The sequence below is a fragment of the Euprymna scolopes genome, chromosome 7 (assembly GCF_053919585.1).
Source record: "Euprymna scolopes isolate OS-2025 chromosome 7, ASM5391958v1, whole genome shotgun sequence".
In the NCBI taxonomy this organism is placed as follows: domain Eukaryota; kingdom Metazoa; phylum Mollusca; class Cephalopoda; order Sepiida; family Sepiolidae; genus Euprymna; species Euprymna scolopes.
The window spans coordinates 140,565,245-140,628,393 of NC_136488.1; the positions used below are offsets into that span (position 1 = coordinate 140,565,245).

Here is a 63,149-nt window from a genome sequence, read left to right on the forward strand (position 1 = left end):
AACCAATGGAAGACATACTTGTTAAGTTAAGGACTCTGAGAAATGCTATGGAAAAAAAAAGTCAGAGAGTGAATGTTACTAAAAGCAAAGTGATGATCAGTTCTTGTGACATTGGAAATTCAACAAAAGAGGAAAGTTCCACTACTCTGTTTGTGAAAAAAAAGTGTAAGTGCAATTCAATCTTTTGTGGTGGTTGTAAGCATTGGGTGTCCAAGATGAGCAGTTGAACTGCTGCTATATTGAGAAATGACAACCAGTTTGTTTGCAAGAAATGTAAAACCATGGAGATGGATGTATATTTGTAAAACCATGGAGATGGATGTTTATTTGTAAAACCATAGAGATGGATGTTTATTTGTAAAACCATAGAGATGGATGTTTATTTGTAAAACCATGGAGATGGATATTTATTTGTAAAACCATGGAGATGGATGTTTATTTGTAAAACCATGGAGATGGATGTATATTTGTAAAACCATGGAGATGGATGTTTATTTGTACAACCATGGAGATGGATGTTTATTTGTACAACCATGGAGATGGATGTATATTTGTACAACCATGGAGATGGATGTATATTTGTACAACCATGGAGATGGATGTATATTTGTACAACCATGGAGATGGATGTATATTTGTACAACCATGGAGATGGATGTATATTTGTACAACCATGGAGATGGATGTATATTTGTACAACCATGGAGATGGATGTATATTTGTACAACCATGGAGATGGATGTATATTTGTACAACCATGGAGATGGATGTATATTTGTACAACCATGGAGATGGATGTATATTTGTACAACCATGGAGATGGATGTATATGTGTACAACCATGGAGATGGATGTATATGTGTACAACCATGGAGATGGATGTATATTTGTAAAACCATGGAGATGGATGTTTATTTGTAAAACCATGGAGATGGATGTTTATTTGTAAAACCATGGAGATGGATGTATATTTGTACAACCATGGAGATGGATGTTTATTTGTAAAACCATGGAGATGGATGTTTATTTGTACAACCATGGAGATGGATGTATATTTGTACAACCATGGAGATGGATGTATATTTGTACAACCATGGAGATGGATGTATATTTGTACAACCATGGAGATGGATGTATATTTGTACAACCATGGAGATGGATGTATATTTGGATGGCTAAGCTACTCCAGGAGTGTTGTTACCTTGGCAACACCATTGGAGCAAAGGATGGAGCAGGCACTAGTACATAAGTTAGAAGTTGATAGAGTCAGTTCAATTACTAACCAGAATATTACCACTGTTTATTAGAAAAGAGTCTATCAGGCCTGTGCATGCAGTGTGATGATGCATGGAAGTGAAATCTGGCCAGTGAGGGTTGAAGACATGTGTTGCATGGAGAGAAACGGTATGAGAATGATACATCCCGGGGCAGAAACAAATTATTTAAATATTTATTTTCAAAGAAAAACGTGCCCCAGAATGATCTTGGGCGAATTCAATGTACATCTAATCGACTCATAAAGCGAATAAAATATACAACTAAACAACCTTTTCTCATTTCCTGTTTTTCTGCTCAAAGAGTCAATACAGAATTGGTCGACATTTAATATACGTTAATGAACTGATTTAAATTTCATTTTAATTTTTTTTTTTTAATTTCAGGACGCTGTCGATCATAGGAAGAGTCTATCAGACATGTGTACACAGTGTTATGTATGATATGAGAATATGATTGATGTGTAATTTGAGTCTTAATGATATGTTTAGTTCTGATGACTTCGAAGGAAGATGAAATCCATACAGTATACGGAAATATGCATAGAACAGAAGACTTTGATGCTATGACCACTTTGAAAGAATGGATAGCAGTTCTTGCGTTAGTAGATGTAGAACAGTTGAGGTAGCAGGGTCAGTTTAAATGGGAAGGCCAAGAAAAACTTGGGAAATAGTGATGAGGATAGATTTGAGAGAAAGAGGGATAAATAAAGACCTGGCCAGAGATTGGATGGTTTGGAAGTCAATTTCTTAAAGCCGTACAATGTACGCCAGCAGGTGAAATGAACATTAAACCGATGATGATGATGAGGAGGATAATGATGATGCTAATAAAGTTCCAGTCAGCCATATTTCTCACTTCTACATTTATTCTATCTCCCTGTACATCCAAATTTATCCGACTGTATATCATATTTTTTAAATTATTCAAAGCTGTATTTTTGTAAGCTGGAAAATATCAGTTGCCTGAAATAGAAAGTAGAACTTTCTATTTCAAGCAACTGGTCCAAACGACATCATAGTACTAAAAAAAAAAATCTTCAACCGGAACTAGCTCCTATACTTACAAAGCTGTTTAAATGTTGCCTTAAGGAGAAACACCCAACACCTTCGCAAACTTCATCTGTTTGCCCTGTATTCAAAAATTCTAGAGATTGGTCATCTCTCTCTCAGTACAGACAAATCAGTCTCCTGTGCATCATGGGTGAATTGCTGGAATCAGATAAACAGAGAAGTGGTCAACCACTTCGGCAAAAATGGCCTGCTCAGTGACATGCACTATGATTTCCGTTCTGCGAGATCTACAGCTGATGTTCTAACTGTTATATCACACAGAATTAGTGAATCTTAATGCAGACTTCGTTTCTAGAGCAATAGCTCTTGACATATCAAAGGCTTTTAATAGATTACGACATAAAGGTCTACATCACAAGATCATGAGCTATGAAATAGCTGGAATTGTCCTCTCAATTATTAAATCATTTCTCTCTGATAGGCTTATAGTTGTTGATGGACAAAAATCAGAAACTCATAGCATTAATGCTGGCATCCCTCAAGATTTCATCCTGAGCCAATCTCTTCCTGATCTTCATCAATGATCTCCTACATCACGTTTGTAGACATTTATGCAGACCACACCACAATCTATGGCAACACTTTTACTAATGACTTGCGAATTATCAAGGTCCAAAAGCCACTCAAGTGTTAAAGGGATTGTCTATTAGATGATGAACAACACAATGTGAAGATTGGAAACAATGAATGAAATGGGTAGGACGACTCAACAAGTATTTGTTAACATTGGACTTGAAAACAACTATATTGTATTTTTACAATAAGGATTGGTAATTTGGATTATTTGGACTACTGTTCTCATCTTGTGTGAGGGTGTCAATGACCCTCATCACAGCCTCTTTCATTTCCTCAACTGTCTCATTACGACAGCCTCTAAGGTTTTCCTTGAGCTTAGGGAATAACCAAAAGTCACAGGAAGCAAGGTTTGGACTATAGGGAGGGTGAGGAACTGTCTTGATAGTCTGTGATAAGGATGGAGCACCCTTGGGACAAACTTTGCACAAATTTTCCACATCTTCAGTTCCTTGTGAATAACTGTGTGTACAGTTCCCACACTGACATCAAACTATGCACTTATTGTCTTTATAGACACACGACGGACCTTATCCATAAAATTCTTTATTTGGTCAATTAACTCTTATGTTCTGACTTCCTTACTCCTCCCATATCTCTCATCATCCCTCAAAGATTCCCTGCTTTCCTTGAATCTCTTATGTCACTCAAAAACCGATGCTTAATTAATGCAAAATGGTCCAAAAGCAGTCTGAAGCATTCCATACATTTCCGTGGCATTTTTCCCAAGTTTAAAACAGAATTTTATTGCATATCGTTCTTCTAAATTGTCTTCATGTGCAGATTACATTTTTGTAATTCACCAGCTGTGATAATCGGGCTTTAGTAGGGTGTATTCCAATTCCTGTTGTAGCTATTCATTTAAACCTGAAATCACAAACATTGGTCAGTCATTTCATAAGATATATAGCAATAACACACTGAATTTTCAAGAGTCTACGACAATTTTAAATGCCTGTACAAAAAAACTGGAAACTTATTGAATACTTTCAATACCTGGTAATGACCTTTTGTGTTTTATAGTCGACAATGTCTCTATAGGTTGATAATTCATTTCTATTTTACTAACCTAGGTGTCTGGCGTTGCCGCCTGGTGTTTGGTTGGTTGTTTTTGTTTTACGGCATATCAACCCTTTTCAGGTTATTTAATGCTGAATCTATTGATTTGGAAGAATAATTTTTTAATAGAGTATATTTGCTTCTTTTTTTTTTTTTAAAGTCGGTTTCTATTTAACCCATAATTGGGACTCTAACAGGTACTACCAGTCCGGGTCAGAGTGGACCTGGGAGCAATGGCAATTAAAGGGTGGCTCCACACTCCCCAAAGCCCGCAAGCTGGGGCCTCATCATTGGATATAGTTTAAGGTCATATCCAGGACCCCTGGTGTTTGGAGGTGTGTATTCAATCTCACACACAATCAAGGACACCCGGAGCAGAGAAAGAATTCCATAATGAAGCGGCCCGAGGAAGGAATATATCAGTAGGGCTATGTCATATAGCAATAATATACTGTATTTTCAAGAGCCTATGATAATTTTAAATGCCTGTACAAAAAAAAAAAAAAAAAATCTGGAAACTTATTGAAGGAATCTCATATCTTGTCAAACTCAGGAATCTTTATGAAATCTTGAATGGAACCTTCTATTTAATCCACAGGGTAGCATGCTCTCGTTCCATCAGCCATGACCGGATAGAAATCCTAAGCAATTCATAGTTATATTCTTAGTATCGTCTGCGCAGAGAATTGAACCTTCAACCTCTAGAAGAGTGTCACTTACAACTGAATTTTACTGAGTACTTTATCAACTATACCATGGAACCTTGTGGAACGAGAGCTAAAGGGTTCTGTTTGAAATTCCATTGAAATAAATGGCTCTCGTCTGGCGGAGGCCTCATGTTTTGACAAGCTTCTTGGCTTGAGCTTTACTCCTGATCTTATATGGAACACATATATTAAATCCGTGGCCAAGACCGCTGGAAAAATGATGGGATTCAGTATTGATCCAGTAGATATCTCACTGCTGATGCAATTCTCTATCTATATAAGAGCCAGGTATGTCCTAGGATGGAGTACTGTTGCTACATTTGGGCAGGCGCTGCTAGAAAGGACTTATCTTGCCTTGATAGAGTTCAAAATAGATTCCGTAGCCTCGTAAGGGATGTCCTTTTCTCTTCCCTGCAACCTCTTTCTCACAGAAGAGATGTTGTGAGTTTGTCTCTGCTTTATCGTTATTTTCATGGCAAGTGCTCGTCTGAGCTCCAATCTATGGTCCCCACCTCGCCAAACTTTCATGAAAAACACCCGTCTAGCAGAAAACCCTATCACTAATTCCCCCCACTCTTTATCTGTGCCTAAACCTAAACGTAGATTCCATGAATATAGCTTCTTTCTTAGAACTGCACGCCTATGGAATCGTGTTCTGTTTTCCTGCTTTCCAGCTGGCTATAATATGGTTGTCTTCAAGTCTAACGTAAACAAGTTTTTGATGAGCCGTTCCATATAAGTTAACAAATTTACCAATTCTCCATTACTGACGGTTACTATGTTGTCCGATTTCTACTGTACACTCTTTAATCCTTATCCTCGAGTGGCCTCTTGGCCTTGATAAGTGGTGATGCCTATGTAAAAAAAAAAAAAAAGAAAAGATTCTCGAGTTCAACAAAAAGATTCCTGAGTTCAACAAGATACACCTGAAGAATTTCAGAGGTTACATCGGTTAAAATGTTGCAAGAATAATTGAATTACTAGTGTAGCGGACCAGAGTATATAATACCCTAGCTCGCCACAAGAAAATAATGAAACGAATGGAATTGAAGGAAACAAAGACTCAATTGATGGATAAGATAAACGTTGTTTATTTGCTGTTGAAAGAATGTTTTAGCTATAACATGTGTTCATGTCCGCGCGTGTGTAACCAATGTTCGTTGCGGGACTGGTGTTGTAGAAAGAAAAGGAAATGTGTGTTCATCTCAAGTACGGGTCACTATCGTTTGTTCGCGCGTGGGAAGAAAAGTGAGTGTTGTAGTGGAAATTAGAATGATAGTCCATCGTGTAGACAAAGAAGAGGATATGAGAGTTGACGTCAGTTAGCAGTCAGCTACGCGAAGGTGTTCTCAGGGACCAGTAGTAGATAGAGAGAGAAAGAGTGAGAATGTGTACGTACGGTCTGTTAGCTCGTGCCCCATACATAGTAGTAAGTGGGCGTGATGCACGCAGTCGGTCTACGGACCGACCGACCAGCACGAAAGCTGGGCCGAAAAGAAGGAGCTGCTTTTTGCTCTCTCTTTTATACTCGTTTCCGGTGGTCTTTTGCGCATGTGTGTATTTCCTTAGAAAGGAAGTGACGTCGTCCATGTGTGTGCGTATGTGTGCGTGTGTGTGAGTACATGTGTGTACGTTATCGTGTGTGTATATACACGTGCCCAATGTGAGTGTATGTACGCGAACGTGAATATATGTACGTGTGTGGACGTGGGCACGTATGTTTGTGTGTGCGTATGTATACGACAAGTAATATAGCTTGAAATGTGAATGTGCGTTTTTGTGCGAGACTTAACCTGTCTCTAATCAGATTTTTATAATTATTTTCTGAAGTTCATCTTTATCCTTTCTCTCATGCTTTCCTTGGCTTTCCCTGTTAACTGAACTTGCTATCTCAACTGTTCTACATCTACTAACCCAAGAGCCTTTCGTTCATTCTTCCAGCATGACCATACCATCAAAGTCTCCTGTTCTGTTTACGCATCTCCCTGTATTGTTCAGATCTATTGACAGGAAAATAAAATTTCTATTATATAAAAGGAACCGCGTCTGTGCGAGTTCATTCCCTACGGACTCGAAAACGGCTGCGCCGGGTTTTATGAAATTTCACACGAAGGTACTTTATGTCCCTGGCAATGTTCTTAGATAGGTTTTGTATCGGAATGTCTTCGATAAGTATCGATAATCGAAATAATTCAATGAAAGAAGAAACGGGTGATTTTGACCAAAGTTAACACCTTACACAGCCTAACATCACAAGTGCATTTAGGAAGTTTTATTACCACACAAGCCGAAAGGATCAACATATAAAATCAACAGTAGGTTCTTTGATGTGACAGGAGAGGAGCGCGTTCGAAATGAATGTTTCTGTTTAGAGCACAATTGAACCATGATACTTGATTTTTACATTTTAAACTTTAATTCAAGCCGTTATATATATATATATATAAAAAAATAATTTTAGAAAATTAACAGTAGGTTCTTTACAGCGTAATGTCGACTACAATAGCAGTCAAAAATCAATCAATTTGATCGAAAAATGGGCGATTTCATCGATTTCGATGACAATAAAAATATGGGCGTGTGAAACATTTATTAATTATAATTCAATCCCGGGCACCTTGCTAACATTCAACTTTATTTGTTTTTTTAAAATTATCTATCCTCATTTCAAAAACTCAGAAACATAAGTTAAAAAAAAAAAAATCGTAAATTTTTACGACGTGCCCCAGCGTATTATAAACACCCCCAACCTCACCATGTTAAGAACGGCTTGCGGAGTAAACGTCCTCCTCACCTCGAAAGCCGTTCTTAACATGAATAGGTTGGGGTGGGAGAGGGGTATTCCGAAAGCCGTTTTTTATATGGGGTGGTTGGTTGGGGGTGTTATACCACGCTGGGGCAGGTCGTAAAAAAATACCCCAAAAATAATGAAGCCGAACTGAGAGTAAAAAGATTCCCCGACAACATCGCGTAAGTATAGTTATTATTGTAATAATATCGTCTGACTTTTGTAAATCATTGCTAAAATTATAGCGGTGTTGTGTTCACTGTTCAACTGTTTATAATATATATATATATATATATATATATATATATATATATATATATATATATATATATATATATATATATATATATATATATATATATATAAACAAAAAAAAACTTTAATCTTTGATCGACTTAATTGCTTATCTAATCTCGTGAGAAAGAAAAAACTGTTTATCATTATATGTGAATGTGGTCACATGTTGACTTGGGTGTAAACACAACAACAACAATATTTCGTTTCTTATATAAGTTGGACTCGACTGTACGGAGCGGAGCGGCGAGCGGTAACACAAGTTCGGCCAAGTAAGTGAATTCTTTTTCTATAAGTATTTCCTCACCCCTTCCCCCATTTTTTTTTTTTTTTTTTTTACAAGAGTCAGCACTTATCAAGGTCCGAAGGACATTCGAGAACAAGGGTTATTTATTTATTTTACAAGGAGTTTCCTTCCGAGATATATATATATATATATATATATATATATATATATATATATATATATATATATATATAGTAATTTATAAAATATATATGGCGATTAAGCTACACTGAATATTCCGCGTTTCAACCACTCTAGGACTCCTCAGGCTTATGCGCGAATTCTGTGGTCGTTTATCGTTTTTAGAGGAGCATATGAAAAAAACAAAAACAAAAAAAACAAAAAAAAAAAAACGATAAACAACCACAGAATTCGCGCATAAGCTTATCTAATGGGGAGTCCTAGGAAACGCTGAATATTAAGTGTAGCTTAATCGCCATATATATTTTATAAATTACTAACTAGCTCAACCTACGTATTGAGCACTTTTGAAGTAAATACTTAAAGTCTACGCATAAATCTATACTTTTGTATATTAATTTTATGTGAGTAAATTAAGTAGTTATATATATATATATATATATATATATAAGTGAACGTGTGTGTGTGTGTACATTTCCCTACGCAATAACTCTGTCAATGTTTAGTCTACAGACTCGAAATTTGATATACAGGGTACTGAGATTTGGTAAAATCTATGTGATCGATTTTCGGCCAGAAATTTATCTGTTAAGGAGTCAAAGTTCAAAGATTTGACTTTTGAGAACTCTACCAAACTCCTCCGACGATTTTAGGTCTAAACACTTGAAATTTTAGATATAGGTTCCTTGGACATGGATCTAACTTAATAAATTGAGTTGAGCAGTGCTCAACTTGAGCACAAAACAATAAATGTTAAGGGGTCATAATAGGGGTCAAAGTTAAAAAAAAAATTTTTTTTGCTCAACATACACCTCCAAACATCCGGGCAACGCCGGGCTGAAATGCTAGTATATATATATATATAGAGATAGATAGATAGATAGATAGATATATATCCACTTATCAAGTGTTTCCTTTTCAGATTAAATATGTTTTAACTCTTTTTCAAAGTGTTTTTTAACACGTTTTATTAACTGTTTGCTCTTATAAGCTCTATCTCCTATTTGGTTTTATCGAGCTTTTACATCTGGTTGAGATTACTTTATAAATATTAACTCTTTAATATTTATAATATACTTTAGTTTTACCATCTTGGATCATTTTGGTAAATTTAATTGTAATTTTTATTTTTGTTTTATATATATTCTATGAGAAAAAGCGTTGTTGAAAATTTTGAACAGACGCCTTCCCTCGCTTTTGGGCAATTAAAAATATTTATTTTAAAACAAGAAATATACATTATTATCCCACAGTCCAAACAAAATTAAAAAAATATACCGATATCATAAAATTGTAGACCATGTGCCTTTGTTTGAGTCTCATCTTCAAAGATCTGATTATCCAAAAGGATGGCCCAATAATTATTTATTTACATTAGACTTGAAAACGATAATGTTGTAATCAGCTGGGAAGCAGCCTCATGCTATTTTGTTCCACAGAGAGGATATACTAAGAAAGAAACTTTGTTCATGGAAACTCCATTTTAGTTTTAATACAGAAATAGAGAGAATGGAAAGTTCTTCAAGGGCATAGCCATAAGAACCAAAGTGGGGAGGGGACATCCAAACTGTCGTAGCAAAAAATTTACAAAATATGTTTTGTTCGTTTCGTTTCATTTTAATAAAGGTTTGTTTCATTTGTTTTTTATTATTTCATTATGATTAGGGCAACCTAAAGATTGCAATTAATGATCATTGAATGTTTTTATGACATGAAATTTAAATATTTTTATTGCTTCACCAGCATTTCAGCCCGGCGTTGCCCGGGTGTTTGGAGGTGTATGTTGAGCAAAAAAAAAAAAAAGCGGTCAATTTTTTTTTAACTTTGACCCTTATTATGACCCCTTAACATTTATTGTTTTGGGCTCAAATCAAGTTATTAAATTAGATCCGTGTCCAAGGAACCTATATCTAAAATTTCAAGTGTTTAGACCCAAAATTGTCGGAAGAGTTTGGTAGAGTTCTCAAAGGTCAAATCGTTGAACTTTGACCCCTTAACAGCCAAATTTCTGGCCGAAAACGCAGTAAAAAGATTTTCCCAAATCTCAGTACTCTGTATACGAATTGACAGAGTTATTGCGTAGGGAAATGTACACAGACAGACAGACACACAGACACGTTCACTTTTATAGATATACTAGCATTTCAGCCCGGCGTTGCCCGGGTGTATGGATGTGTATGTTGAGCAAAAAAAAAAAAAAAAAAGTGGTAGTAGGAAGGTAGGCTCGAACCTGTACCGCAAAGGAGGAAAAGAATGGGGTAAAACCTAACGTTTATGCTGTTACGACCACCGCCAAACCGGAAGCGACATTTTAAAAAATTAAGGCTAGACAATCTAAAGGAGAGGAGAACTTTAAAAAATATCAGCGAAAAAAGTGACCCCCCCCCCTTTTGAAAAGTGCCTAGTTGAAGAGGAAGATATCAATGTTTTTAGCCAATTTTTCGATATTTGTCATATGAAAGGTCGAACTTTAAAACGATACTGATCTTGGTAAATTCCGTCGCCTCTATTGAAAGTTTAAGGCAGACATGCAAACAGACATACATACATACATTTATATATTGGTAACTAAAGATTTTCGACCCAAACTGATGAAAAAGCTTGCCCTATCTCTGAATACCCTTTATGTAAAATTTAAAATATTTAGACCAGAAATTGTCTGAGTAATTTGGAAGAGACCGCAGAGGTCAATTTTTTTTAAACTTTGACTCCTATTATGACCCCTCAAAATTTATTATTTTGGGTTCAAATTAAGTTATTAAGCTAGATCCATGTCCAAGGAACCTATATCTAAAATTTCAAGTGCGTAGACCCAAAATTGTCGGAGGAGTTTGGTAAAGTTCTCAAAGGTCAAATTGTTGAACTTTGACCCCTTAATCGCCAAATTTCTGGCCAAAAACCGATCAGATCGATTTTCCCACATCTCAGTACCCTGTATATCAAATTTCGAGTCTGTAGATTAAAAATTGACAGAGTTATTGCGGAGGGAAATGTACACGGACAGACACACAGATACATTCACTTTATATATATATATATATATATATATATATATATATATATATATATACACGTTTTATTTTTTTATTACCGTTTTATCTGTTCAGTTACATATGTTTCGGTTGCCGGACCATATGTAACTGAACAGATAAAACGGTAATATGGTCCGGCAACTGAAACATATGTAACTGAACAGATAAAAAATAAGACGCATATTTTCTCTGCAATAGTATTGAGCACTCTCTTCAGGTTTTACTAATTACCATTTTTGCCAAATATATATATATATATATATATATATATATATATATATATTAAGTAATGTGATTTATAATTTAAAATTTAAAAATCATATTTTAATTAAATTAAAAATCCGTTTCATAAGAAGGAACAACAACAAAATCAATTATCTGTACGATCGTTTCGGAAAACAATGCTTTTTATTGTGGTATACATCAAGTTATGTAGAATAATTATATATAGTTTTTTGGTAAGCAAGGTCTCCTCATCAGCAAATTTTGGAGGGTTTTTATTGAATTATTATTATATATCTAAATTACAACGAGCACTTTCTATTTCCTGTATTTTAATTAAACTAGTAATTTCACTGTTACATTAAAATACACTCAGCTCTTTAGACTATTGTTCTAATCTCCTTTAAATATATATATATATATATTTTAAAAAAGAGTCTCCATTTATCAAGGCCCGGAATCCACTTGAGGATAAGAGTTAATGAGTATACAGTAGTCAATGGAAAAATGTCACAGTAATCGTTAGTATTGAAAATTAGGTAAATTGTATTACTTAAGGGGATGGCTCATCAAGAACTTGTTGTAGTCAGTTGGAAAGCAGGACGGCCGAACAAAGTTCCACAGGTGTGTGTAGCTCTAAGACAGAAGCTTTGTTCATGGAATCTACGTTTAGGTTCAGGCACAGCTAAAGAGTGGGGAGAAATTATTGATAGTGGTTTCAGCTAGATGAGTGGTTTTAGTGAAAGTCAGGCCAGGTGGATCATAGATTGGAGCTCAGACGACCACTTACCATGAAAATTATGATAAAGCAGAGATAGGATCACAATGTCTCTTCTGTGGTAAAGAGGTTGCAGAGAAAAGAAAAGAGCATTACCTACTAGATTTCGAAGCCAGTTTTGGACTCTATTAAGGCAGGCTCGCAACGTCTCTTCTGTGAGAAAGATGTTCTAGAAAAGAGAAAAGGGCATCCCCTACTAGGCTACGAAGTCTATTTCGAACTCTGTCAAGGCAGGATAGGCTGGTTCTAGCAGCTCCTGCCCAGATGTGGCAACATTACTCCATCATTGGACGTACTTGGCTCTTATATAGAGAGAGATACCTACTGGAGCGGTAGAATGATACCACCATTTTTCCAGTGACCTTGGCAACAGATTTCATGTACATGTTCTATCTCAGATCAAGAGTAAAGGTCAAACCTAGAAGCTTGTCAAAACATCGAGCCTCCCCAAGACGAGACCCATTCATTTCAATTGATGTCAGACGAGGATCAGAGCGTTGATGATGTAAAGATAGAAGCTTGGTTTCAGATGCATTAAAATTAACCAGCCACCTCTTTCCCCATTGCAATACATGAGCAAGATCAGGGGAGAGAGAATTAGAGAGCACTTGGTCATTTATGGCCTTTGAAGTGTTGCCATAGATAGTGGTGTCGTCAGCATAAATGTCTACGAATGATCTTGGGATATGATTTGGGAGATCATTGATGTAGATCAGGAAAAGAGCTGGGCCCAGGATGGACCCCTGAGGGACTCCAGTATTAATACTGTGAGCTTCTGATTTCTGCACATCAACCACTACTCTTATGAACCTATCGGAGAGAAATGATTTAATAATTGAAAAGACATTTCCAGCTATACCGTAGCTGAAGATTTTGCGGAGTAGATCTTTATGCTATAACCCATCAAAGGCTTTTGATATGTCAAGGGCAATTACACTAAAAAGGCAGCCTCCGTCGAGAGATTTGCTAATCCTATGAGATATAACTGTTAGCACATCTGCTGCAGATCTAGCAGAACGGAAACCATATTGCATGTCACTGAGGAGGTTATTTTTGCTGAGGTGGTTGACTACTCTATTTAACACAGATTCCAGCAACTTACTCATCAAACCTGAATCTTTAAACAAAGAACATACTGATGATGTTTTCCAGGGTGTTGGGAAGCAATTCTCCTTAAGAAAATGCTTAAACAGCTTTGTAAATCTGGGAGCTAGTTCTGGTTGAAGCTTTTTGAGCACTATAATAAGAATGCCATCAGGGCCAATTGCTTTACTGGAATCAAGGTTTTTGATTAGCTTGGCAACATCATGCACAGATATTTGTATGTCGCATAGTGTGTTTTCAGAGACAGGAAGAAATGCGTGTGGGGGGGGGTCCTGATCGCATAGGGTAGAATTAACTGCAAAGAGTTTGCCTTTTTCTGTCAGATCCATTAATGATGGTTGGGAAAGAGTACAGACTTCTATTCAGGACCCTGTTTGTTATTTGCCCAAATTGGTGGGAACCAAGCTGCTGCTCAGCTACTTTGGACTTGATGGACTGAGCATACAACTCTCTCGCGTTCTTTATTACTCTTTTACAGTGGTTGCTTTCAGTACATCTAATACATTGGAAGCAATGGAAATAGTGATCATTTCATCAGGTCTGATACTATGAAGGACACATTCTTTTTAAACATGGAATGGAGAGGTAGATCTGATATAAATGTACGAAAGCTATCTCAGTCAGCCATAGAGTATCTATATACTGTACGATGGAGAGGTATGTCCGAGGACTTATTACATTTTGTTTTTAGCTTAACTGAGACAACCAAGTGGTCGGAAGATCCCAGTGGAGGCAGAACGGAAGATGAACATAGCTCAGGACAAATTGTGAGAAAAAGGTCTAGAAGACTTGCATACTGACCGTCACTGTCTACACTACACGGGTAGGTTCGTGAACAATCTGAGTTCGATCATAAGCAATGGAGAAATCGTGACAGAACCTTCCCTCATCACCTGTCTTGTTTGAGTAGGCTAACCATTCCACATTGGCCTAATTTAAAAATAAAATTCACACAAATGTACTTTATGTACCTGGGAGTGTTTTTAGATAGTTTTTTTTTTAAATTTATTTTATCGGAATTTCTCTCATAACTATTGAAGTTTTATCATCGTACAAGCATAAGGGCCCAACATATAAAATCAACACTAGACAGGGGTGCGTTTGAAATGAATGTTTTCATTTAGAGCACAATTGAGCCATGATACTTGACTTTTAAACTTAAATTCAAGCCATTATATATAAAAATAATTTTATAAAATCAGCAGTAGGTTCTCCGCAGTGCAATGTAGACTAAGTTACTGCGGGGAGGCATGTGAAAATAACTCACTGACTACGTAATCAATCGATTTGATTGGAAAATGAGTTATTTCAGCGATTTTGATGATTATAAATGTATAGAAAGTAAGGAATATTCATTGATCCTCATTCCTGGTAACGTCGGTTCTCCCTGCTAGTTTGTGTGTGCGTGTGTGTGTGTGTGTGTGTGTGTATATATATATATATATATATATATATATATATATATATATATATATTGTATTGGTAGTAATTATTTGTTTGTTTAAAACAAAATATATAAGTGTGTCACCCAAAAGAGTGCTCAATGTTTAGACAGAGCCAAAATAAGTGAATTTAGTTTACAAACAAATGGCTACACATAAGCATACATGTTTCAGCGAAAACCCAGTAAGGGAATAGCTTCGTTAGGCCAAGGACAACTCAACAATGAGTTGTCCTTGGCCTGACGAAGCTATTCCCTTACTGGGTTTTCGCTGAAACATGTATGCTTATGTGTAGCCATTTGTTTGTAAACTAAATTCACTTATATATATATATATATATATATATATATATATATATATATATATATATATATATATATATATATATGAGGTATGTTTTCTACGTATTGTACTTTAGTTAAAACTTCAAATTATGCCAGAACTTACTTAAAAAATTGTATTTAAAATGATTTTTAAGTAATATTAAAGCACAATAAATTGGCTTCGTTTTAAAGAACATTAACGTTTTAATTTCCTTCATTAATACTTAAAATTTTCTAGTGAAAGTCAATAAAAGTCGATAATTACGGGATTATTATGAGCCACTGAAGATAGCTGGTAATGTTTTTAAAAAAAAAAACCCAAAAACGTGTTTTATTGCGGTTGGTTCTTCCATATTTTTTTTAAAGCCCCGCCTACCTGTCAATTATGTATTTATTTCGCGTGTGTCATAATTCAGCGATTGAGCTAATGGTCAGCTGATGTTTTTTTTTTTTTTAACTGAAAAGAACAGCAGAAAGTCAACCTCTTTATGGTAAGATGAGTTATTTTCAGAATATTGTTCACTATTTTTTTTTTTAATTTTTTTTTTATTTTAATCTTTTAAACAAACCCATTTCAGGTAAAAACGTACTTAAAATCATGGTGAAATTCCTCAAATTATTATGAAAAAATGATCCAGTAGAAAAATAATTACCAGTAAAAATAGAATCTATTGAATTATCGAGTTTTATCGTACGTGGGAGAACTGTGCGACGAATCCAGTATGACAAACTGACTTATCTCCCTTGACTAAAATTAAGGGTCCAACATTTTTAAACGGAACGTATTTGTGGATGATTTTTTTGTTAAAAATTAATCTAACACATCTTCCACTGGGTCATTTTTCGTAATTTTTAAAAATAAATCTCGCTTTGACACGTAAGTACAGAGTCTCCAAATAGATACTGAAGGGTTTTGAACTTAAATAGATTCTTTATTTTTTAGTGACTTTTTGGACACCCTGTACGTCATAATGATTTCACTTGAAATGCGTTGGTTTTCGCTAAAGTAAACAAACACCTAATCGACTTTCTACACTTTATATTTTCTTGAAAACTAAATCATTTTAATTTGGAAAACTTCTTTACATATATTCATTGTGTGTGTGTGTGTGTGTGTGTGTGTGTGTGTGAGAGAGATAGAAGAGAGGGACTGATCTTTCATCATGAATAAATCAAACCGTTTGTCAATAATCGCCCATAAATAATTACATTCGACAATATTTTTTAGGCCATTTATTTATCGTTTGAAAAAAAAAAAAAGTAAAAACTTTAATGAATTATTAACTTTTAATTTTTCAAATGTAAAAACTTTAATGAATTATTAAAATTCAATTTTTCAAATGTAATAAACTTTAATGGATTATTAAAATTGAATTTTTCAAATGTAAAAACTTTAATGGATTATTAAAATCTAATTTTTCAAATGTAAAAGCTTAAATGAATTATGAAATTTTATTTTTTAAATGTAAAAAATTAAATTAATTATTAAAATGTAATTTTTCAAATGTAAAAACAAAAAATAATTCCCATCTAATGTATCGCCAACTTTGACATCATTATGAAGAACATTTAAGAAAATTTAAATGAAAATTAATCATTCTAGAATTTTGATTGGGGGGCGGGGACCATTTTCCCATAGAAATTTAATGCAAAATAATCACTCACTTTCTGACTAGATGGCATTTGAACGCCTGGTAATGGTGTAATTAAAATCTTATGTTCTCGCGTTTTTAAGGGAATGTTGTCACTCGGGCTTAGTGTTAAGGTTAAGAGAAAACTAGAATCGCAACAATCGCTGTCATCGATTTTTTTGCCTTTACTGGAATTTGTGTGGCACCAAACCACCGAAAGTCCTAGTCTTTTTTGCACACATACAATGGAGGTCTGGTTAGTACTTTCTCTCCTGGGTTTTCCCATCTTCTTGCCTCTTAGCGGTGCTAGTGCTCTTACTTATCTGCGCTATTTTTTAAATCGTATTTCCAAGTTTAATTAAAGTTTTATGATATGTTTTTTTATTCAATTGTAAGGTGAAAGTATAGAATAGGTACAAAACACCCGCCCCATGTTAAGAATGGCTTTTTAAATAATAACGTTATTATTTCAGCACGGATCAATAAGTGCACTGGACTGCACTGTGCACTAGTACCCACTTAGCGACTATTTCATGTGGTACCAGTCGATGCCAACACTACCATTTTGTGTGTGTGGGGGGATAGTTAACTTACAATTTTGCGTTCTTTACTACTACTACTACTACTAATAATAATAATAATAATAATAATCTACTACTACTGCATTATCTTGAGTAGCATTAAAAAAAAAAAAAAAAAAAAAAAAATGACAGCCATTATTAACCGAAATAAATATTTGCTTAAATCTCCAAGTATCTTAAATTTCACAAAAAACTCGCCATTCTTCGTCTGCTGCTGACAAACAATACAGTTCCTGTAGACTTTTATGGCGGGTTCGCACTCGCAGCTCTGAAGACCCCCCCCCCTCCCCACAAACGCACAGCAACAGCAACACACACTAACTCCATCTCAGTGAAATTAGATGAATCGAAAAGCGGAAAATAAATAAATAAAAGAAAAAAAAAAAAAAAGAAAGAAAGAACTAAAAAAACAAAAACAAAAAAAAAAAACAATTCAAGAGAAGGAGAAAAGAGGAAAAATACTAAAACGCAGAATAATTCTTCTTGGGAGCTTTAGCCGAAAAAGTGATATCTTCATTCCACATTATTGAAAAAGGATCATCCAAAAAGTAAATAATGAAAGTTATTAAGGTAAAATCCATTGAAAGCGGTCGGTGGTTCTATGAGAAAATAAAGCTGTGTACGCATTATAAATGTTTCTTTTCTGTGTCTTATGTTATACATTAGTACATTAGGGGTCATTTCGAGTTAAAAGTTTATTTACTGCACTCATCTGGACTAAAGAAAATCATGATTTAAATGTGTATGTCTCGTCTAAATAACTAACGATAATTCTCTGATATGGCCGACAAGACGGGTGATCAAAAAGTCAGATCGAGCGTACCGGAAAACGAAATGAGATCAAATGAGGTCTCATTTCGTTAGTCTCATTTCGCTTTTCGGTACGCGGTACGCTCGATCTGATTTTTTGATCACCCGTCTTGTCGGCCATATTAGATATTCATCGTTAGTTATTTAGACGAGACATACACATTTAAATCATGATTTTCTCTAGTCCAGATGAGTGCAGTCAGTAAATAAACTTTTAACTCGAAATGACCCCTAATGTACTAATGTATAACATAAGACACAGAAAAGAAACATTTATAATGGGTACACAGCTTTATTTTCTCATAGAACCACCGACCGCTTTCAATGGATTTTACCGTTATTAATATAGGTTCCTCTTAAAAAAAAAACAAAACAAAAAAAAACAACTGGCGCTTCTACACTATTGGGACGAAATCTTGGAAATCGTAAGTTCACATGAAAACAATGGTATCTACGTATATTCCTCGTATTTTTATTATATCCAAAAATTACGAAAATCGATAAGGTAGAAAATTATTTAAGAAAATAAAACATTGACTTTGAAGAAAACGATTGTAAAACACAGCAGAGTTCAAAAGGGAGTTAATTTTCCGTTTCGATTCAAATAAGGTGGTGGCAATTTTTCACCTGCTAAGTTGTTTTTTGTTTAATAATTCAAAAATATTCAGGTAATTCCGACTGCATAATTTGGAAGCTACCATTGAAACTGATTAGAATTGACAAAAAAAAACAAACAAAATCAGTTGAAACCATTTTTTATCTGAAAACTCCATTTATTGACTGCACAATCTCGTCCCAATAGTGTAGAAGCGCCAAAAAGAATGGCACATGAAAAATTAGTTAATTTTTCAAAATTTTATTTGGTTTTCGTTTCTGATTGTTTACGGTTTTGAAGCTAAAATATGTTCACTTTAGCTGAGTTAGGAAATAATGAATAGAATTGTTTGGCTTCATTTTCTTTCTTTCTTTTTCTTTCTCAGATTAAAAACTTTTTATAATTCCAGCCGATTTCATAATCGTCAATGGGTGTAATAAAATTCACGACGCAAAATTAGAGAGAAAACATACACTAAATAACTAAACGCAATAAAATTTACTTTTCTGTCAAACCTGTAAAATTTAAACGTTTGGAAACTGTAAGCTTTATAATTTCTGAATTTGTTATCGCAACTTTCACTTAGCCAAACACGAGATAAAAATGGCGGTAGATTTTTTAGCTGACCACTAATTTTAAATTTAAAAGATAACAATAGCAAAGCTAACTCTAGTTCAATTGGCAACCACCTTCGGCCTTAGGGTTAGTAATACCGTAAGCCCATCATGAATTTTAGGTGATTATTTTAAAATGTTTTATATTAATAGTTTGTTGGACCAGAGTAAATAAATTTTTTAAATTAATTGTAACTATGTACATTATCAAAGTATCAGTAACATGTAAGTGTGTCAACATTCAATGAATAAAAATCAACATGGCGTCTTGTTGCCATTCGTTGACCAATAAACAAACCTTGACCTTGCGATCAAAAAACCAAGATTGAGTCAAACAGAGCGAATCGACGGAACTTCAGTGAATCTGTTTGTATTTTTTGGAGAGAGATCGAGTGGCGCGAATAAATTCGGCGAAATCCTTTACTGCATATCGTGTGCATTTCATGACAAAACAACTTTTTAATTTTTTTTTTTTTTTTTACTTAGGTAGAATAAATTTTTCTTTTATACTTTAGAACTAGCCTGGATGCCCGGCGTTGTCCGGGTGTTTGGAGGTGTGTTTGGAGCAAAAAAAAAAAAAAAAAAAAGTGGTAGTAGGCTCGAACCCGTGACGTGAAGGCAGGAAAGAAAGTGAAATCAATTCTGAGATGTTACTGCTACTCCATGACGCGACTGGAAGTTCGGAACATTAAAATTAGGCAAATTCTATCCAACCGATATGATGACTTGCAAAAATGGCTCGCAAAAAATTGACCCCTCCTTGTACAAAACTGAATGAATGTTTTTGGCCAATTTTTTGATATTTGTCGTCCGAGACGTTGAGCACTCTCCACATAAATTCATAAAGATACAAACAAATTCACTGAAGTTCCATCGATTCATTCCATTTAACTCAATCTTGGTTTTTTGATCACAAGGTCAAGGCTGTTTATTGGTCAACGAATGGCAACAGGAAGCCATGTTGAATTTTTATTCATCGAATTGTAGCGATCGCTATATGCGGCCGGAACAAATCTTTGGCAGACATTCTCATAGCAATCATTGTTTTCAACATGTACACATATGAATTACGCATAAACTTACGTTGTAATTTGCCCATCCGCACACATGCGATAAAGGAACTACGTTACGTTTCACGACAAATAGTTTGGAATGTTCTAGAACACAGGTATATAAGCTTTTGCGTGCAAAAATCAAACCAGTTCAGGATGCAGTTCTACGAGTAAACATCATCGCTGCCTGACTCTGTCTTGTAGGACATTAAATCACGAATATGACTTTGTGCGCATCATGCACCTTAAATTCTCGGCATGGAAAGTTACTACATCAAACGAGAATTCTTTTCAGCAAGTTATTTTGAACTGCTGTTTTCATATGTACTGAACACACACACACACATGTCACTTAAGCAATTAATAATTTTCTTTTCCCTCCAGAAAATAACCACGTGTGCCCCTTTGTTTATGAAAATCTGTAATCATAAATTTTTTGCCTTTTCTACAGGACACTTATAAGCAAAGATTGTTTAATGAACATTTGTGGCAAAATTCCTTAGCGTTAGAATGATTTGAATTAAACGAATTGACGGATTCCGATTATGAATTGGTCAACACCGACTCACACCCCAATATCCTACAGAATGTTTACACACTTTAACCGTGCATTTCTCAAGTTTTGATGGGTAAAATAAATGCACTCTTTTAACAGAAATGACTCCTCATGTAGTAATCTATATATATAAGAGCGAAAATGTGTGTATGTATGTTCGCTTTTTGTGTATGTCCAAGAAAGGATTTTTTTTTGGCGGCTTCTCGAGGCCATCGCTCATTTTTAAAACTTTTTATATCACGTCGAAATCATAATATCTACCAGTTACGAACGAAGGTCGCATGTCTATTTAATTTGCCTGACTTTGAAACGTTAAATATTCAACATTTTCGGATTGCCGCATATTGCTTTCGTTTTTCGGTATAAAAAAAGCGAAACTCGATTGTTATCTCTGGCCCATGGCCAGTGGTCTCTAGAAAGTGATGTAACGTTTGGTCAATGTCGGCTTACCGTCGTCATATCAGACGGTTGCTTTCATTTCAAGACGAGCCACTCCCCTAATAAATGGGGGGAAGCTGTTTTTCCCCAAAGTTAGGTAAAAACAAACAAACCGGATTATTGACCGCATTAAAAACTGTCCCGGAGAAAATGTTCACTGCTGAATAGCTATTGCGTACGTCGTCATTGTCGTTGTAACGCTCGCACAAAATGTTAACTTTACGACTTCCACTTGACGTCATTCAGTGCGGGTTGCACTCAAAGTTGACGTCATTAACTCGTCAAAAATGGGCACCTGCCAAGTCGCACGTTTTTTTTTTTTTTTAAACAACCAACGATTTTTGTTTTCATTTACCCAAAAACACACACACCTACAAACATCCGGGCAACGCCGGGTACCCCCCCCGGGTACCCCCCCCCCACTAGTCTATAATATAAATCTCACCTGTCTGTTTAAATGTATGTATGCATGTATGTATGTTTGTATGTCTGTCTAAAACTTTTGACAGAGGTGACAAATTTTCATGAGATAGGTATCGTTTTGAAGCTCTAGCCCTCGGATGACAAATATCGAAAAATTGGCTAAAAATATTAATTCCTTTACCCTTAACTGAGCATTTTTCTACAAGGAGGGGTCGCTTTTTCCGCCAAAATTTTCGAAAATCATACCCACTTTTTGCTCAACTAGCCTTAATTTAAACCTTCGCCACTTCCGGTTTGGTGATGGATGCAACAGTAAAGACTCACATTCTTTTCCTCTTTTGCGGTATGGGCTCGAGCCTGCCTGCCTACTAGCACATTTCTCCTTTTTCTTTTTTTTTTGCTCAACACGTGCTTCCAAACACCCGGGCAACGCCAGGCATCCAGGCTAGTATTTAAGATGAGAAACATTTTTAGTGCCTTATTTTTCTCATATCACCCACAAACTCTATGTAGTGACGTTACCCAATATATTATAGTATTAATTTTTAAATTAATAACCCTTACCCTAACCATAACCCAATATATTTTAGTTTTAATTTTTAAATTAATAAACAATTTGAATGGAGAAAAGAGTCACCTGACAACAATTTAGTGAAATGCACAAAAAATGGCACCGTCCGTGTAATGCAGAAATGCTGAAGATTCTAGCTAGGAAAATGATAGACATATTTAAGATATAATGACATGGATGACCGTAACCCCCCCCCTCCCTTCCCAACACTTTGGAATGGCTTAGTGCCTAATTTATTTTTGTATTTTTCAGAAAAAAAAAAAAAAAAAAATTTCACAGTGTAATATTTGTTCTGAAGTTCATTGTTGTTGGGGAAAACTTTCTATACTAAGGCAATTTTTATTTTTGCCTACTTCTCGGGTGCCCATTTTGGGGGAGCCTGTTTCCTCCCACATTAAAAACGACCGTGTGTCACATTTTACTCTTGTGGGGAAGTAAGTAAATACCAATATAAACGTCAATCCGCCATGCAACTGGATTCCACTAGAGAGAGTGGATACCTGAATAACACTCCCTCATAACATTTTTTTAATAAAGAGCTTGTTAATAATGCCCAGTAATTCAAACCTATTTTTATTAGGAAATAGCTTATATCTATAACAATTATTGACTTCTTTCCATTGTTTTAGAAATATGCTGATAACTAACTGACCATGAGAGTGAACGGAAAATGCATCAGGAGTCAGATAGAATAAGCCAACAATTTTCCAAGTAAAACAAAACATCCTAGTTCCAGTTTTTATTTCACTTTTATAAAATAAAAAGGGAGGTAATTCTACCAAATGACTAAAAAAAAACGTTCTAATTTGTGGAATTGATAAACACTGAAACTTATTTAACGATAATAATTATAATGGCCCTCCAAAACTAACCCTAAATTTAGGGGATCTTTGGGTGGCGTTTGATATCCTAAATATATTTAATGGCTGCGAAAAAATGTTTTGTATTAAAAAAAACTAGCAAGGAGACCCGACGTTGCCTAGGATTTAATGATGATCAATGAATATTACACACTTCTATTTTTTTTTTTTTTTGTCATTGAAATCCGTGAAATCGATCGGGAGGAAGCTTCACAAACCTCCATGCAGTAACTTAGTCCAAAATATATGTCTTATTCTACATTGTACTGTAGAGAACCTACTGTTTCTTTTATAAAATTATTTTATATGAATTTCTTTCCCCGTTAACGAAAAAAAAAAAAAACATTAAGAAATTTACGTGCAGGGTTTGAACCTACAGACTATGTCAGGCAAAAGAATAATAAAAAAATAAAAACACATAAATTTTTAAGTCTTATAAAATCCTTTGCAGTTAATGAAATAAAATTAAGAAATTTATGTGCAGAGTTTGAACCTACAAACCACGTCATACAAAAAAAAAAAAAAAAAATGAAAAAAAACATGCTATCAACTTACCAATAGTAGAATTTTCACGGCCCGTTGTTCTGTCATTGTTGCTAAATGACAACATAGAAAAAAATGACTTTACCAATGATAGATAAATTAAAATAATGGTTTTGATTATTGGTAATTATCGGGGTTATTCTGAGACAAAACTTAACTAAGATCGCTCCCAGACTTATAGACTAAAGTTCTGTAAATTTTAAAGAAAATCTGCTCAGCCGTTTCGGAGTCTATAAGGAACGAACTCGAACACACACACGCACACACAAAGTTGCATTTATATAATTTTAGAGATAAAGGTTCTTCTTCTTTACTGCAGCAAAGTCCGATAACAGAAAAAATTAGTTTTCGACACTTCTGCAGTATATGGACGGCGGCAATATTTGGGTGGGGGGGGTGATAATTCCAATTCTTCTTGGTTAAATAACATGGCAAATAAGTAACAAACGAGATGTTTTTTCTGAACACAAAAATATTTGAAAATCGAAACATTGTATAAAAATGTATGAAAATATAATTGTAACAACATTTATTGGGAAAGTCTGCGTAAGAAAATATAATTTTAATAAAACAATTTTTAAAGCAGCATGGGATTTTTATCAAGTAAAATTTTTTTTTTTCTTTTTTCTAACTAATTAATAATTTAAATGAAACCTTTTTCAAATTAAAGAGTCAACAATTTAATAATTTAAATGGAACAATATTAGAATTAAAGCAGCATCTCCAACAGAATTTGTCACTACTATTGCTGGTTTACAATACCATGTTTCTTCTACATTGACACTGCTTCGTGGCTGACAACAATCTATTAGGCTGCAAAAGTCTATTCTTTCCCGGGTGTCCGACGTCAACAATGCAATATCACACATTTAGAGAATTTACATCCATTTTAAGATAAAGTTTCTGAAGAATTTCCCAAAAAGTATGAGTTATCATCCCCTGTTCTTTGACCGAGAAGTGCCACCTGGCGACAGTTTAGTAAAACGCACCAAAAAAATGGCCGCCGTCCGTATACTGCAGAAGTGCCGAGTTTTCATTAAAAAACAACTACTTACTGTTTTTATCAATTTCAACAATAAGCAATGTTATCTACCTAACTGCCATGTCACAGTCAGTTAAATGTTACTGCATTATTACATATTTTTTTGGATTTGTTTAATGGCATATCAACCCTTTGTGGGTTATTTAATGCTGAATCCAGTTATTTTGGGAATAGTATTCAATGTTGTATCCAGTTATTTTATATAAGATTTTTATTCTTCAAGCTCCTTGTATTTTCAATCGTTAATTTGTAGCTTTTGGTTTGTTTTTTTATAGTGGATTTTGTCATTTTTGTTCTCTGCTTTGCAGAATATGATTGGGTTTTGCAATGGGAGGGGGAAAAGGGTTACAGTATTATTGATTGGTGCATTTTAAGTTTGAAAACCAGTCAGTAAGTGGGGGAGATAGAAAGAGAAGGCGAAAATAGGAGGATGGAAAACTGGGAAAAGGGAGATTGTTTTTATTTTTGTAAAATATAAGGTTTTTTGGGATTATATTTTTTGGAAGGGTCGTATTTCTTTGATGTAAGATAAGATTTTTCTGGTGTTGTTCTTTTCGAAGATCTATTTCTTTGTAGCGTTTTTTCCTGATTTGTGAAAGATTAAAGTATGGCGGTTACCATAATGTAATTCTTGTTGGGTAGGTCACCATTTCGGCGGGTCCTCCTCTTGGGGAGTCGTTGAAATTAATAAGACAGGAGTAGAAACCGACCTGGGAATAATAATAAAGAAACAAAGGAACTTCCAAACGAAACGGTTTTATATTCATTTCAGCATACAAGTGGTATCGGGTTATAAAAAGTTTGTGATTTTCATTTATGTCCCCTGACTCTGGAACCACTCGCATCTCCGTCTTTTTGCTTCCAACACTTTTGTATCTCTCTTTTTGTCTTTCCCACCAGAACTGTTCTCCATCCTGATTGGTTACAACCTCTGGTCACATTTTTGAGGAAGGAAGGAAGGGGGAAAGGGAAGAGTAGAGAGAAAGAGACACGTAATGAAGAAATAGTAGTCTTGGCTTCACGACAAAAGCATGTACTTTGTACAAATAGATAATTGTGTACCAGCCACCATTGTTGTAAATTAAAAAGACAGACCGAGTTACTTCCCCTGCCTTCTTCAGAGAAGCCCGCCTCCTTCACAGAGGGTTTGGCCTTCGGGTTAAGATCAAAATGTAGTATCTGTTCTGGCAGATGCTGCAATCAAAGACCATTGTCCTTGTGGCAATGAGTTTCTCGTCCATGTAGGAGCAACCCAATAAACCAAGAGACTCTCACTATTCAGCTCTCATTTCCCACCTCTCGGGAGCTGCTCCCCATTCCTCTTCCCTTCTCCCCTTTCCAGATAAAATACTGTTAAAAACTCGCTCAATATATGTTACCGTGACATATGTTGACATATATTCGGCGGGTTTTTAATAGTATTTTGTATAGTTTTTTATTTATAACACCTTTTCCCAAACTTAGGGTGTTAAAGAGGGTGTGAGACGCCATCTTGAATTTTCCAATACATCGGTAAACACTGTATGGTTTTCGAGCTGAATAAACATGTTACATTGAATAAAAACACAAAAAATATATCCAGTTTGGCAGAAAAGTAACTTATCTTGCCTTTGATAACATTTACTTGTTATATATTTGTTTTTTGACAACTTTTTCGAATCTATGTGTACAGTAATACAACCTTAATTTTTTTTCCTTTGTTTTTTTTCTTTTTATTTTAGAGACAATTTGGCCAACAGCAAAAATGCTTTGGCTACCAGCCCACATCCTCAGTGTCCTATTCGTTTCATCTGTAACGAGTGTACGTATTATTTTTCAATATATTTTTCACTTTTTATTATTTATCTCCATCTCACTATGTATGTCGACTAACTATTTTTTAAATTTCCAAACTTAAAAAATTTCAAAACTTCAAATTCCGTATGAATTATTCAGACAATGATTCTCATCTTAGTTTTATTTACAACGTTTCGATCGATGTTATTTCTGGCCTTCTTCAGGTGCATCAATATAACTTATATATACACTAGGTTAAAAGTATTCAAGTGTGATAACTAATGAATTTAACAAGGATATTAAGAGTGCTCAATAAAAGAAGAGCAAGATATATTTTTATTAATGTAAAAAAATTTACATGGTCATACCTTTGAACATGCTCATGTTTCGAACAAATGGTTGGTTAAAACCAGAAGTCCTCGTCAGATGACTTAATAAATAGTTAATTTAAGTTGAATGACGAGAACTTCTGGTTTTAATCAACCATTTGTTTGAAACATGAGCATGTCCAATGTTATGACCATGTAAATTTGTTTATATATATATATATATATATATATATATATATATATATATATATATATATATATATATATATATATATAAGCGAGATAAGACACTGATAGAATTCAGATGGAAAATCCTGATAGATATTACTTGAAGTAATACTTTCAAGGAGATCCTAGCCAAAAAGGAAAAGCTCAATATTTAAGAATAGAGGAATATATAAGTTTCGTGGTTTAATTTTAAATTCTGAAAAAAAAAACAACATATAGAGACATATATTATCCACAATCACTCAAAAACTATTTTTAATAATTGTGCTGAAAAGCAAAATAGCGTCCATTCGCAGCTGAACATTTTGCTAACTGCATTTCATTTCCTCTGATGATATGAGCCATTATTAAAAATCCATGGATTAAGGAAATTAAAATAACCCCTTCTATATATTCCTTTGTCAAGCAATAAATTCTTAAATCGAATATATGCCTCTATATGTTGTTTTTTTCTGAATTTAAAATTAAACCATGAAACTTATATATATATATATATGGATAGTGACAGATGAAACTGAAAAAAAACAAATTAAACACAAGATAAGATAAATAAAAACAAAAGATTTTTTACTGTTTTCATATATATATATATATATATATATATATATATGAATGTTTTCAGAAAATGTATATGTATATATTTTAGTACTTTTATTATTTTTTTATTATTTTTGTTAATATTTTATTATCATTGCATTATTTCTTTTTCTTTTTTCTTTCTATTTTCTTTTTTTTTCTCGGTTTTTCCTCTCTATTATATTCTTCCCCTTTTTTCTTCGTCTTCTTCTCTTTCAAATATATTAAATGCTATTAGCTTGCTTTATTCTGAATGTCCCTTGATGTAACCTGCTTATTATTTTGTGTTGGATACTCCTGTAAAATTTTCATTACAGATTTCATTTTTGTATAAGCAATATTATCTGAAGAGGTCTCTAAATAGTTACTTGTAACTAGCTGAACGAAACATACTCATGAATGTGTAGTGATGTATAGATGCTTATGTAAAATAATATATATATATATATATATATATGTGTGTACATAAATAGGTAACTTTCTAACACAAAGAGGTCCCTTCCTCTTCCAAAATGAAAGAGATGAATTAGAGATCAAGTGAACTTCTGCCTGATAAACGTGTGATTAATGACTGCAATAAATGGGTATATGAATAATGAAGAATCTGATTACCTAACTAGCAAACTCAGTACCATGGGAATATATAAAACTATGCAGTAACATCGATTTCATGAGGATGAAATGCAGAAAATTCTGTATGGCTTGATTGCCATATATATTTTCAAAACTTTCTCTCTCTCATATATATGTTTATGGGAAATATGCTTATTCAATTATATTTCACCATTTATTTTATACCAATCCTTTAATTAATGAAGCTCGATGCAACTAAAGAGCATATGCAAGTAAATGTCAAAAATCTTTCACGAAAAACACTTGTCTAGCTAAAACCACTGCCAAAATTTATCCCCACTCTTTATCTGTGCCCAAACCAAAATGTAGATTCCATGAACAAAGCTCCTTTCTTAGAAGTGCACGTCTGTGGAACTCTGTTCCGTTTGCCTGTTTCCCACCTGACTACAACCTGGATGTCTTCAAGTCCAACATAAATTAATTCCTGATGAACCACCCCCTTAAGTAAGACACTTTATCAAATCTCCAATACTAACGTACTCTACACGTAATAACCCTTATCCCTGAGTGGCTTCCGGGCCTTGATAAGTGGTGACCACCTTGTAAGAAAAAAAAAAAAAAGCTCTATATTCCAAAATGTTGCCCATCTTATCACTTATTTCTTTCAGTATATCAAAATGTTCAATCCTTGGCAGCACTTGTTTGGTAGCGCAGAACCATTCATATGATTATTATGTCAATTTTTAAAATCTTTTCCACTCTGACTCATCAGAAGAATAGAAACTCATTAACTTTAAAAGGAATATGGGTATGATTACATGACAGTGTTTCATGGTAAATAACTGGTAATCGCTTTAAGAACATAAACACTATTGTTTGTTTATGTAAGTAAAACTATTCAGCAATGCAGGAAATGAATTAACTTCATGACAAAATAATTTTTCACCAAAGGATTTTTTATTTTATTTTTGGTTTCACAGGTTTTCAAGAAACTTCCAAGACTATATATATATATATATATATATATATATATATATATATATATATATAGATATATATATATAGATATTGGGTAAAACGATTCATAATTTTGAATTAAAAATCAGTTTCAAAAGGAAAACAAACAAAATCCACTAGATTATACGATCGTTTCAGAAACGATGTTCATTTTATTTAAATTGACAATGAATATTGACAATTATTTGACGAAAATTTTGTCCTGTAATAACAAAATCTCCTCATCAGCAAAAATAGGTGTGGGGGGGGGGGGACAGTTAAAGACACCAAAATAAAACCAGTATTTTAGTTGCGTGTAAGGCAGATATTCCTGGAAATGTTTAAAAATAAAAATTAAAACAAATTAAAATAAAATAAAAACCAACTTATTAATTTTATGTTAATAAATAAATGAATTAAAATAGAGTAACATAGAAAATTATGAATAAGTTTAAAAGAAAAAAAAAAATTTTTTTGTACCTTTTTTTTATCTCCATTATAAAATCTGTTTCAATTTGAGTTAGTCTATCCTCTGGCATGCTGTTATTAATGTACGGTTGATAAGTTTTTATCGTTGGAACGCCAAAATTTAAATTTCAAAATTTATTGAATTAAACAAGGGAGATAACTACAAATTTTGAAATGTTACATAGGAATAAAAGAGAAAAAAAAACAACCTTTTATTTATTATTCTAGGGATTAATTATTTATTAATTATAATGCTTAATATATTAAAAATAAAACACGTCAATAATATTAATGCTAAAACCTTAGTGATACTATAGTAAATAGCTAATAATAGTCATAATAATAATGATGATGATAAATAATAATAAGAGTTAATGATTAGAATAAGAATTATAATAATGGTAGTAATGGAAATAATACTAATAAAATGAGTATAATATAATATTAGTTATTAAATTATTTATTATAAAAAAATTTTAATCAGATTTTATTATTCTATGGTGGTTTAAATTTGTCAAATTTAAAATAACGTTTATGAATACAACCAGAAAAAATCTCGTCATTTCGGATTAAAAGTGTGGACATATTGCTATTGAATTTTAATATAGCTTGGGCTTCAAATCTACAAAGGGTGCAGGATTTGTCACCAGGTTTATCTTGTCAAACTCCAAAATCTTTCTGTCGAACTCTGGAATCTGCACAGAATTTCAGACAGAACCCTTTATTTAATTCATGCTACCCTCTGGGGATAAAATAAAGCTGAAGTAACTAAAGGGTTCCATTCGAAATTCAGTGCAGGTTCCTGAATTCAGAAGAAAGGTTCGACAAGATAAACCTGAAGAAAGTCAGAGGTTACATCGACCGAAACGTTGTGAAAATGAAACTCAAGATGAGAACAGTAGTCCGGTGAATCCAAATAAATCAAATAATAAATCCTCATCTCAAAATATTCAGAAATAGAGTTGAAAAATCTTGTCAAATAATGAATTTGTCATAATTTTTTTAATTTAGTGAATCTAATTTAAAATTTTCATTTATACTCTGGCTCTATCTCGAATATTGAGCTTTTTTATCTGCTTGAGATGGTCTTATAAATATTGATACTAAAATATTAGATATATGGACTTTAATTTTACAGTAAACTATAATCTGAAAGTATTTAAAAAATTCAGTCAATTATTTATTTATATATATATATATATATATATATATATATATATATATTGTGTTAGAAATTTCAGAATGCAAGGGCGATAACCGCGTGATTGTAAATCACGCGATTATTTCGACCAATGGTATTGCGTTGTCCAGTTGCTGCGGAGGATTCAGAAGTGGCGGAAATTTTGTGTTTCAAAAAACAGATTTCAACTTGACGTCGAAGAAAGCTGACGCACGTAATCTCGCTCCGTGCCTAATGAACTAAGGCAGGGTTCTACCCCATTTATTTCTCCGCTCATTTAAATGCGGATACTAGCCAGAGGCTAAAATGTTCTACGGAATAATTACTTCATTATCATTGCCCGCAAGGGGGCATATTATTTTATGAACATCGATCGCAAAGTGCGTTGTTCGTATCGACAGTCTGGAAGGATTTTGAGAACCCTCAACCAATTCTACGAGCGGCCGATTCTACCAGCATCTTCAACAAGAAGAAAACTACCTTCGCCTTTCAAGGCAAGAACTACCCGCCATTTGGCAGAAGCTGAAGAGGGCACTCTTTTGCAATATGGACTCCTTTTTTACCCTTTTGTAAATAAAATTATTCTTGGATTTAAGGTGAGCCTTTGTTGCTTTTCTGTGTCTCTTTCATTCTGTCAAAGGCAAAAACGAGGAAGAGAATTTCTTACAATATATATATATAAATATATATATATATATATATATATATATATATAAAGGAGTCATAGTCATCAATTTATGTCAACACTCAGTTGAGACATGTTTAGGTATGTTTAAATATCTTAAAATCATCAGCTAAAAATAAAAATTGGAAAGGGAGATAACTTATTTTACGCTAGTCTCTGAAGACTGTTCAGATTTAACCTTTCTTTGAAGTTATCAGATCTAAACCCGTTTTAAGACTCACATCTATCGTATCATTCTTATCGGATTGTTCGCCATGCAACGCATATCCTCAACTCTCATTGGTCAGATTTCACTTCCATACATCACATCACTGCATGTTCACTTGATAGACTCTTCTCATGGTCAGCGATTGTAGTGATCTTTTTCTCAAATTCATCCTTGTCATTTTTTCCTATATTTTCCTTGGCCTTTTCTTGACAACTAACCCTGCTACCTCAACTGTTCTCCATCTACCAACCCAACTAATCTATTCTTTCAGTGTGATGTACTGAAATCATTATATATATTAATATATGCACTGTCAAGATGTATTCACTTAAAGAAAACACAATTGCAACTTCTCTCCTAATTTTCGGATTTCGTAATCATGCCTATATTCGGTTAATTACTTTTAAGAGTGATGAGTTCTTATTCTTCTGATGAGTTAAGAGCGGAATAAATTCAACAATTGACATAATGATTACATGAACGATTCTGCGCTACGAAACAGGTGCTGTCAGCATTTTAACATATTTAAAAAAATAAACAATAATGTGGATAAAATCTTCAAATTTGGTATATAAATCTTTTGTTATTTGGTATATTGGTGTGTGTGTGTGTGTATATATATAAATCTTTTGTTATTTTGGTATATTGGTGTGTATATATATATATATATATATATATATATATATATACATGGTATATAAATCTTTTGTTGTTTGGTATATTGGTGTGTGTGTGTGTATATATATATATAAATCTTTTGTTATTTGGTATACTGGTGTGTGTGTGTATATATATATATATATATATCTTTTGTTATTTGGTATATTGGTATATATATATATATATATATATGGTATATAAATCTTTTGTTATTTGGTATATTGGTGTGTGTATATATATATATATATATATATATATATATATATATATATATATGGTATATAAATATTTTGTTATTTGGTATATTGGTATGTATATATATATATATATATATATATATATATATATATATATATATATATATGGTATATAAATCTTTTGTTATCTGGTATATTGGTGTGTGTGTGTATATATATATATATATATATATATTTGGTATATAAATCTTATTTGGTATATTGGTGTGTGTATATATATATATATATATGGAATATAAATCTTTTATTTGGTATATTAGTGTGTGCGTATATATATATATATATATATATATATATATATATATTTGGTATATAAATCTTTTGTTATTTGTTTGTATATGCTCTGTAGTTAAATCGAACTTCAAAAATTAAAGGATTGGTATGAATAAAAGGTGAAATATAATTTATTAAGTGCATATTTTTCTATAACTATATGCACTGTCATGCATTTTGGAAACTAATTATTTAAATAACTAGCTGAAGTACCTGGCATTGACAGGTTGTGTTTGATATATGTAAATTTTCCGTCCTCATACATAATTATCTTATTGATTAAACGAAACATTTATTTATAATGGCTTCTTTTTCCACATCCCCTATGAGGTAGGAGCAATAGGTGCGTTTTATTTTTAAGAGGTTTCGTCAGTAGCACTAATTCTCTTTTCTTTCAAAATATGATGCAGAATCTATATATTAATACGATAACACTTTTGATACCACTTGCCGTAAAATACGTTTAAATATATTTCAAATCATGTCGGTGGCAAAAGTTTGTAAAAAAAAAAAATGGCTTCGTGCGATCAGCTAGATTCGAAACCGCGTTCTTTACTGGTGTTGGTATCGACACAAAGATGATAAAGTCAAAATATTAGCACAATTGAATTAATGAATTTTATGTTATCATGCGCAGAAATAAATATAAACATGTCGGCAAGTTGAAAAGAACATTTCGCTTTTCAACATCTCTGTATGTTTTAGTCATCCATCCAAACAAAGATTTTACTCGTTATAAACCATCCTTGGTGTATGATCACTATTTTCTGTTTATTTCAGTAGTTTAAGAGTTTACCTGTTAGATATTTACACACACACATACATCTACTGTTTTATTTATAGAGAATAAGATAGAAGATTAAATTACTAAGTAAAGAATACATTGTGATGTCATAATAGAATCTCAATTTTTCCAACTTCTTTTCCTTTCTCTTTTTCCCATTCACTCTTTCTTCTCTCTTTCTCTCTCTCGTACGCTCTCTTTCCCTCAACTATTTCCCTTCCCGCGCTCTCTCTCAGTTATTTACAAAATCAGGATAGTTTTTTTTTTTTTTTTTTTTTTTTTTTTTTACACAGGCATCACCACATTATCAAGGCCAAGAGGCCACTCGAGGATAAGGGTTAAAGAGTGTACAGTAGAAATTGGACAATATAGTAATCTATTACTAATAATGGAAATTCGGTGAATTTGTTAACTTATATGGAACGGCTCATCAAGAACTTGTTTACGTTAGACTTGAACACAACCATATTGTACCTATTTACTATGCCTCCCCACGGGACAGAGTTAGACACCAGGGTCGTTTTTTGACGTGGAGAAAAGGTACAAAAATAAAAATTGTCTCAGTCGTGAAGGATTTCTCCTCCACCGAAAGAGAACAAGAAATGGAAGTGCAGCATCTGAAGAACAGATGGTGTTTATTTGCTCCCCCACTGAGCAAATTAGGCACAAGGCCGTTTTTAATGTGAGGTAAAAACCAGTTCCCCTAAAAGTAGGCAAAAAGGGGGGCACTCTGGTTACCAAAAATAATAATTGTCCCAGTATAGAGGGTTTCCCCTCCATTGACTGGTACAAATTATCTTAAGTGCAGTATCTGCCGGAACAGATGGTATTTATTTGCTCCCCCACCGAGCAAATTAGGCACAAGGCCAATTTTTAATGTGAGGAGTGAAGGGAGGGGGAAGGGAAAAAGGGGACCAGCTCCCGAGAGGTGGGAAATGGGAGCTGGTTAAAAGTCAGGCATGTGGGGTTGCCCCCACATCTGGTCTTTGCTAGTCATAGCTAGTCATAGCTTGCAGCATCTGCCGGAACAGATGGTATTTATTTGCTCCCCCACTGAGCAAATTAGGCACAAGGCCGTTTTTAATGTGAGGTAAAAACCAGCTCCCCTAAAAGGGGTCACTCTGGTTACCAAAAATAATAATTGTCCCAGTATAGAGGGTTTCCCCTCCATTGACTGGTACAAATTATCTCAAGTGTAGTATCTGCCGGAACAGATACTACACTTTGATCTTGGCCCGAAGGCCAAGCATATTGTAGTCAGCCGGAAAGCAGGAAAACGAAAGACAATTCCACAGGCATGCAGTTAGTTCTAAGAAAGAAGCTTTGATCATGGAACAAAACGTTTAGGTTTAGGCACAGATTGTGATGGCATAATAGATCGTCGATCTTTCTATATTATTTCCCTTTGTCTTCCTCCCCTTCTATCTTTTTTCATCCCCCTCTCTCTCATGTGTTCTCATTCTTCCAACTAAAATTATTTCCCCCTCCCTCTTTTCTCTCTCTTATTTATTATATCATTAAATTAAAAACTGGAGATACATTGTGATGTCATAATAGAACCTCGATCTCATTCCCTCACACACACACACACACACACACTTCCAACTATCTTATATAGATTATTTCTCTTTTTTTTTATAGGGGGAAAATTTTTATGACTTCTCAGCGTTAGACATTCATGGAAAAAATGTCAGCATGGAAAAATACAGGTTAGTAAAATTTATTTTGCATTATTCTAGCAAGCATATGCATTCCCAGATGGTTCGTTCTTCTTTGTTAGAAATGTAACAATTACATCATGCCTCCCATTGTATTTATTTTAGACCAATTAGATTGGTCGATTGTATTTGTCGTGGGGTTCGCCTTGGCGAGCTTTTTGCATTTTTCTTTTTCAATTCCACAGATACAGCCAACGATGAAGTACTGGAACTAAAACTCTCAGAATGAAGATCATTGCACGCCTCTTCCTGTTTGTCGCCTTGAGACTTTTATTTTAAGCTTAAATAATTAAGCTCAATAATTATTATTCGAGTCTTTCTGAGACTTTTAGGTTTGAATTGCCGACCTGTTATCAAGGACCTTTCCTTCCATGAACAATAATTATGAACTTCTGTAATATCGCATCAATGCGATAATTGAATCTTTTTCATCAGAAGGCATCATATCAACCCCCTTCAAACGGCTGCAAACTCAGATCTTTGAAGACAGATGAACCTGCTTCCAGTTCCTGTTGAAGATGAAAGACTATCACCTTTAAAGGTTGTTAACAGCTCTTTTTCAGGGGCAAACTGGCATTTCTTTTTGCAACTGAGGATTTGATAAAATTTGTATTTGTTGTTTGTCTTATTTTGCCACTGTCACAGGGTGAAAAGCAGTTGAGATAAAATATCTCACATCTTATATATATATATATATATATATATATATATATATATATATATATATATATATATATATATATATATATTGAAATGACATGTTTAATAAATAATAATTGTTTTTTTTTTGTTTTTTTTTTTTTTTTTACAAAGGCATCACCACATTATCAAGGCCCAGAGGCCACTCAAGGATAACGGTTAAAGAGTGTACAGTAGAAGTTGGTCAATATAGTAATCATTAGTAATGAAAATTTGGTAAATTTAATAACTTATATGGAACGGCTCATCAAGAACTTATTTACCTTAGACTTGAACACAACCATATTGTAGTCAGCCGGAAAGCAGGAAAACGGAAGACAATTCCACAGGCGTGCAGTTCTAAGAAAGAAGCTTTGTTCATGGAATCTATGTTTAGGTTTAGGCACAGATAAAGAGTGGGGGAAATTATTGATAGTGTTTACAGCTAGACGAGTGTTTCTTGTGAAAGTTTGGCGAGGGGGGACCATAGATTGAAGCTCAGTTGAACACTTTCCATGAAAATAACGATACATCAGAGACAAACTCGCAACATCTCTTCTGTGAGATAGAGGTTGTAAGGAGGAGAAAAGGACATCTCCTACGAGGCTACGAAGTCTATTTTGAACTCTATCAAGGCAGGACAAGTCCTTTCTATATGTTTATATATAAAAACAATTCTTATTTATTAAACATGTCATTTCAAAAGTGATTATGTAAATTATATATGCCATTTACATTGTATAGGAATATTTCTTCTAAGTTAATCTAATACATAGAGTTATCTTGTCGGATTTTCAAAATCAGACCCAAATAGCATTTAAGCTGACAAATTCTGACACGCATACTTTCATTTGTTGTTGTACCATGCATCTATTTACTTGCCTCTCCACGAGGGCAGAGTGAGACACAAGGTCGGTTTTTAATGTGAGGAAAATCCAGCTCTTCACAAAGAAGTACTCTGGGTAGGAACTAAAATTAAAATTGTCTCCGTCATGAAGGATTTCTCCACTGACCAAGGACAAAAAAACGTGAAGTGTAGTATCAGAACAGATACCACACCTTGTTCTTAGCTTGTTGTTGCACCATGCAGTACAATAATATATTTCTCAACAATTTATTTGAAATGTACTTAGTCTAGCCTGGACAGCTGTTAATAAACATTTTTAACGCATCACCTAAAAATAAAAATCAGAAAGAGAGATAACTCACTTTAACTTAGTCTTTTTTAATGTTAATATAAAGTTAGGCATGTTTATAGGTTTGTATGTCTGCATGTACAGGATTGACTCCTAAATTAATAAACTGATCATTATGCATTTTGGAACAGTGCTGCTAAGCATAAAGGATAGTAGTGTTGGCTATATTTGATTTAGTTTTATGCAAATCAGATACAAAGGGGCTCAAAGCTTTTTGTGAAAGTTCAGATACTTTCGATTTTTGTAAAATTTCAACAAGAGATATTATACATTATTAATAAATATTTCTGAAATTTCAATTTCTTTGGAATTTTAAAAAATATTTTTAGGCGGCATAATATAAACACAACTTTAACCCTAAAAAACCCTCATGTTTTTCATTCAATTGCAAATGTTTGCCCATTATTTACTCTTGTTCGTTTTTGTTCTATTTTTTTAGGGGCCACGTCACCATTGTAGTGAACGTCGCGTCTAAATGAGGGTTGGCTGACAAGAATTACAGGCAATTGGAGGATTTGATGGAGACCTACGGAGAATCCAAAGGACTTCGCATTCTCGCTTTTCCTAGTAATCAGTTTGCCAATCAGGTATATATATATATATATATATATTTGCAACTTTTTTTTGTTTTTGATTTTAAATATAGTGATACGACTTACTAAGGCCGAAAAAATTACTTGAGGATGAAGGTTAATGAATGTAAGGTGGCCCGTGAAACAACACTGATGATCAGTAATAGTGGAAATTGGGTAGAGTTTGATTTAGGAAAACGGTTTAACAAGAATTTGTTTGCATTTGACTTGAAAAGAACCAATAGTCAACTGAGAAGCATCTTCATGGTATTGTGTTCCACAGACGTGTACTTCTCGGAAATAAATTTTGCTTCTAGAATTTTCATTTTTATTTTTAGGCACAGATATGGAGTAATGGAAATTGTTGACAGGGGTTGTAACTAGACGAGTGTTTGCTGTGAATGTTTTTACAGAGGAGCGGAACATAGATTGGAGCTCAGTCGATCACCTGTCATGAAAATACCGATAGAGAAGAGATAGACTTGCGACGTCTCTCCTCTAAGAAAGAGGTCGTAGGAAGGAGAAAAGGTTTCATTAGATTTCGAAGCCAATTTTGTATCCTGTCGAAACATAAGAAGGGTGCTCTGAGTAGCTTCTCCTCAAATGTGCCAACAGTACTCCATCTTAGGATATATTTGGTTCTTATAAGGATAGAGGGTTGTGTTAGAAGTGAGATATACATTTTTATATAAACTCAAGAAATATATATATATATATATATATATATAATTGTATAAATGCAGCTTTGTCTCTGTGTGTGTAAATTTTAAAGAAAATCTGTTCAGCCATTTCAGAGTCCATAAGGAACGAACTCAGACAGACAGAGTTGCATTTATATGATTGTAGAGATTATATTGGGCTCAATATATAGTAATATAGAGACGTAAATTTTGAAAAAGTTGATTTATGTGTAATAGAGAGAGGAGAGGTGCGAATGAACTGGAAATCCGGGCCATCAAAAATGCAACCTGGAATTGGATGACCTGGTCCTATGACGCAAGTCGGTTTATGGGTCAGACCGTTGAATGGAGCAAAGTTCGGATGAACTTAAACCCTGACCGACAAAAATGAAACCCGGGAATAAGATGACGTAATTCGGCCGCAAGTAAGACCAAAAGCAAACATCGACAGGGTCAGAATGTGGGTCGACGACGTAAATTGGTTAACGGGAAAATTCATAAAAAGAAATGATAAACAAGAGTCAAAGTCAGTCAGAGTGTGACAGCAGAAAGGGGAGGACAGACGACGCTCAACTGCCTGTCACGGTCACAACCACACCCTCTCCACCTACACTATCTCCACCACCACCTCTACCACCGATTATGTGTATATGAATGTTTATTAAATAAACAAAGTTGTTTTATAACAAAGCGTCTCGTTATTCATTGATAAATGAACAGCGGTCATTCCATTCACTAGACGACTTGCAACAAACATATATGCATCAATGTCAAACGAACTATCTCTATATCTATCGAGATATTCAAAAATCTCAGATAGTGAAAATACAGGCTTGGTGCTAATAAAATAGACGTCACCGCCATACCAACCAGTATATAACATATGCACCAACACAAGATTCCCGACACGGTCACTAAGAAGATGAAGGAGAACGATGAGTAAGGCAGTCGAAGGCATAGTTGTTCTACAATATTTTAGTGGAACTGAACAACATAAATACAAAAAAAAAATAGAATGAACAAAAGAAACACAGAATTAGGATTCGGTTTGTTGGTTGTTTTTGTTTTACGGCATATCAACCCTTTTCGAGTTATTTAATGCCGAATCCAGTGATTTTGAAGAAAATTTTTTTTAACAGAATATATTTGTTTTGTTTTTTTCAAGTCGGTTTCTATTTAACTCATAGTTGGGACCCTAACAGTTACTACCACTCTGGGTCAGAGTGGACCTGGGAGCAATGGCAATTAAAGGGTGTTTCCACACTCTCCAAAGCCCGCAAGCTGGGCCTCACCATTGAATATAGTTTAAGGTCATGTCCAGGACCTAGGATTCGGAACTGGCCGGAAAACAAAGCTAGAAATGCGAGCATGCTTACACAATACAATTTATAGTTTCTGCCATGAGTTTTATATGCAAATTTACTGACTGAGTCAAATGTATATATTGAGTGATCTTAGCAGTTGAGCGATTTGGTTTTCTTTTCTTACCTTTGTAGTCGTATAATGGTGTGGTGTGAAGTGGAGGAAAAGGTTACCAATTTGGATTTCAGCTTTCTGGTGTGCGACTGTTTTATATTTTTTTATATACTAGCGGGTTACCCGGCATTGCCCCAGAGTGGTGAGATATGTGGGGGATAAATCAAAACAATGATAAAATAATAAACGAACGAAAAAAATGGCATAAATAATCCTGTTTAAAAAATCGGAGAAGCAAAAACAAAAAAAAACGAGCGTGATGCAAAATAAAGAATAAGCGAACGAAAAAAAATGGCATAAAAAATCTTGTTTAAATGTTAAAACTTTCTAAAAAATCGGAAAAACAACAAAAAAAAAAAACAGCCAACGTGATTGAATTAAAAAACGGACGAACGAAAAAATGGCATAAATAACCCTGTTTAAATATTTAAACTTTAAAAATCGAGAAGAAAAAAATGTCCGATATGTTGGCGTGAGTGTGCAACCTTAAATTTAGTTTTCTTTTCTTACTTTTGTAGTTGGGTAATGCTGTGTTGCCCCTAGATGTAAAACATCTTTTTACTCCAATAGTTTCTTCCCCAGAACCGGTAGACTTTAGAATTCCATTCCAGGTCCCTGCTTCCCCAACAGTACTGACGTGCAGAAGTTCAAGTGTAACGTGAACCGACATCTTGCTGCCCAAATCCCTACATAGTACCCCAGTAGTTGTTGCCTCTGATAGTAGCCCCCTACACCAAAGTGGCAATTTGCCTTGTTTGAGGTGAAAATGTAATAAAACAAAAAAGTGGAGGAAGTGATGACTAATTTGTATAAAATTTCTGTATATGTTATTTTTATTATGTCTGTAAATCCTGAAAGGTTGATTTGTGCATGGCGACCGACGACGATAGAATCCCGACACAGCCACGTTAAGGTGATCGGTTGGAGGTGCGGGCATAGTTATTCTAAAATATATCTGTGATGATTCAGTAAAACCTTTTATCGTTTTCTTTTTAGGAACCTGGTACGAATGAAGAGATCTTCAAGTGGGCCACCGAGAAGTATCACGTTACTTTTGATATGTTCAGCAAAATTAAGGTGAACGGCCCAGACGCCCATCCCCTCTGGAAATATCTCCAAAACAGACTTGGAGGATTTTTGTTCAAGTGAGTATTTGCAGAAGAAAATTTATTTTTTTAGAAAATAAAATTTTGTATTTGTAACATATATACAGGGTAGAACGATAAAAAATGTCGCCCTAAAGAAAACAACACTACAGATTTATTTTAAAACTTTTATTGAAAAAAAAAAATCAATTCAGGTAACTTGATTATGTAGTAGAGCTGACATCTATTCAATGTAGCTGCCTTCAGCCTCAATCACTGCCTTATTACGAATCCAAAACTGGGAGCATATCTTTTTCCACAAGCACTTGCAGGAGCTCGGTGAATACTCGGCAGCAATCAGGCTGGCTTTGATGTTGTGGGAGGTCATGTTGGTGATGTTCTCGACATATGACCAAACAAAGTAGTCCAGGAGGTTCGGATTGGGGATGAGTAGGTAATGAGAGAAGGGTACAAAATGATAGCACTCCTGCTGAAGCCAATCCTGGGTCTCTTTGGACATGTGGGCCAGGGCCAAGTCCTGTTGCCACACCCAGGGTGGGCCAGCGGGGCCACCTGATTGCACCAGAGGATCACCACACTTTCAAACATGAAAATCGCTCTTGGGATTTGTACACAACTGGTCAACTAGTAGATAATCTGCAACAAAAAAAAAGAAAAGAAAACCGTTTTTTATCAAAGGGAAATGGAATCATGTCGTCTTTTCTAGGGTGACAATTTTATCGTTACACCCTGCATAGTTTGGGTGCCATCAGTTGAAAATCGAAACCCAAGCGCACAACTCTCCACCCTCATTCGGAATATCATTTACAACTGGGAATTATTTTAAAAAATTGCTATTTATGTTTTCATTTTCTTTTTCACTTTCATGATATTTTCGATCTAAATAAAACAGTAGATGTGTCTAGGCATGTGTGTCTTTCTGTAAATATTTAACCGATAAACTCTTAAACTATTAGCATAACACCGATTTTTAACAGGAAATAGTCATCATACACCAAGAATTGTTTATAATGAGTAAAATCTTTGTTTGGATTGATTGAATAATACGTACAGAAATATGTCGGCAAGTTGGAAGGCAAAATTCTCCATTTCAACTTTACAACATGTTGCTATTAGTTTTGCGTATGCGCAAATTCATTCACACCTTGAAGTGGTTTAATTTTAAATCTTATCTATTTGTCGATAGCTCAAATGGTAGGGAATGCAGCTGAAGTGCTAAACATTTTGGTTTCGATTCTAGCTGATGGCGCCCATTTTTATATTTAAAACTTTGGAAATCAGTACTATATATTAGGTACAATATAATATTTGACAGAGCATTGGCTCTGTGATAATAAATACGAAATTTGCATGCATTAAAAATATATTTAAGCATATTTTATGACTGGGCAAAGATTTCCCCACCCCACCCACTGTTCTCCACTGAAAAGTGGTCACTGAGTTTTGACTTTGTGTATAAAAAAATATTTCATCTTTGGAATGAAGGAGGTAAAATAAGTTAACTGACCTAAAAACATCTACATTATTTTTTGCTGTTGTTTAAAATAATTTTAAATCATGTTGTAATATTAAGTAGATTACTTTATTTTTATTTTTATTCTCGAATCTATATGATTTATGGAAATTAGGAGCCCAGGTGAAGCCAGGTTGCCCTGCTAGTTTTAAGCAAATGTACATCCTTACACTGTAGAGATCCCTCCTACTCAAATAGATTTTTCCCTCAAACTCCTAGACTTTGAACTTCCCTCCGGGCCCCTGCTATATTAACACGCAGAAGTTCAAATGTAATATGAACAGATATCTCGCTGCCCAACTCCCCACATAGTATCCCTGCAAATTTTATCCCAAAAGTATCCTCGCATGACTTAAAGGCACTGTGTCTTGTTTGGAGTGAAAAAAACAGTAAAAAGAAAAAAAAACAAATTTTTTAATGTATTTTTTTAATCTCTTGAGTTATAATTTTTTTTCTCACTTTCCAGTGCTATCAAGTGGAATTACACAAAATTTTTGATTGACAAAAATGGTACTCCTGTGAAAAGATACGCTCCAACCACAGAACCAATGGTAAGTCTCTCTGCGATGTGCACTTGAAGGAACTGAATATAATATTATTTGGATTATTCACAATACAGTGGAACCTCTAGATACGAAATTAATTAGTTCCAGCTTGGCTTTCATATCTTGAAAGGTGCTTTACATGTAAATCGTCTAATCTGTTCCAAGCTCTATACTTATTATAAAATTTAATAAGTGTTTTCACACTTATTAAATTTTATAACAAGGGTAAAACCAGAATTAAATAAGAGCTAAATAATACCTAACGTAACCAAATAATACCTTCAGTTGCTATTTATTTTTTACTTTTTTTGATATCTAAATATAAAATTCTATTTAATAAAAAGAAACGAAAGATATGACACTTAAAATCGTTATTTTAATCATTACTTATGAGGTCACGACCTCAATCAAATCTATGGATATGCAGGTGCAGGGAAGAAAAAGGATTCAAAGTGAAATAGATTATTTACTTACTTTCAGCCAATTTCCAAGAAAAATAATAAGACTCCCGCACCCTTTACAAAAGCGGGTGTACAATCTATATATCTATAAAAGTGAAATTGTCTGTGTGTGTACATTTCCCTACCAAACTACTCTGTCAATTTTAAGTCTACAGACTCGAGATTTTACATAAGGGGTATTGAGATTTGGGGAAATCATTTTAATTGCTTTTTGGCCAGAAATTTGGATGTCATGGGGTCAAAGTTCAACGATTTGACTTTTGAAAACTCTACCAAACTCCTCCGCAAATTTTGGGTTTAAACACCTGAAATTTTAGATATAGGTTCCTTGGACATGGATCAAACTTTTTAACTTGATTTGAGCCCAAGACAATAAATGTTAAGAGGTCAAAATTGGGATCAAAGTTAAAAATAATTTGACCTCTGTTCAATCGATATCTTTCAAAAGTGGCAAAAATTGTGATGCCTACATTTAATTTTTCAATTTTTAAAATAATTTTAATTTATGGAGGAGTAAGTAGGAAAAATAAATCCAAGTCAAAGAATAAAAAGTTTTCCTGATAAAAATTAAGTCGGAGTCATTTTGAAAGTAGGTAGCCTTTCTTAAGTTAATTTACTGCTAATTGCCCTTACTGTGGAATGACGACGGGGCTGCTCCAGCATTTTTAATGTGCCAAAGTGCACGTCCACTTGTGTGTTGACATTTTAATTTTCACTTAGACCTGGTGGCACATAAATCGTTCCATGGTAGAAGGAGTGCAAATACTATCGAGACCTTCATGTTCACTTTTTTACAGTATACCAAACTTTATAACGCTTTGCATTACATTAGAGACTTTAAAGTCACTCGGGCATTAAGAAATGTACGGCAGAATCACGTTGACACACTGGTTCTCGCCAGATCACCGAAGTTAAGCAACGTTGAGCCTGCCACGTACCAGATGGGTGACCATTTGGGAAGCCTAGTCGTTGTATGTACATTCTGGGAAGGCTGGGTGTGTGGCCAGCAACCTCATTCTGAAGAAAAACTCCTCGCTACAAAAGCATCTACAAAGTTGTGGATAGCCTGTGCCCCCCCCCCCTTCAGTAGGAGGCATTAAGAACATTTCTCCTACAATTTGTTGAACAAACTAAAGAACGATGCAAGTTTTTTTGTATTTATTTACTTGTGGACTGTTATCCTTATCTTTATAGTTGTTGTTTCACCATGTTTTGGCCAATTCATCCTCTGGCCTTCTTCAGGTGATTAATCTTCAGAACCAGTGACGCAGTGGATAGAGGCATTGAATCTCTACGGTTCCAGGTGAGAATTTACAACCCCAAAGCAGGCCAGAGGTTTAGTTAGCCAAAATGTGGTGAGACAACAAAAGCTATGGAAGGCAGTAATTACTGGGGATACAGTTAAGAGACTCGGCATTCCTATCCCATCACAATTAATAACGTGAAGAAGGCCAGAGGATGAGTTGGCCAAAATCTGGTGAAAAAAAAAAACAAAAAAAAAAAAACGGTTACAGTATTCATGCTTGGTACATTTTAAGTTAGGAAACCAGTCACGAAGTGAGGCAAATAGAACTAAGTCATTGTGGGGAGACATGTGAAGCTTGCTAAATTGGCCAAAGATTTTCAGTTTTCAGAAAATATTTAACTTCCTTTTGTTATGATTAGAACTCTCCAGTTTTTTTTTTGGTTTTTTTGGTTTTTCGAAACTCAATTTTCATTAATCATTAATTTTCTATTATTTTCTTATCGTTTTTCTTAATTTTTGGATATGTTCATTACTGTGACATGACAGTTCAGTAGATACCATTGGTTTCATTTAGAATTGAATGTTCCAATTTCCGAATTTTACTACAATAATGAGGAACCTATGAAATAACCGATAGTATGACATATTGGCGTGAAGTACTACAATTCTTATGAGTTTTCCTGAACAAAACAATGATAACTATTTACTGTTATTATTATTTTTCAACACTAAGCAATGTTATCTACTTAATTGTCATGTCACAATTAGTTAAATATTACAGTATTATTACATAAAACATGTACTTTGGCATCATTATTGTAAAAAGACCGATCGAGTTACTTCCCCTGACTTGATACTATTAATTTATATACACACTTGAAATTTCTTTTTGAAAACTATTTTCATTAATAATTCATTTTCTACTCTATCGTTTTTCATAATTTTTGGATATGTTCATCACTGTGACATGACAATTCAATAGATACCATTGGTTTCACTTGGAATCCAATGTTTCAATTTTTGGATCCCGAACCAATATTTTCTCCCTATCTGTTATATGAAAGTAATAATGTCTCATTTTCTAATTCTTGTGTTTTTTTTTGTTTTTTTTTTTTAAACAGGCAATGTTGGAAGATATGAAAAAGTTGTGGTAATTGGAGTCGCTTCCCCCCCCCCTCCCCTTCCTTGGCAGATGGAAATACTGATTGCAGATTAATTGAAATGATTGGATGAAGACCGTAACCGAAATCTGTTTGGATGCGTTATGGTTGGAAATATGTGTCATATGTCAGCTTCTCTTCAATTGGAATGACCTCTGACCCGGGTTTATTATTTATGCTTCCGCAAAGTTGGTGAATAATAAAAAAAAAAAAAAAAAAAAAAAAAAAACATATACACTTGTCTCTTGTTTTGTTATTGAAATAATTGGTAATAAAATATATTCGACGGACTTAGATGCGTTCGACGACATGGGTTGTTGGGGAGGGAGGGAAAAGGGTATCAACAGGTTGGATTTTAATTTTTTTTTATAGAAATCGCTTAAACCAACACAACTTACTGTTTACCTACGTTCTTTGTTAAGTTATTTCTAATTTGCATTCTTCACTACAATGGATAATTCACTGTATTCCTGGAATCGTTTCTAACTACCAAAAATGTATTCATTTTAACTTTTAACAACTGCGTTCGATTCCACTTGATACATGCCTTCATTTTAACATTGAAGTATTATTTTTATTTTTATTTTTTTAACAAAATACTACTGTAGTATGGGAAGGGAGGTCACAGAAGATGGGCGAAATGACATTTATGATAGAGGCGATGGATGTGTAATGGAAGTGTTAATGAACAGTTTTTTAAACAGGATCGGAGATGCATTATTGAAGAGGGGGGATACAGTCAACCTTTGGAAGGGGGCTTCATATAAAGTTCATTATATAAGATGAGGACAGCGTGATGATACATGTAAATAGAAGACAACACATTACCTTGCGGTTGAAGACAACACATTACCTTGCAGTTGAAGACGAACAAAGACAACTAGCTGACAACAAATAGAAAACATTTATTTTTTTCAGCTGGTGATGAGAACTCGATACCTGGTTGTTACATTTTCTTGTCTTCCTAAGGAGCTTCAGCTAACTCTGTCAGTTTGCCGAACTAACTTCGACTGTTCAAAGTGACTGCTTCGAACTGTCTCCCTTAACATAACTGTACATATTGATTCTATATTTCTTTGTGATGTCAGACCGCAGCCAAACATGTGCATCCCCATTTACATGCATATGCTTCCAACACATGTCGTGGCAACACAAGGACATTCCTTAATTTCATTGTTCCAATATTCCTGCTCTGACCTAAACTTCTTATTCTAACTACAATGGATAATTCACTGTATTCCTGGAATCGTATCTAACTAACTAAAATGTATTTATTTTAACTTTTAATAACTGCGTTTGATTTCAGAATTCTGCTTCAATAATAATATTTGATCCTAATTATTTCGTTTCTAACTAAAAACTGGGAGCTGTCCCTTTCAACATACAACACCTGCTTAACCATTTAATGTTACTGACCAAATATAAGTTCAACATCTAATATACTGCTGGCTTATGGAATGTACGACACTGTATCAAATGTTAACCTTTTCAAAATTCTTTTTGCAAAGACACTGGCACAACATTGTACTCTTTTAGAAAATATATGCGTGTGTTTTTACGGTAATCGAGAAAAATAACAGCTTTGTAATTAAATATTTAGAAATTTATAAAAAATCGGAATCAGTAATTGTATCAGAATCGGGAATTTAGTGCGGAATCGATAATTGTATCGGAATCAGAAAAATATTGGAATCGTCCCATCACTAGTTTTTAGTAAAATAATGTCTATCACTATAGACAACAAATATTGCAGTCGCAAACAAGTAATCTAAAATATTCTAACACATGTCCTGACAGCACAAGTTCCAGATGTTCTAAGTCAACATTCTTTAATTCCATTGTTTCATTATTTCTGCTTTGACCCAAATTAAACCAACACAACTTACTGTTTACCTACGTTCTTTGTTAAGTTATTTCTAATTTGCATTCTTCACTACAATGGATAATTCACTGTATTCCTGGAATCGTTTCTAACTACCAAAAATGTATTCATTTTAACTTTTAACAACTGCGTTCGATTCCAGAAAGCTCCTTCAATAATAATATTTGATCCTAATTATTTCGTTTCTAACTAAAAACCAGAACCAGTCCTGTACAATATACAACACTATTTCAAGGTTAAAATTTGTCCACAATAAATGTTAGATGGAATAGATTCTGACCTAGAAAACAGCAATTCTTTCCTCTTTGTCAGAAACATCGTTTATGGAATACAAGGACTGAAGAACAAAATAAGAAATACAAGAGTTACAAATTATAAGGGTCCAAAGGCCACTCGAGGATAAGGGTTAAATGAGTGCTAGGTGGACAGTGAGATAACATGGTGGTTATAGGGCAGAATTTGATTATTTAAGAGGAGAGCTCAACAAGAATTTATTTACATTGGACTTGAAAACGACCATATGGTAGTCAGCTGGGAAGCAGCCCTGTGGAGAAAGAAACTTTGCTCATGGACGTTTTGTACAGTTCTAGGTAAAGAGAGAGAGAGAGAGGAACGAAAACTATTGACAGTGGTTGTAGCTGGACGAGTTTTTGTTGTTAATGTTTTACAGAGGGGGAGGGGACAGTCGCTCAGTAAAGCACCTGTCTGTGGAAATTAAAAAAACTAGTGAAGCAATGCATGGTCCCCTGTGAGTGCACAGTGAATGAGGCATAAAAAAAAGACTTAAGTTCAGCATTTACCCCCCCCCCCCGCCATTTGGGCCCAAAAGTCCCCAGGGGTCGTCAAATCCTGGTGAAAATGAACAAACGGTGCAGTTTTAGGCCTTAACATATGCAAATTTGAGTTCTGCACCATGCAAAAAAAAATGACTAAGTCCATCATTTACCCCCCCCCTCCATATAAGCCCCCAAAGTTCTTAAGGTCTTAACATATTTAAATTTGAGTTCAGCACCGTCCAAAACTGCTAAATAGACGTACACAGAAAATTTTGGGCAAATATGGTAAAATAGTCCCCAAAATGGAGTGTTATGTTAAAAGAGCCCCTGGGGTACACCGTCGGGTTATCGTGAAGTATAGACGAACAAAATTATAAAGAAATCAGTTAGTTACAACTTTTTTAGAAAGTTTTATAAAAAGGCATCAATTTTTTTTTAATAAGCATAAAAGTGTCAATTTGAGCCATTTTAACTTGAAAGGCACCCCTGGGGGGACAACAACAGTTTTCCCGGAAAATCCGTTCTGTTACTTTTTTACTCATATCATGTTTAATGTTTGTGCAAAATTTCCAAAAACTTCCAAGGCGTAATTATTGAGAAAAGTGCGGGCAGACGAACAGACGAAGCTGAATTTACAGGTCCACCCTCCTTTTATCGGGGGACTAAAAAGAAAAAAAAAATTTACTTGCCTCCCCATGAGGCTGGTTTTTAATGTGGGGAAAACCCAGCACCCAAAAAGGGGCACTCCGGATTGGAACAAAAAATTAAAATTGTCTCAGTCATGAAGAATTTCTTCTCCACTGACCAAGGACAAAAAAGGTGAAGTGTAGCATTAGAACAGATACTACACTGTGATCTATATATATTTAGTTTAATGTGTCTTGAAAAAGTATGATTTAAAGTAAGAAAACAATAATCTGTAATTTACAATAACAACAAACTTAGGTATGAGGCCCTAATAAGAATGGGGGAAGGGGGGTTGAGGGTCTTTTTATTGTCTATGAATCTTCTGATTATTCTTAGTCGGCACCTTTCACCACAATACCGCATTTACACCATGGAGATGATCCTACTTAATAAATCCCCCCAAAATAAAGTAAATATGTATGTATATGTGTACGTGTATAATAATTTTTTGTTTTTAATCTATATTATAAATCTCATCTGTCCGTTTAAATATATGTATATATGTATGTTTGTATTGTCAGGCCCACAGCAATCTGAAGCGAGAGCTTTGCAAAGGTTTAATTGATGGTCTTAACCATGACACACAGAGCTGGAAATGCGACACTTGTGAACGAGTGCTTTTGTTAAAAGCTGGCTATGTCAACCACCTTAAGTCGCACAAAACTCCTGTTCAGGTCAACTTTGCACCTATTAGTCCGAACCAAACGATCTGTTTAACATGCAGCAAAGTTTGCAAGTCTACTGCTGGTTGAGAAGACATGTGATTGCTCATAGGAATACTCTTCAGCCTCCAGAGGAAGTCAACTCAGTGGAAATTGCTCAATTTGTATGTCACAACTGCTTCAAGATGTGCAAATCTGCAGTGGGAGTGAAGAGTCATCTGAGATGTCATGAACGACAAGAGGGGGAGAACTCAGTGTGACGGCAATCATCTGGAAAGAGTCAACAATCATCATGTCTGACTAAAACTTTCGACAGAGGCAAGATAGGTATCGTTTTGAAGCTCGACCCCCCCCCCCCCCCCGACAACAAATATCGAAAAATTGGCTAAAAACATTAATTCCTTCGCCTTCAACTGGGCACTTTTCTACAGGGAGGGGTCACTTTTTTTGCTGATATGTTCGAAAATCATCCCCTTTTTTGATTTACTAGCCTTAATTTAAACCTTTGCCACTTCCGATTTGGTGATGGATACAATGAAAGATGTCACGTTTTTTTTTTTTTCACATTCTTTTCCTCCGTCACAGTATGGGTTTGAACCTGCCTGTCTACTACCACTTTTTTTTTCTTGTGCTCAACACACACACACCTCCAAACACCCAGGCAACGCCGGTATTATATAAATCAAATGTGTGATATGGAAAAATTTAATTGGTAAATAAAGTCTTAAATTTGATGAAATAACGTCTGATGAATGATGGGGAGTGGGAAGATCTAGAAAAAAATCCCCTCAAAATAAATATAAAAACCAAATCAAATGCCTATTGGGGTATGTGAGTAGGGTCCCTCCCCACCCTTGTCTAGGTATTGGAACTTCTAATGTTTGCCGGGAAACTGAAAGCAAGCAGAACATCCTCCAATTGGGAGTGGGGGCTAATAGAGGGTATGAAAATATTGGGAATGGACAAACACGTGGAGGGTGTTCGAAGTGACCTCCGAGAAACAATAACTCTGAGGGAAGACTGGGGTTATAAAAAGTGTGGGTGTCAGTCATCTTCGGAGGCTCTCTAGCACCAAAAAACAAAACAGGACCGAGATCTCATTTGTACCACCGACTCCGTCTTTTTATGACTTTTATGCTAGACTGATTCAAAGGGATGAGTTCCGAAGAACTCAGAACTGCGTATGCCATGCTCACGAAGGAAATCCGCATTCATAACTGGCTTATCTACAGATGCACAAACTAGTGTTGTGCACCCACCTCTTATCGAAATCCACTCAAGGCAACCTCCTCCCATTGCACCTGATTTTCACTTTAAGCAGATGTTTAAAGTAAACGACCAGATTACGATCCGGAACAGATGTCCCCTCTTGACCTTTTTGAGGTGTGTGATACATGCCAGCATTCTTGCTACTGCCAGAATAGCTAGAAAAACCATTCTTTTCTCCCCAGACAGCGGCAAATTGACATTGTCTATAAGTAGCATCTAGGAACAATAGGCGCTCGGTGTCGATGCGAGCCGTTACCTCTCTGACATACTCCATGAGCCCCTGAAGGCAGCTGCGATAGAAAAAGGCTCAGCTGTTTCAATTTCTGTCATTGGATCTTCCTTGTGAAGTTTGGTAAAGAGGGACAGTGTATTCCAGACAAGTTGCCAGGTCAAAGAAAACTCAGAATTATTGAGATAAGCCCAGCTTGGTGCCTAATTCCACTGTGAGTGGATCTCCTCCTCTGATCATCCAAGCTGAGGGGATCCAAAGTGGTACACACCACTAGTGCTCGATAAAGTTTCTTCCTAGGCTGTGAGAGGACACTGGTCTCCAGCGCAGCTCAGCATCCTGCGAAGAACTTTGATTCCTCCCTCTGCCTATAATAGCCTTCAACCGAGTGATCGGGTTTGAGGTTGAGAAAGGCTCTTTCAACTGCAAGGACCCACGGTACATTCTCCACCACAGAACGACCCAAGAAAGCCAATCTTTCAATATGTCTGTGACATTTAAGATCGGGTATTCCCAAGCCTCCTTCACTTAAACTGAGTACAGACCTCTCTGCGAACATAGTGCTTTCCCTTCTCCCAAAAAGCAAGGAGAGTTGCTCTGTGAAAGCTTGAAGGCATTTCGCAGGTAGGGGTAGTGCAGACAGACGGTAAAGGATAAGTGGGAAGACACATGCCTCTGCCCAACCCTTCAAGGACAATTTCCTTCAAATCCAAGTCCCCACTAACGATTCGACCTTTGTCTGTACTTCCGACCAGTTCTTATCCAGCTGTAGGCCCGGTCCAAGCCAAACACCCAGAACACGGACCGGGCCATCAATGAACCTGAATATGTCCTGAAAGGCGGGCTCGTCGATCCAGGCTCTCTACCGCAGGCTGACAGATTTGCTAAAGTTGAAAACGGCCCCTGTAACTTCATAACAAGCAAGCGCCTTGGTCACCACTTCAATGTCAGTGTGGTTGGACAGGCAGACAGTGATGTCATCGGTGAACGTGGAAACCCTGACATTTGTCCCGCCAGGGAGAGCTATTCTGTGCAGAACTGGTCTCGCCACCTTGTCCCTTAATTTGTGAAGAAGAGGTTCCAACTCCAGGGCATAAAGCAGAGGTGACAGTGGACAGCCCTGACACACCGACCCAGAGATGGTGAACAACTCTGAGAGCCTACCATTTATTTACACCGCTACTGTCGGTTTGTGGTACAGAACAGAAACCCACATGCGGAAGTCCAGATTAAAACTGGCGGCTTCTAGAACTGATCCCAGGAAACGATGGTCGACCCTATCGAAAGCCTTAGATTGATCTAAATTGATTAGCACAGTAACGGTGAAGTATTCTATTCTGTCTATGATCGTGCAGATCAGATGCAGACTGCCTTAAATCGATCTCCCCTTCACAGCATAGCTCAGGTCAAGTTTGATCAAGTCTGTGATGGCAACCTACAAGCGATTTGCAAAAGCTCTTGCAAAAATCTTCAATTCTGTCAAGCGCCTGTAGTCATCTAAGTTTTCCTCCCCAGCATGCCAGTTACGTTTCCTCAGCAATGTTATCACTCCCTTGGTCACCTGCCCAGGAATGGAGCCCTGGGCAAACTAATTGTGGAACACGTCCTTCAGAATAGAATAGGGGTCAACATGGGTGACAGCCATAAGCAGAATTCGTAGGGAAGACCATCGTCCGGGAGACTTGTAGCTGACCTGCTTTGACGCAGTAATGACCTCATGCTCCGTCACTGAACCATCAACTAGCTGCTCAAGCTGCAATAAGGCTGGGCGAGTTGGCCAAACTCCTCGACCCTGAGTCTTGGGTGAAGTACTCCTTCCATGCTCTTGGAACCCCTCGCATATCTCCTGTGTCAATACGAGGGTGTGTTCTTCCAGGTCATTTACCTTTTGAATGTACCCATCCGAACCACGATGTAGAGCAGCCTTATGCTCAAGAGCATCAACGTTCATGACTTCATAGAAAACTTTCATTAACCTAGCCCTGACTACTTAACCTTTGTACCACTTGCTAGTGCTATTTCTAGCCCCTCCCCCCGAGTCAGCCTATCTTCCAAGTGGTTCTTTGCCCTAGCCTTATTCTGAACGAGGCGTTAATGAATAGAATGATTAAAATTAGGACAGTTTATGGTATCAGATTTGAAGTAAACCATCTTGCAGCCTCAGGGAAGCAACCTTCCGCCAATGTGTTTGGGAAATTCTTCGAAAGAAAGGTTTCATAGAAATTCCATTTGATGTCAGATGCATGGAGAAAAGAAAGGAAAATTTGGTTATAATGAAGATTGTTCGCTCTGTTTACTTCTGGTTTCTACTTCACAGACGGGATGACTGTGACAAGCAAGATATGGTCCCTACTGATTAATGATCATCTTTCTCTCAGATAATGTGAAAGTTACCCTCCTTTTCCCATGTTAAGAATGTTTTTTTTTTTCGCTTGATCATGTCTTGTGCAGCCAAATGGACAATAGAAACAGGAAAGCAAAAATAGCAGACGACCTTGACTATGTGGTAGGACGACGAGCAAGACATATACTATTTTATTTATTTTTGGAATCCTTTGAGACGAGGTCTTCATAATTTGTGTATTCATTATTTTGCAGACTGTTATCCTTATCTTTATAGTTGTTGTTGTACCACGTTTTGACCAACTTATCCTCTGGCCTTCTTCAGGTGGTTAACTGCAATGAGAAAGAAATGCCGAGTCTTGTAACTTTATTCCCAGTCTACAGTTCCAGATGAGCATTGTCTGAAGATAGCGGTTTCAATCCTACCCAAAGCAGAACAAAGGATTAGTTGGCCAAAACGTGGTGATGCAACAACAACTATGGAAGGCAGTAATTACTGGGGATACAGTTACAAGACTCAGCATTCCTATCTCACTGCGGTTAATCAGCTGAAGAAGGCCAAAGGATAAGTTGGCTGAAACGTGATTGAGAAAACAACTATAAGAATAGCAGTGCGCAAAAAAATGAATACATAAAGAGCAAGATAATGCACTGAATCATGGCCATCAATAAAACTGCACTTTAGAATATAATTTTCGAATTAGAAAATATACAAAGAAAAGTAATTCAACTCTTAAAAGTAACTAACACTCTCACCTATAAGGAAAGGTTAGATTCTTAAAGTTTAGCTATTTTACTAGCCAGGGGGAGGGGGAGGGGAGCGTCTGGCTTTGCCTGGGTGTAAAATATACTTAAATATATTTTAATTTGTCCACATTTTATATATACAGGGTGACCCCCCCCCCAAACAAAAGCTAAATGGAGGCCATCTAGAACATATGCTGTAGAATGGAGATAAAAAGGCCAAAGACCCTAGTGTTTTGATGTGATGTTTTGAATATAATAAACTAGTTATGACCAAAGTTTTATTTCATTCGGACAAATCACTAAGAAACGGAGACTAATTAGGCCCCAATTCTAATTAGAATTGGGGCCCGTTTTTTTGGGTATGATTTCAAAAATAAAAAAAAAGAAAGTATTTGGGTGCCATCAGTTAGAATTTGAACCGAAACCGTAGCATTCAAAGCTGGTGACGTTACCACTATACCAATGTGACATGGATATAAACTGATTAAAGATAAACTAAGATGGATGTACAAAGATTTTTTTTTGATTTTGACCCCTTAAAAAAATTTTTAATCGGCTAAAGACCATTAAAAAAACCCGTCCGTAAAAAATCTGATCATTTGAGGGCCCCTAGTGCCGCTCTGCGACTTTTAGTTTCAGAGGAGATAGAGTTTGAAAATGTGGAGACAGACAGATAGTTGTTTATATATTAGATTAGAGAGGAGGATATTTACGAAATAAATCTGTATGAATCAACATGGTACAACTTTGAATCTATTGCTGATATTGGTTTCTGTAATTCTCGATAGAATCAGGTACTCACAAGACGGACCACATGAATGTTGCCAACAACTATCTTTTTTTTTTTTTTTTTTTTTTTTTTTTTTTTACTAGGTAGTCACCGCTTATCAAAACCCAAAGGCCACTCAAGGATAAGAGTTAATGAATGTAAGTATATAGTAATCGTTAATGGTGTAAGTTGGATAAAATTTGATTATTTAAGGGACGGTTCAACAAGAAATTGTTTACATTAGACTTGAAGGCCACAATATTGCAGTTGGCTGGGAAGCAGGCCAGTGGAACAGTGTTCCATAGGCGAGCAGTTCTAGGAAAGAAGTTTTGTTTATGGAATCTGCATTTAGATTTAGGCACAGATAGAGAATGAGGGAAATTGTTTAGCGGTTTTAGCTATAAGCAAAAGTGGTATTAATTAGATTCGAACTTGCCGCATCGAGGTTGTCCGTCAGTTCTGTTATCCACTTCACTTCTGCCACCTTCTTAGCATGAACTAAACTAAAAGTTTACGAGTTTCAAAGCTATAAAGATTGACATTGTCTTCGTCATGGGTTAGCCAGACTTTGTTGAGCAGGTTGATTCAGTTGTTGGCATTCATATTCCTTGAGTCTTTCTAAATCGTGTAATTATAGCAGAGATGACATGAAGGTTGCCAACATCCGTAAATGAAAATGGAACCGATTGGATTCAAACTTGGCACATCCAGGCTGTTAGTTCACGCAGTTATCCACTTCACTTCCACCACCTCTCCAGCATGAACCAAGTACAAACTTCAGGTCTTTATAGAATCGGTTAATTACAGAAGGAACCACATGAAGTTGTTGACAATTGTACAAAACGCACAAATCCTGTTGTGTCTAAGCTGTATGAGTGTCCCAAGTCTGAATCCAGTTCGTTCCACAAAAAACACTTTCACTTAGGATGTTGGCAACCTTCATGTGATCCCTCCCGTAATCCTCGATGCCTTTCTAGAAAGAAATCTGACCAGAAAAATATTGGGGAAACAAATTCCACTAAGAGAATCTTCGGATTCAGATATGATATATTCCAGCAGAACCGTCAACTGATTATTTATTTGATAAAATATCGGCACATTTAACGTTTTTACAGTAATCGAGACAAAATAACAACTTCAAATAGATTTTAAAGAATCAAAATTTTATACAGAATCGGGGGTGGGGGGTATTACAATCGCTCCATTAAATTTAAACAAATAAAAATGAAAAACAATATTTTTCTATTATCCGTATTCGCTTCGGTCGTTATTATGCTGTGCACCCCTAAAAATGAAAAGTGGAATGTTCCAAATAAACCTTCTTCACCCCCTTAAAAGGACAATGGAATATTCCAAATAAATATGCTAACAAACCAACAAAAAATTGGTGTCGCTTTTAAGGCAAAGCTAATAAAAACGATTTGTTCTCCTTGGCCTTCGGGCCAAGATCAAAGTGTAGTATCTGTTCTTCAGATGCTACATTTCAATTTCTTGTTCTTTCTCAGTGGAGGAGAAATCCTTCTTGACTGAAAGAATTTTTTTGTTTCTTTTCTCCACGTTAAAAAACGACCCTGGTGTCTAAATCTGTCTCGTAAATAGGTACTATGCAACAAAGTTTAATGTTACAAAAGTACCTGAGAAAAGTAATTTCTGCTTAATTATAAGATGCCCTGGAAATGTCTCTTCTGATTATTATTTTTATTTTGATTACTTGCCTCCCCACAAGGGCAGAGTTAGACACAAGGTCGGTTTTTAATGTGGGGGAAGCCAACTCCTCAAAAGAGGCACTCTGGTCAGTAACAAAAATAGAAAATGTATCAGTAATGAAGGATTTCTCCTCCATTAACCGAAACCAAAAATGTGTAATACAGCATCTGAAGAACAGATACTACACTTTGATCTTTGCCCAAAGGCCAAGAACAACAGAATAAAAAAAAAAAGAGTTGCAAAATGCCCTGGAAATGTTCTCTCTGATTAATTTTAAAATATCCTTCAAATCTCCGCATTTCAGGTGAAAACATTACCTACTTATGTCATGTTGAAATTAGTACAAATACTAACGCACCATCATCGTCACCGCCGTAGCGTACCACCACCGTCAACCATCCACCACTGCTGCTTCTATCTCCACCACAACTGCCACCACCTCCACCACCATCACATTAATTGTTAGGCCAATTTACGTTGAGCAGTGCCCGTTTCTTCCTGACTTTTCGATGTAATACTTTCTTAATAAAACTGTCTATTTTTTTTGGAAAAACTGCAGTCTTTTTCCAGAAATGACGTCATGATGATAGTTGTGAAGGTGGGGAACAAAACATGATTATGTTACTTTTAAAAGTGCTCTGGAGGCGTCGAGGATTTCCAAACTTTCTGTTTTAGACAGGGTTAAGAGGAGTAGTATCTTATTTGTGGTTACAATGTAATCTCCCATTCATTATCTCCTCCATTTTTGTTTGGGTGAGGGAAATAGATTTCATTTTGTTCCCACAATGCCAGACTTCCTAAGCATTAGTTTCTTTATCTTTGTTTTGTAATGGTTAACATGTGATATCCGTACATATATATATATATATATATATATATATATAAAAAAAAAAAAAAAAAAAACTCTTAGCAGTAAGAAAAATCTTACCTCTGACGTACATAAAAAAATGATTAAAACTGAAAATCACATCAAATCGAGTAGTAAAACTTTTCAACAATAACGAAGGTGCTTCTGCAGTATAGCACTCATTAAAAACAAGCAAACTCTTAGCTGTAATGTACTGAAAAGTTAGCTCAACAGAATATTATAGAAAATAATTGAAGAGTTTCATTTTTAATAAGAAACAAGGTACTTGGACGATATGGTACTCATATGAAAAGCAAAGAAAATCTTACCTGTAACATACATAAGTTTTTAAAAGCGAAAATCACTTCAAATCATTGAATAGTATGAATTTTCATTGTTTTCTCATATGTAGAATACTGTACAAGTACCTTATTTCTCATCTTATTATGAAAACGGGTGGAGAGAACAGAAGGGGTAGAAGAGTCGGTCATGGAAATGGCTGAAGTACTTTACGATCTTAAAATCACTTATTTCATATATATTTTGAAGAGTGGTGTGTATGGTGTAATTTAGGTAATTGCTGAAGCAGTTTACTATCTAACCATCACTGTATTTCATATTTTTTTGAGAGAGAGGGGGGGGGGCGCTATAAGGAGTCAGTCCCGAAAATGGCTTAAGCAATTTACGATCTAAAAATTATTTTATTTCATCTAGCAAATTAATGAATTAATAAAATATATATATATATATATATATATATTAGTGGGGGAAAATAAGTGTTCGACACATCCCATTATTCTTTATTTAACACATTTTTTATGCAGCGATTGATGCGAAAATTTAAGAAATAGTTACAAATTTAACAATAACAAATAACTTTATAAATTGGAATCTTAATGCATAACAAAAATGATATAATTAAAACGAGAATAGCTGGAAAAAAAGTATTGGACACATTGTTTTAAATTATATTTTATTATTTTTTTATAAATAATGCTGGAAATTGTTATTTGCATTTTAATTTGCCGACACTATTATACGTTTTAGAAGTTTCTCGATTGTTGTAGACCATACTCTACGTCACGTGAAGGTTCTTAGGATGAGTACACGTAAAGAAGTCTCTCAAGTCGTCTGTGATAAGATTATTGCCATGCACACGAATGGAATTGGTTATCGGCGTATACCTGCTCAATTCAAAATCCCTGTAAGCACCATAGGAAACCTTATTAGGAAATGGAAGGTGCATGACTCAACCGTGAACCGTCCGTGCACCGGAGCTCCTCACAATGTCGGATTGAGCAGTGAGAAAGATCATACAAAAAGTTCAGCAGCAACCGAGAACCACACGAGGCGAACTTTAGAAAGATTTGGAAGAAGCAGGGATAGTAGTAACGAAACCAATGATTAGTAATGTACTCTGATGCAATCGTCTTAAATCGCGTACACCTCGAAAGACACCATTACTAAAAAAATGTCATGTTAATGCTCGTCTGGAGTTTGCAAAAGACCACTTATTGAAAACAGATGATTACTGGAAGAATGCGATCTAGTCCGATGAGATGAAAGGGGAACTTTTTGGCATTAACTCTGTACGTTGAGTATGAACAAGAGATGGCACAGTGCACGATCCCAAGAACACCCTTCCCACTGTAAAATTTGGTGGTGGAAATGTCATGCTCTGGGGATGCTTCTCTTCAAATGGTACTGGGCCACTTCATATTATAGATAGAAAGATGAATGCAGCCAAATATCGGGAAATTTTTGAAAATAATCTCTTGCCTTCTTCCAATGCATTAGGTATGGATCTTTCCACAAGATAATGATTCCAAATATACTGCTAAAATAACCTCCGATTGGGTTCGTACAGAACAAAATAGATGTTCTTAAGTGGGTTAGTCAGTCCCCAGACTTAAATCCTATAGAAAATCTATGGACAGAACTCAAAATCATGGTCCACCAGCGAGATCCACGTAATATTCAGGATTTGAAGAAAGTATGTGTTGAAGAGTGGGCCAAAATCTCGCCTGAACGTTGTCACAAATTAGTTTTGTTGTATAGAAAACGTCTCAAAGCTGTAATAGCCAATAAGGGGGTTTCAACTAAATATTAGATGAAATTGTGTTAGTGTGTCCAATACTTTTTTTTTCGGCTATTTTCGTTTTTATTATATAATTTTTGTTATGCATTAAAAGATTCCAATTTCTAAAGTTATTTGTTATTGTTAAATTAGTAACTATTTCTTGTTAAATTTTCGCATCATTCGCTGCATAAAAAATGTGTTAAATAAAGAATAATGGGAGGTGTCGAACACTTATTTTCCCTACTGTGTGTGTGTGTGTATATATATATATATATATATATACACATATATATATAAGCAAGCATAGCCATATAATGTGTCAACATCCTACACTTTTATATTTTCATTCAAATCCCACCAATCACTGGTCTATTCTATTTTCTTACCATTATGAAGTAATTGCAGAAGTTGACATGTAACAGGTTTCTAACAAATCTTATTACTTACATGTGACCCCGTCCTTCGCAGGTCAGCAAGGTGTCTTAGCGTACCGGTTTATCGATCTGTCACGTTAGAAAAGCAATTTCAAGCACACAAAAGAAAAACAACTGTGTTCCATTCTACTGCTTAAATTCAAGATAAGATATACAAATATATAATTATGTACAATTGTCCATAGTTCAATGCTGATTTTGACAGACTGCTGAGTCATTAGATGAATTTCTCTTGGTATTGTGGTGGGGTTGATGTGGGAAGAGAGGAGGTGTGGCGACTCTTTACAAGTTGAGATACAGTCTCAGACTCAACAACTCGCACTCCAATTTCAGCTTCAACTCTGCTCCAACTGATGGGTTCGACTTTGTGCCTCATTCATATACCGTACACTAAGACAGGGAGGAGTGAAACTGGGGTTGGTCCCTGGACTAATTCGTATCCAGTTACATCACCTGTGGATTGCATGCGATTTTCTCACGACCACGGGGGTCAAGCCCATAACCTTGGTCAGAGTAATTGTACTCAAAGGCTAAACATCTCTCCTCTAACCTTGAGTCATCATTCGTTTGCACCAAAAACGAAATTGTTTTTGTTACATCTCTCAAAATCACATTGAGTTGTCGCTTTTCATAAAACAATGAAATTTAGAAATTCAATCTTTCTCTCAGCAAGGTCTTTTGCCGTCACCTGGGCACACCAATGATAATTAAAAAATAAAAAAAATCATATCTGCCCGGTTTTTTCCAGTGTTTCGAGAGTCAGCCTCCTCCCAGTGGGGAGCTTAATCGCCCCTGGGATGGTCATGTCACATTCTGCCCCCTTAGACTTATTTTTTCCAGAGAAAATGGATGAGTCTAATTCATTCGCACACACCGTCTGTCTCATTCAAACTCACCGCACCCAATACCAGTTGGTTCAATCTGCTGTCCAAAAGTCACAAATATATTTTTTCAATCGGCTTATAATAGTTACACTTTTTTTTTCAATTAAAATTATAAAGTCACTTTTTTTTTTCAACACAATTAGAAAAGTCACTTTTTTTTTTTCGATACAATAAAACTCAGTTAATTTTTTTTCAATCAAAAATTATAAAAGTCACATATCCTTTTTTTTTTTTCTTTTTTCCAACACAATTAGAAAACTCAGTCAATTTTTTCTTTTTAATCAAAATTATATAAGTCATATAGTCTTTTTTTCAACACATTATGAAAGTTTTTTTTTTTTTTTCAACACATAAAAGTTTTTTTTTTTTCAACACATAAAAGTTTTTTTTTGTTCAAACACATTATAAAAGTTTTTTTTTGTTCAAACACATTATAAAAGTTTTTTTTTGTTCAAACACATTATAAAAGTTTTTTTTTGTTCAAACACATTATAAAAGTTTTTTTTTGTTCAAACACATTATAAAAGTTTTTTTTTTCAACACATTAGAAAAGTTATTTTTTGTTCAAACAAATTATAAAAGTTACTCATTTTTCAAAACAAAATTATAACAGTCTCAATAGTTTAATGCCCCTATTCTGGGTAACTAGTACCCGCTCTTTATTGGACTAGTCTACTTCCTTCTCACCTTAACTGGTCATGATTGGGATTCCTCCTTGGTGGTTCACGGGCCAATTTTCTGCAAAGAAACCAAAGAAGAAGAAGAACCAAGGTCACTCTTATTGACTCTGCATCTTGGTTCCTGGAAAGGTTCCGACATGCGTGCTGCCTTCCTCCGGTTGCTCGTCAGAAACTGGGTTTTTCTCAGGAAAAGAAATCTTGGCTGCAGGTGGGTTTTGACCGGAGTTACCTTCGCCTTCAACGCAAACAGCCTCGAGATGCTCCTCGCTGTCTCTCATTCTCACTCGCCCTCTTACACACGACACCACTGCCGCCAGGATCATACTCATCACTAACGTGCTTATTCTCGCTCTCACGATCGCTAATTTTTGGAATCTATCCCTCGACTCCTTGTCCTCCAGAATCTACCTTGCCCAATTCCCTTCAAAGGTGCTCCATCTGTGACCCCATCAAGCCTGGGTCCACAAATCTCTATAAAAAAGTGATGCCGTACTATAGTTCTATTTCTTGAAATGATATATCTCAAGCAGTTATTCATATTCATCTACAAAAATATATTTTTTTAATTCACGGTCTAATCGGAACTAATATTACACTTATTCTATGTGTGATGAGGTTTTCAACTATCGTGGAATTTCCACAGGTTCTGCTAGTAAAACATTATTACTTGTTTTGAACCGGAGTTGTTATCTTGTTTGCAATAAAAATCTTTTTTGTACTGCTGCAATATTTTGGGGTTGTAATGGGGTACGATCCTGCACAGTCGGGAGATTCTATTTATAAATGATGCTGCTAGGAACTAACCAATCAAATTAATTTACGTTCTGCTACCAACCAATCAGAAACCAAGATTGCTCCATAAAAATGAAACCTTTTCTGTAGCAACTTCGTATATGTTTTTTTCGTGTCAACACTGGAAGAATCTTTTGCTCTGTGACTTTCAACTCAAGAACTGTCTACTGAGAACCACTAACCTCGAGGACTTGTGTAGAACAA

The 63,149-nt window shown here is 35.1% G+C and overlaps 1 protein-coding gene across 4 annotated transcripts; it reads left to right on the forward strand.

The window, feature by feature from the left end:
• The first annotated feature begins 7,902 nt into the window (after window positions 1-7,902).
• LOC145280004 (glutathione peroxidase-like) lies at window positions 7,903-46,386 on the forward strand. Of its 4 annotated transcripts, none has more exons than XM_080131628.1 (7): window positions 7,903-8,041; window positions 26,535-26,614; window positions 35,448-35,515; window positions 37,838-37,985; window positions 41,123-41,271; window positions 43,212-43,296; window positions 46,119-46,386. In XM_080131628.1, the coding sequence occupies exons 2-7, from the start codon at window positions 26,558-26,560 to the stop codon at window positions 46,149-46,151; spliced, it is 540 nt and encodes a 179-aa protein (XP_079987754.1). In that variant the 5' UTR covers window positions 7,903-8,041; window positions 26,535-26,557; the 3' UTR covers window positions 46,152-46,386. The 4 variants fall into 4 exon arrangements, with proteins under 4 accessions (XP_079987754.1, XP_079987755.1, XP_079987756.1 ...); XM_080131629.1 differs by lacking the exon at window positions 7,903-8,041 and adding an exon at window positions 15,456-15,588; XM_080131630.1 differs by lacking the exon at window positions 7,903-8,041 and adding an exon at window positions 17,533-17,857.
• The last annotated feature ends 16,763 nt before the right edge of the window (window positions 46,387-63,149 follow it).